The sequence below is a fragment of the Dioscorea cayenensis genome, unplaced genomic scaffold (genome assembly GCF_009730915.1).
Source record: "Dioscorea cayenensis subsp. rotundata cultivar TDr96_F1 unplaced genomic scaffold, TDr96_F1_v2_PseudoChromosome.rev07_lg8_w22 25.fasta BLBR01001463.1, whole genome shotgun sequence".
Lineage (NCBI taxonomy): Eukaryota > Viridiplantae > Streptophyta > Magnoliopsida > Dioscoreales > Dioscoreaceae > Dioscorea > Dioscorea cayenensis.
Genome location: NW_024087854.1, coordinates 1 through 54101, shown reverse-complemented (window position 1 = coordinate 54101; position 54101 = coordinate 1). Strand labels below are relative to the sequence as shown.

Below are 54101 nucleotides of genomic sequence, written 5' to 3'. Positions count from 1 at the left end.
GAGAGAGAACCAAAATAAGCATTTCAGACCATAAAACAAAGAAGCTAAAGCTTTCCCTACATCAATTGAATAAGCACGAGGCAAACAGGATGGCTTACGGGTAGCTTATGGCCTGACTTACGTACGTAAGTCTCTTCTAGAGAACCTTGTGGGTATGCTTATACCCGTAAAGGGGAGTTTAGAGCCAAACCAGATGACCTTATGGGCAGGACTTATGACTGTAAGGATGTCCATAAGGACCATCAAGAGGAGCTTACGACTAGAGCTTACGCCTATAAGGGTGGTCACAAGGCAAGCACAGCGAATCTTACGGTCAATCACTTATGGCCATAAGCTGGATCGTAACACATATAGAAGACCTTATGGATAGGACTTACAGCTGTAAGTGTTCCCGTAAGGCTTGCTACCCATCTTCTCCAGCTCCTTATGGCCAAGTCTTTACACTAGGAAGTAGCCTGCAAGTAGCCAAATATATATAGACTTGATGAGAATTTTTAGGGCAAATCTTTGATATTTTTCTTGGAGGCAAGGTTAGGGAAGAAAAGAGGCGAATCTCTAGGGCTTTGGGGTCAACTTTTGGAGGAGATTTGGATCCAATATCAAGGAGAAGGAGATCATAGCCGTCAAGCTCATCTTGGCGGCATTCGCGGAAGGTTTCTTTGAGTTTTCCAGTAATCTACTTCCGGTGCGATTGAGAAGTGGGTTTCTATGTTTACATTCATTTTTGTCGTGTCTTGTAATTTGAATGCTTGCCCTCCATTAATAGAGGGCTAATTTCTTAGATGTTTGGGCATAGTTGAACTCAAGGGTTTTATCTTTTGATATTGGTTGTAGATTTGTGTGATTTACTTGTTTTCCTAATTACAATCCAGGCTATTTGAATCTAATGTGTGTTTTTAATGCTTGATTGCTATAGTGCCAAAAGACTTAGTTATCATACTCGATGTGCTTTGTGATAAGTAAAAATACTTTCCTAGCATAGATATATCACAATTAGAGGGGATTGTGAGTAAGCCTAGAAATAGGGTGCTTTGGAGACATCATCTCCCTCAATCCTCCATAGTGAGTTAATGAGTATTTCTGTGCTATTTGCAATCATGTGGAATAGATTTTAGGAGAAATCACATCTGTATTCTTTATTCGGATTAGGGGTAATCTTTCTTCACAAGGGAGATTACTTATTTAAGATATTCTTGTTAACTTATATCAAGGTTTCACTGAGTGTTAATGCGATTGTGTAGTGACTGCATTAGTACTGCACCGATTTAGTTACTTTTTAACAAGTTCCCCTTGTATATATCCCGCAAGTGCACGGGTTTGTCGAAGTAATAATCCCGGGTGAGCGGGTATCGAATCCACAGGGAGTAGGGAGTAAAGACACTTAATTCGATTCTTAGCTATGTGGAATATCAACAATGATAAGTGTGACAATGATTCAATTCTCAAGAATTAAAAGCAACAAGTAAGAGAGCCAAAGTAAGGAGGAGGTAAGGCAATCGATAAAGATGGGGTACTCGGATGATGCTTCACCTAGGATAATTGCTTCAACTGCAAGAACTCTCTATTATGCTTCCTAATCAATGCAACGGTGAGTAGTGAAAATCCTTACATACATAGTCCCAAATCTAAGGTCAACTATGCCTAACTCTATTCATGTCCCGGAGGAGAGATTAAATAACCTCTCAACCTCGCAATCGAATAAAGTTGCAATGAGCTCTAGGGATTCCAAGTGATAAATCGCTTCCTAATTATAGACCTAACCCTTTGGTCCAGGCGGAAGGTCCCTAGCCACAATTAAGCCCTAGATACTAAGATCCCCTCAACACTTAAGTCCATTGCACGCGCAACTAGGCCCCAGCGGAGATTCATCCCTTAGACCATTCACTCTATTATGGCCGCAAAGAACTCAAGGAACGAAGGTAGAATCTATCACGTCGGAGGGGAAAGGGGATGTTCCTGTACCGCTCGACTCACCCTCGCAACCCTCTCCAACCTAGCTTTGTCTAACGCTCGTGGTGTGTCACTCACTCACAAGGTTACCAACAAGAACTCTCAACCCTAGTGTCACTCTAGGGGAAATGTTCATACAATCAAGCATTCAAGGTTGGAACTCATAATAAACATCAATTTATTGAAAGCATAATAAAGAAGTTCAATGAAACGAATACATCCTAGGGCTCACAATCACCCAAGTACCCACTAGGGGTTTAGCTCTCCATGGAGCTAAGTACAATCAAAGAAATCGAATGTAAAAGTAATGAATCCATAAAGAAACACCCTCGATGATCATGTCGATGGTCTTGTGGAGAGTCCTCTACTCGTCGCAAGGGATCCTTTGTCCGGCCTAGGATACACGTCGGCTGATCGATGCCGATGAAAGCTCTCCCAATAAACTTCTTCCAAATGACGCGCGATGTCGGAGCCTTAGAACCTCTCCAAAACCCTAGCCAATACCCCTCAAAACCCTAGCCGAAGCCCTCTATCAAGTTGGGGAAAAGATGGAGAAAAGAATAGCAAAATCGGGGCTGAATCGGCTTTAAATAGGGCTGGAATCGGGCGACTCCACGTGCGTGGACGGTACACGCGCCCGTGCGGAATTTCCACACGGCCGTGGATAATTTCCACACACCCGTGTGGATTCTTTGTTTCTCTGATTTCTCGGCCGGTCGTGAACAGTACTACTACAGTACTTGCTACAATGTTGCTGTAGTGCTCTGCTACTGCTTCGACCTGAATAACTTCCCAATTCCATACTTTCATCGGGGTAACGCAAACGGGCACACGTTCACGTCATGAATCACTTGCTTCTTCAATAATATATATGTTGGTGGAGCTCCTGTTCTTGTATGCATAAGACGGAATGCTCAAGTGTGACTGCCTTTGTGCCCCTCCAAATGGATGTGCTCACTCGAATGCGAGGAGGTTGGCACACACTCTAGCATCTCACACCTAACCTATGTCTTCGCGTTTGACCCTTAGCAAGATTTCCTCCAAAATAGGTGCATTATGATCCACACTGGCCTATTTCCTTCATACTCGGCCTCACAAGCCTACCCGCATAAAAGTAACATAAAAACACACATATTAGTGTAAAAACCTTTGAAAAGTAATGCTTAACATAAGGAATGAACACTTCGAATTCATATCGCACAAGCACTTATCAAACTCCCACACACTTAAGCTTTTGCTTGTCCTCAAGCAAACATTAGAACATTCTGTGCATCAATGAAGAAAATATTGAAAGTGCTTGGCCTTAGGTTCACCGATCCATACAAAGAAAGTATTCTACAAGTAAGGAAAATTTCAACACTAAATACGAAAAATCAATGCTCTAGCTAAAAACTTGAATAAAAAAGGACAACAAACCCAAAATCGTGTAAGTGTGTGAACTCACTCAAAACAACCCAAAGTATACTCTTTAAAGTTCTAAGTACAAGGGACTTATTTATCTACAAAAGTGACAAAAATTTTAAAAGATGGTAGTAGCTTCACACATCCTCTAAGGTAGCCCTTTCCAAAGCGGCCGCTAAGGTGGCTTTCACACTTTCGAGGTGGTAGCTCTTTCTACCCGAGTGGTAGCTTTTACTCATCCTATGAGATAGCTCTTTCTCTCATTAGGGCATAACTAGTATCCGACTTGTGAGAGTAGCTTCATACTTCATAGGTGGTAGCTCTTTCCACCCAACAAATACAAATAAACAATAAAACTATTTTGTTCCTTCTTTTCATTTTCAAATTTTTTTTTCAAAATTTAGCAAAAGAAGTAAACCTAACTAGTCCCTTTTAACATTGAACATGAGTTTCCAATAGAGTTCAGAGAGTGAGTAGTGCACTAAGTGTAAATCAGGCAAAAATTCCTAAAAATTCAAGCAAGAACTAGAGCATGAAAACATTTAATGTTAACAATTCTCCTAGACTTAAGAATACAATCATTGCAACTAAGGTGAACCGCCATTGGCTAAGTGAGCATATATCAATCAAGAACAATAGAAAAGATGTGCGCATTATGAAACTCCCCGCACACTTAAGTTGTACATTGTCCTCAATATACTCATGTAAGCTCACTCAAAATATATCATTTAAAAATAGATGTGGGAGAAGCAATCAAAACAATACTCTCCTGACTCCTAGTGTTGCGTTTGATGAAGCTAATTCGTTGGGAGTAGTGTTTCAACGGGTTGTGAAGCTCACACGGCTAAGTGCCGAAGCACCTTGGCCGTGCCCATGACTAAATCTCAATTCCCAAGATGACAAGACCATCTGCACGCAGACACGAGGGGGTTCAGTGAAGCTCAAGAAAAACAAAAATAACTCGAGTGTATAAAATATGAATCAATGAATACAACTCGATAAATGCAACATAACATAAACTCAGAAGGAAAAATCCTTTATGAGTAAACAAGTCTAAAAAAACAAGAAAAATAAAAATAAAGTAAAATGCATGCAAGTAAAAAGAAAGGTCAAGTGTCGGAGTCGCCTCGGGCTCCACGGCCGTCAAGTGGAAGCATAGAGTGGGTCCTCCAGGCTCGGGGTCGAGGATGGAGGTGCCGGAGAAACCGAGGGGGACTCAAGAGTCCTCGGCTGCAGGACAAATGATGAGGCAATGTCTCGCTCTAGGATCCGCTGTAATATGTCGAAAACGTGCCATGAACTCGTGGTAATCGAGTAGCTCGCGTGGCCCTAATCTCGGCAACCTCGGCTCGGACCACTCCTATAGCATTCTCGAGCCTCTCAAAGCGATCATTGGCTCAAGATGGTGAAAACATATGCACTGGGGGTGGTTCCTCGGCACCGGAGGTACCCTCGGTCTCCATCGATGCCGGGCCGAGGCTCTGGGGAGGGGCCGAGATGCTCCGCGCCATCACCTTCATCCCTCGCCTATCTCCGGGGCTGGTAGGACTAAAGCAAAAACCCTCCCGTCCGAACCTCGCTGGAGCATGCCCATCAACCGCATGGTCTCTAGACCCTGTGGGAGCGGGTACACTCGCCTTCTCGGCCCCAGCTGAATCGAATCCAAGAGACCCATGCCCAGCACTAATCTCGTAATGTAAGGGCCCGAGAAGATCACTCCCAGTCTAGCATACTATCCTTGATGTCTGATGTAATCAGCCAAGATGTGCCCTAAGTGGATCGGTACACGCTCTACCATCGAGTACAAGCATGCCAGCCTCCCGACGGCTCAAGACACCAATACTGTCACCACGGCCATTCACCGACCTACTCATGATGGCGTGCAAATATCTATAGGCAGTGTCGGGAAAAGGCACGTGGCCTTGGACACCCCTCAGCTCATATTGACCTTGACCACATAGCACTCGTAAGTCGTCTCGCGGGGTCAAGGTTCCGGGATAATCGTGAGGCAACCTGCATACCCTCTCGTAGCTGTGAATGCCTCCTCGTATAGGCCAAGTAGTACGGAAAACTGTGTAATGCTCAAACTATGGTGGCGTCCAAATACTCTGAACTGAATGGTACCCAAACTGTCAAAGCTCGCATACACTCTATCAAACTCGAACAAGGAGCACCTCCAGTGTAAACTCTCGGATGGCTGGCTCTCTAATAGTCAGCAACTACCGCCAACCGCCTTTCCGAAAACTAGATCCTCGATCTCATCGGGCGAACTCATCACCCCGTCGAAGCTCCCGCAGATAGTAGCATCCAGAATCGAGTCCGTCTCGAAACGGAGTCTCGACAATCGCTCATAACAGACTTGATGTTCGGGAATCGCAAATCGCATGCCCTCGGGCTCAGAGGATGACTCACGTGGCCTCTTATTAGCTTGCTTCTTTGACCTAGGTGCCATGATCTGCAAAATTTAAACAAAATTGGTCAAACAAGTTAAAAAACAATACTGCAGAAATCCACACGGTCGTGTAGAATTTCCACACGCCTGTGTGGATTCACGGGACGTGAGAACCGCACAGCGAGGCATCAACAATCCAAAAAAACAACTCATTAATATCTCTAACTTCGTTCTAAACATAAATCATTGTTCCAATTGAAGAAAAGAAGCATTATTAACCAGATTAATCGATAGAAACCATGAATTGATGAAGAAGATGATAAAAAGGGATTTATCGATGAATAGAAGTGAGAAAATGAAGAGCTGGCCGGAAAACTTTGCTAAAATCCCACCAACCTGGCGCAATGGACTCGGAGAGTATTGTGAGAGTGTTTTCAAGTGAAAAGGAGTCGTGAAGAGGGAGAGAAATCATCCACTTTTAAACAGAACTCACGACTTTTTGACGTTTCGCAGTCCACACGCGGTGTGGAAATTCCCCACGCCCGTGTGCCTCACTTCAAAAAGCTCCACTGTAGGGCGCACGCACGCCCATTGTGCGCCTCGTGAAAAAAACTCTCATTGACTTAGAACGATCTCCCACGGGCGCGCGGAAAAATATCCACGCCTGGCGCCCTGCACTCCACTGGGGAAGACGCACGCCTCGCGGGCTTCCCTCGAACAACCGAGAAAAAAATATCAAGTCTTCACGCACGCCCGCAGCGAAATTCCCCACGGGCGTGACATTCACATGCCCAACTCACGTGGGCCGCCGCACCGTGTTTTCTCGAGATGGAGGGAGCAACCTACAGAATTTTGCATGGGCGTACGGAAATTACCCACGCCCGTGTGTGGTTCACAAGGTCACCCACAAGGGCGAGTCCACGCCCCGCTGTGTTCTCGGAAAAATCCGCCCAACTCGCAGAATTCACACGCCTGCGCTGAAATTACCCACGGCGCGCGCGAAGTCGCATGGTCATCCACGAGGGCAGCCGCACGCCCTCGTGCCCCTCTCGGATGAGCTCACAAGACATATCCACGGGCGCGCGGAAATGCCACACGCCTGCAGTGTTTTTCTCCGGATGACTTAGAAAAACCTCGCAGTGCTCGCAGAAATATTCTCGAACATGTTTACACACTCGTAAAGCCCGCCCTATTATGCAAAAATTTACCGATAAAAAAACAAATAGAACTCAAACGACCAAACTTCGCCAATTCTTCACAAAACACACGATGAATTTGAAAAACCCACAATAAAATTGCAGCACAAACATCTAAACATGAAAAACACCAACACTTAACAGTTTATTCATGTAACAAACTAAACTAAAAAGTAAGAGAACAGTAAATACTTGGGTTGCCTCCCAAGAAGCGCTTGTTTAACGTCACTAAGCTTGACGTATCTTTCTTACCTCACGGGGGTTCATGAATGAAGGTTGCCCTCTTACCCGTGGCTTTGAAGCATGATGAGCAAAGTCTCTTGAGGATACAGGGTGTACTCTCGGGCTTCGGATTACCTAGCAATGGTTCGTCTAACTTCCTTGGCTCCTTTATGTCTCCAACAGTCTTGGAGCATTTTTCGGTGGCATCTTCGACCCCTCTTCATTTTCTGAAGCACCTTCTTCAAGATCCCCGGGGTAAATGTTACTTCTTTAGTCGAACCAAGCATTATTACTTCTTCATTGCTCTCATCTTGGTTGAACAATCCTTCATACGGATCCGGGTTGAACATTTCCTGCATATATTCATCAACAATTTCATCAGTAGTGTCTATAAAGTATAGAGTATCATCAAAATTGAGAGAATGCCGCATGGTTTCAGCAAGGCGGTATGTGAGCTTATCATCTCCAACTCTCAATGTGAGCTCCCCGCCGTCCATGTCAATCAATGCTTTGGAAGTCCGCAAGAACAGTCTCCGAAGTATCAAGGGTACATCTGCATCCTCATCGACATCTAGCACTACAAAGTCAACCGAAAAAATGTACTTGTCCACCTTGACAAGCACGTCTTCAATGATGCCTCTCAGATGTTGCACCGTTCGGTCCGCCAATTGTAAAGTCATCCGAGTAGGCCTAGGCTCACCCAAGCCTAGCTTTTGGAAGAAAGTATATGGCATGACGTTGATGCTTGCCCCTGAATCCGCCAATGCCATTTCCTCACCTAAGTTGCCGATGTTACACGGAATGATAAAGCTTCCCGGGTCTTTCTTCTTGTTCGGCATGTTCTTTTGCAACACCGCCCAGCATGAAGCATCAAGCACCACTGAAGCACTCTCCTCCAATTTCCTCTTATTGGTCAATAGGTCTTTCAGGAACTTCGCATACTTAGGCATTTGAGCCAATGCCTCAACAAAATGAATGTTGATGTGGAGTTGCTTGAATAAACTCAGGAACTTCTTATACTGTTCATCCCCTTGGTCATTTTTCAATCTAGAGGGATAAGGGATTCTTGGCTTGAAAGGTGGGGTTGCCACCTCTTTCTCTTTGTTTGCTCCTTTCTCAACCTCTACAACCTTGTGTGCGTGTTCTTTCGGCTTCTCACTCGGAAGCGCCCCTTCAACCTCATGACCACTTCTCAAAGTGATTGCCTTCACATGTTCTCTAGGGTTGGTTTCCGTGTTGCTTGGTAAACTTCCATGTGGCCTTTCGGAGAGAGACTTCGCAATTTGCCCCACTTGATTTTCAAGATTATGCAAGGAAGTGGTGTGATTGCGAAGTGTAGCCTCGACTGATTCAAACCTTGTATTTGCCGATTGAACAAATCTAGCCAAGTGCTTCTCCAAATCTGTCATTTGGGTTTCCAAGCCTGAAATTCTGTTTTCCACTTGAGGGGCTTGTTGTTGTTGTTGGAAACCCGATGGCCCCATGGTCTTCTGTGGTACTTGATTACTCCATGAAAAGTTGGGATGATTCTTCCAACCTGAACTGCATGTGTTCCTGTATGGATTCCCTTGAGGTCTCATTCTATTACCTACAAAGTCAACGTTCTCAATTGAAGAAACATCACCAATGACGATTGGGCAATCGGAGGGAGCATGTCCTCCACCACAACCGGTGCAATTGGTCACGGCCGCAACTCTATTCGAAGCTATAAGATCTAGCTTCGTACTCAAACTCTCCACTTGGGCCGCCAATGAAGTTACTGCATCAATTTCATGGAGACCAGCCACCTTTTTCTTCTCCCTAGCGTTCCACTAGTAGCTATTGAACCCCATTTCCTCAATCAATTGACGAGCCTTATTGGGGGTCTTGCTACCTAAGGTACCTTCTGCCACCGCATCCAAGAGTTGCCTTGTACTCGGGTTCAAACCATTGTAGAAAGTTTGAACAATCATCCACTCCGGGAATCCGTGTTATGGATACTTTCGCAGGAGTTCCTTGAACCTTTCCCATGTCTCAAATAGAGACTCCAATTCTAACTGCACAAAGGATGAGATCTCATTCATAAGCTTTGCTTATTTTCCGGGAGGGAAATAACGGGCTAGAAAAGCTTCTACCATCTCCTCCCATGTAGTGATTGATGCTCTAGGTAATGAGTGTAGCCACTGCTTTGCTTTCCCCTATAAGGAAAATGGGAAGGCTCTCAATTTGATGGCATCATCCGTCACACCATTTATCTTCAGCATGTCGCACACCTCGAGGAAGCTCTCTATGTGACTGTTTGGATCCTCATCGGCCAAACCGTTGAATTGTGCGGACTGCTGCAGCATATGGATGAATGCCGGCTCTAGCTCAAAGTTTTGAGCTGTAATTGGGGGACGCACAATACTCGATTGTGTCCCCAACATTGAAGGTCTGGCATAATCGGATAATGTTCGTTGTTGCTCATTTTGTTCTGCCATGTTTTCAGATCCTTCTACTTCCAAATCAGCTAGATTATATTGTCCTTGCAGAGGTTCTTTCCCTTTTCTTCTAAGTGTACGTTCAAGCTCGGGGTCTCCTTCAATAAATATTGATGGATTCCGTCGGGTCATAACCTAGAGGTGCACCAAAAATGAAGAAAAAGAAAATCAGAACGATGATAGAATAAGAAGATATGAATTAGAATGTGTGGTTAAATAGCTAAGAAAACAAAGTGCAAAGTATCTCTAAACGCCTAGCTCCCCGGTAACGGCGTCAAAAACTTGACAAGGTCCCCTTGCGTATATCCCACAAGTGCACGGGTTTGTCGAAGTAATAATCCCGGGTGAGCGTGGTCGAATCTACAGGGAGTAGGGAGTAAAGACACTTAATTCAATTCTTAGCTATGTGGAGTATCAACAATGATAAGTGTGATAATGATTCAATTCTCAACAATTAAGAGCAACAAGTAAGAGAGCAAAAGTAAGGAGGAGGTAAGACAATCTATAAAGATGGGATACTTGGATGATGCTTCACCTAGGATAATCGCTTCAAGTGCAAGAACTCTCTATTATGCTTCCTAATCAATGCAATGGTGAGTCATGGAAATCCTTACATACATAGTCCCAAATCTAAGGTCAACTATGCCTAACTCTATTCATGTCCCGGAGGAGAGATTAAATAACCTCTCAACCTCGCAATCGAATAAAGTTGCAATGAGCTCTAGGGATTCCAAGTGATAAATCGCTTCCTAATTATAGACCTAACCCTTTTGGTCCAGAGTGAAGGTCCCTAGCTACAATTAAGCCCTAGATACTAAGATCCCCTCAACGCTTCACTCCATTGCACGCGCAACTAGGCTCCCAGCTGAGGTTCATCCCTTAGACCATTCACTCTATTATGGGCGCAAAGAACTCAAGGAACGAAGGTAGAATCTATCACGCCGGAGGGAAAGGGGACGCCTCCCATACCTCTCGACTCACCCTCTCAACCCTCTCCAACCTAGATTTGTCTAACGCTCGTGGTGTGTCACTCACTCACAAGGTTACAAACAAGAACTCTCAACCCTAGTGTCACTCTAGGGGAAATGTTCATACAATCAAGCATTCAAGGTTGGAACTCACAATAAACATCAATTTATTGAAAGCATAATAAAGAAGTTCAATGAAACGAATACATCCTAGGGCTCACAATCACCCAAGTACCCACTAGGGGTTTAGCTCTCCATGGAGCTAAGTACAATCAAAGAAATCGAATGTAAAAGCAATGAATCCATAAAGAAACCCCCTCGATGGTCGTGTTGATGGTCTTGTCGAGAGTCCTCTACTCGTCGCAAGGGATCCTTTGTCCGGCCTAGGATACACCTCGCCGGATCGATGCCAACGAAAGCTCTCCCAATAACCTTCTTCCAAACGACACGCGATATCGGAGCCGTAGAACCTCTCCAATACCCTAGCCAATACCCCTCAAAACCCTAGCCGAAGCCATCTCTCAAGTTGGGGAAAAGATGGAGAAAAGAATACCAAAATCGGGGCTGAATCGGCTTTAAATAAGGCTGGAATCGGGCCACTCCACGGGCGTGGACGGTACACGCGCCCGTGCGGAATTTCCACACGACAGTGGATAATTTCCACACGCCCGTGTGGATTCTTTGTTTTTCTGATTTCTCGGCCGGCTGTGAACAGTGCTCACTCGAATGCGGGGAGGTTGGCACACACTCTAGCATCTCACACCTGACTTATGTCTTCGCGTTTGACCCTTAGCAAGATTTACTCCAAAATATGTGCATTATGATCCACATTGGCCTATTTCCTTCATACTCGGCCTCACAACCCTACCTGCATAAAAGTAACATAAAAACACAAATATTAGTGTAAAAACCTGAGAAAAGTAATGCTCAACATAAGGAATGAACACTTCGCATTCATATCGCACAAGCACTTGTCACTTTTCACCCTTGAAAAAGGGGTTTAGTATGATTTAGGAAACCTCTTGATTCAAATATATTTGTATGTTTAGAAATACCTTTGTCCTACACTTTATATAATCCTAGAGGGATGCTATACCTGGTGTTAGGATCTTATCAACAAACAAGGGAATTATTATGCAAAAATATACATGCCAATACGCAGCGGATAGCAAAATTTAACGGCTAGTAAACATTATAAAACCTTATTTCATGCCATAACTAGGATTAAAATTTTTTTTACCTTTCTTTTGATGACGATTCTGAAGGTACCCTTATTTCCCTGAAATCGAAAAGGAACTGTGAATCGCGACTTCCCTCTACAATCATGTACACAAGAACACCTCTGGGAATCAAGTAGGTATGCTAGTATGTCGAGAAACAACACTTGTTTCTTGGTTTGTATAGTAAGCACCCGAGATCGATTAATGAGACTCAATAGAAAAACAATTTCCTCTTTCTCTTGAGATCCGATCTATAGAGAAGAGAAAAAAAAGGGGCTGTAGGCGCGGCGGCGACCATGGGAGAAGAGGGGTAGGTAACGGCTAGGGTTTCTCAAAGAGACTATCTCTCAATTGCTCTATTTTTTTTCTTGTCTCATATTAGGGTTAGACCATGTATTTATATTGGAAACCCAAAACCCTACTTTATGATAAAACCCTTCACTCCTAATCAAATTAGGAATCTCATCTATACTTGATTAATTAAACCATTTTAATTAACTAAATTGATTAGATTGGATCAACACTTAATAAGACTCAACCCGTATAAGCTATTCGGTCCACCTAATTAGGTTGTTGACCAAAACCCTAATCAAGTGGTCCAGTAAGTAACAAATACTGAATCTTGATCCCAACATTCTTAGTGTACAATCCTACAGGTCCATTTAACATTGGCAATAATTTTAAACAACTTTAACGGTCATAATTCATAATTATTCTCCAGCAAGATAATATGATTACCCAATATTAAATGAAGGTGAATTTCGAGAATTAACGGAACCTATTGCAACCTTATACTATCCTTTGCTACTGAATATCTTAATTAGCATAAGGCATGGAGTGACTCAACCTTATTTTGATGCTAATTAATTTTATTGATCTCTTAGTGAACTGACTAGGTCAAGTAAATGATAACTCTTATCATTTCCCTTAGGTATGGCCACACACTACTCAGTCTCACTAATCAAGTGGCTGGTGATATTCACCCTCTCTATAGAGAGGGGTAATCTCTTCACTTCACTCATGTCTCTCAGCATGAACCGTAACTTTCCCAAACATACCTGTACTTGCCACTCAGTTACGAATGATGTTAGGCGTAAGTCAAAGCATGTAAGGATTCATCTAAGATCTATAGCGATTTCAAGTTGAAGGATTCAAGTACAAGAATTGCTTAAGAAAAACACTTATGACTTTACAACCATGTACTGTTCTCAAGAGTGGATCGATCCAAGTACATTGTTTCCTAACATGTATCTATGTCCTCTGATTGATATCTCATATCCTATGATCCGTAAAACAAGGCCATCTCATAAAAGACATACTAGTCTTAATTTATTTTCATTCAAATGAATATAATATGTCGTGCCACGACCCTAGCCGGGCACGTGGCAATCCCCACAACAATAAGGAGACAATATCACCCTAAGACTCAATACAAACCTACAATCATAACTTACTAAAGAAGGAGACAATATCAACAACAGTACAAGTTATGGTTCCAAATACAACCAGAGAATACAAAATATAAGAGCAATACAAAAGAGTCAAGTCTAGTGGATCTATAAAGTTTACATGCACACTGCAAACTAACCAAGACAAGGAGAAAAGATAGGTCACTCTACTGCCTGCAAGAACAATGATATCCAATGTCGCAGTCTGAGAAAGAAGAAGAAAGGAGAGTGATGAGTAACAGCTATTACCCAGTGAGTGGTGATAACATAGATATAACAGAGTAATAAAGCATTTTAAATAGTAATTACCACAATAATAATAACATAAAAGATAGTTCTAAGTATTCAACATATTAACATTTAATATAATGATTTATCAATAGTTTAAGAAAGTAACATTTTCTCGACACATTGAACATAGCTCAAAATACAAGGTGGCCTCAAACAATTTCCTAGCTAATAGTTGCTGTGACTAGATACAGGAGCACCAAGGTGTTCTAAAACATTTTAAAATTCAAAATGTTGTTTCCTTAGGTTGGGATCAGTTTAGGGCTGGGATCAGTTTTTCATCATCGATGAGCCGACTTACTAGGAGCTTACGATGGAGGTTATGAGCTCTTTAGAGAACATGTTGATGTGGGAGATTGGGACCGACTTCATACTATTCATAATCCCGTCTGGTGAGACATTTCTCTGGAGGTCCTTTTCTCGTTCTTCTTTGATCGCTCCATGACAGATATCGATTTTAATAAGGAGGGCACTGTTCATTTTCGAGCTTTTGGTCAACATCATGGGATGTTGTTGACCCAGTTTGCAGTCCTGCTCGGCTTATACGATGAGGATTATGTTGACATAATGGAGTATGCATAGCTTCCTACCGATTATCCTACTAGTATTGCTCCGAGCCGAGTATTTCGTGATTCATGTGGCGGCTATCAGTTTTAACATGACCAATTGGTGTGTGTGTTTTGCAAGTGCACCGGTGTCAAAGTAATAAAATAACCGGTGAGTTGGGTAGTAGAATCCACAGGGAACAGAAGTATTAGTAGTAACCACTTCTCAGTTATCTAGTCAGAATTAAGAATTGTGATGAAATAAACTTAATTGCAAGAATACGAATAAGCAAGTAAAGGGAAAGTAGAAAACAAGGGAGATCCCCATCAATAAAGATCAGGTACTCGGCAATGCTCCCCCTAGGGTTTAACATAAAACGCAATACTTACTAAATGTTTCTAAACCGAGTTAGATGAGTTAAGGTAATCCAAGAACAATTGGTCCCTACCTCTAGGCCACCGATACTAGTCCCCTACGAGGTCCTGGTGGAGAAATCACTTAATCTCAACACCTCACACCACATATGACCTCAATAAACTCTAGGGATACCTAGGAGTGTAACCAATTCCTAAAGATAGATCTAACCCTAATTCTAGGTGAAAGATCCCTAACCTCCAACAAGGTCTCAGTGGAGAAATCTCTCAATCTCATGCCTCACACCAAATATGGTTGCATAATTCTTAGGGAATATGAAGATAGGAAACACTCATTGGAGGAGAAAAGGGGACACTCCACTATCTCATGACTCACCATCTCAACCCTCTTCAATCTTAGAGTTGTAATCCTAATGGAGACCTCTCTCTCACCAAGGCAACAAATCAAGCATTACCAATCAATCACAAGGATCAATACGACATGCAAGCAATGAGAAAACAAGATAAAAACTAAAATAAACTTGGATTTAATATAAAACATAATGTAAATCAATACAAAGATATGATCCTAGGGTTCACATACCCAAATACCTATAAGGGTTTAGCCCTCCATGGGTCAAGTGACAAAGCAAAGAATAATGCAATGAAAACAATGAATACCATGGAATAAAACCCCCTTTAATTCGTGATGATGGCCTTGATGGGTCACTCAACATCTTGAAGGATCCCTCTCCGAAGCTAGGTTGCTGAAGGCTCCCTCAATTCTATGACTGAGAAAAGATCTATCAAAGTTGGTAAGAACGCTCCCCAAATTCGCTAAAAACCTCTTGAAATCCTAGTCCCTTCGTCCTTCAAACGCTATCAAAAAGTCCTCAAAGAATAGGGCAAAAAAGCTATTTATAAGCATAAACCGCGTCTGTCACGTGCCTCCACATGACCGTGTAAGATTTCACTCAACCGCATGAGCTGCAGAAATTCCAACGTGACAGCGTGGAATTTTCACATGGTCGCATGAACAATGTTTTTTGCTTGAATCCAACAAACAAATTAGGAAGCTCTTGCATTCTTCACACAATTAGGGACATAGGAGTGTGACTGCCTTTGTGCCCTTCCAACTAACAAATTAGCTTGAATCCTCTTAGAAGTTGGCACACACCTCCACATACATGAGCTCCTCTTGTGTCTTGATCTTTAGGTTGCATAAAAACACCCAAAATGTGTCTTCATAACCTATCTTTGCTTCTTTTTCTTCCTTCAAGAGACATTCACAACCTAATTGCACAAAATAACACCAAATACACGTTATGAGATATAAACTATGGTAAAAATGATGCTCAAAGCATGTAAAACATATATAGAAATATGTCTACTCAAGCACTTATCAAGTTTATTGCTAGCTAGTTGAAGGGCTCTCTGCTGTCATGACTAGCACACATGTATATACATGCCATTCTCAGTAGGTCGGTGTTAGGTCGGGGGGATGGCACTGGCGCACTTAGCCGATTAGATCTTTTGTACCTCCATTCCATGACTTAAAGAGAGCCCATTCATCTTAGGTATGTTGTAGCTGACTACGTCCGCTATCAGAGTCAGCATTGTAGATAGGAGTACTCTTCGCCAGGCCATACATTTCTCGGCTCCTGTTCAAGATAGGTTTCTTTATTTATTGTGAGAGGAGGAGAAGATCAGTACTCTTGCACCTTTGGGACTGGTCACTCTCCGAATGATCAGCATAGTACAGCACACAAGTTCAGGTGGATATGCGCTAATGGAGTCATCGTCTGATGATAAGCCTGCTAAGGCTACTGATACACCACCTAAGGGAGAGCCCATGGTTACAGAGGCAGTTGCAGCAGCATTCATAGCATCATTCGATACTAGTACATCTTCTACTTGAGTTCACAGGTAATTGGCTAGACACGAGGCTGGCGTTGCCACCATCCTCGAGAACCAGGAGCAGATTTTGGAGCACCTTGATCGCATACAACACACATTAGATGAGGATATCGCCTTTGACTCACCAGCAGCACCAGCACCAGACGCCGACACTTGAGGTGCCTCACTCATGAGACATTCTTTTAATTTTTTTGCTTTAATTTGTGTCATTCTTATTTAGATGACTTGTATACTCAGAAAGGCTTCACTTATCTTGATGCTTTATTTTGTTTTGCGAGTGTGGCTTTATTGCTTTATATATATGAACTCATGCATTTTTTTTAGCTTCACTGAACCCCTTATATTCATGCAAATGGGATTGAGAGTGATGTTGATGATGTTTTTGTCATGCCCATAACCGTTTGACATTGTCACATGGTCGTGCGAACTTTATAACCCATTGAGACACAACACACTTATGAGTTAGACTTCACCATGCGATCAATAAGGAGTTCAGGGTAGTATTATTTCATTTGCATTCCCGCACACATATAGCTTTTAATAATGATATTTTTATTGCACTTACATGCGTACATTGGGGATAATATACATCTTAAGTGTGGGGGAGGGTTCACCTTATACATGTCTTAAACTTGTGTTTTTCATAAGTATGCTCTTGTTGGCAATGAAGGTTCACCTTAGGGTTAATAGTTTAACCCTTAGTTTTTGGAGGTTGCAAACACTAGGTTTTATCCTGCTCTAGTTTTCAGCCAATTTTGTCTGATTTCTACTTCATGCACTTTTCTCACTCATTAGACCTATGAAATCTCTAGTTCAATATGTTTGGGACTTTATTGTGTAGTTATATTCTAAAAAATAAAAAATAATAAAATCGGAAAAATTTCAGAAATTTTGTTTTGAATGTACATAAGGGGCAGAAAGAGCTACCACCTATGATGTATGTAGGTACTCTCATAAGTCGGATACCTGTTATGTCCTCATGAGAGAAAGAGCTATCTCATGGAATGAGTGAAAGCTACCACCGTCGGTAGAAAGAGCTACCACATCGAAAGTGTGAAAGCCACTCGGGGGGCCACTTGGGAAAGGGCTACCTTAGAGGTTGCGTGAAGCTACTAACTATCTTCTGTATATAAATAAGTCCCGTTTTAATAATAAGAACTTTGTAGTGGACATAGTGTTGACATGAGTTGAGTTTTTCAAACACACACGCTTTTGGACTTCATTACTTTCATTTTTGATTGGATTGTTTGCTAGAGTATTTATTATTTTATCTAGTGTTTAACTCTCTCAATGATTTTAGAATTTTATTCTTGTACTCTCTTGGTGAACCTAAGGCCAAGCACTTCTCTTTTCTTTCCATGAGTCTAATGTTTAGATTTTGCTTGAGGATAAGCAAAGGCTTAAGTGTGTGAGAGTTTAATAAGTGCTTGAGTAGACATACTTATCTATATGTTTTACATGCATTGAGCATAATTTTTACAATGGTTATGTCTCACTAAGTGTACTTGGTGTTCCTTTGTGCAAATATGTTATGAAAGCCTTGAAATGAGAAAAGGAAGCAAAGATAGATTTTGGAGGCACCTTTTAGAAGTTCTTGTGCAATATAAGGATCAAGATACAAGAGGAGCTCATATATACGGGGATGTGTGCCAACTTCCAAGAGGATTAAAGCCAAATTGCGAGTAGGAAGGCCACAAAGACAGTCACATTCCTATGTCCCTACTTGTGTAAAGAATTCAAGAATCTTCCCAATGATGGTTAGATGACAAAAAACCTTATATCCTACCACTTGGATGTGTACCCGTCTATGCGGCTTGAAGAGAAGAGTGTGGAGCCTTGTTATGAAGAGTATTGCAACAAAGTATTGTAGCAGTACTGTCTCAAAAACACTGTTTACGCCATCATGTGAAATTTTGACGCGGTCGTGTGAGGGGTTTTCCAGCCCACATGGTCACATGGAGGTATGTGACAGACCTAGTTTCTGACTATAAATAGCCCTTTTGCCCTACTCTATGGAGACTTTTTGCTAAGCGTTTGATAGATAAAGTGGCTAGGGTTTCGAGAGGAGGTCTTTGGTGAATTTGGGGGAAATTCTTCACCAACTTTGATAGATCTTTTCTCCATCATAGCATCAAGGGAGCCTTCGCAACCTAGCTTCGAAGATGGATCCTTCGAGACGTTGAGTGACCCATCAAGGCCATCATCACGAATTCAAGGGGGTTTTACTCTATGGTTTTCATTGCTTTTCATTGCATTATTCTTTGCTTTGTAATTGGCCCCATGGAGGGCTAAACCATAGTAGGTATTTGGAATGTGAACTCTAGGATCATATCTTTGTATTGATTTAATTTATGTTTTCTACTAAATTTGAGTTTAATTGAGTTTCAATCTTGTTTTCTCATTACATCGTATTAATCCTTGTGATGGATTTATATTGCATGATAGATTTCCTTGGTTGAGAGAGGTCTACATTAGAGTTAGAACTCAAAGATTGAAGAGGATTGAGAGGGTGAGTCATGAGATAGTGGAGTGTCCCCTTTCCTCTCTAATAAACGCCTAAATGTATGTATTTTATATGTATATGTTGTGAATCATTTGTGTATCTTCTTGATGAATCGATGCTCTTTCATGGTTTAATTGGTCTCTTTCATGTTATAGGCATAAAAGAAGCTTAGGTGAGCTCAATAACGTGATTCAAAAAGAAAACAACACCAAAAATGGTGTTTTAGAGCCCGGGCACTCTAGTAACACTATAGCAGCCTCAAGCATGAAGATTTGAAGAAAAACACTAAGTTTGGATTTCCTCACAAGCAACCTTACTGCCTTGAAGCTGGCAGCAAGACGACTAAAGGAAACAACACTGTAGCAATTTCACTGTAGCAACAAACTGGAAATTTGACAGAATTTTGAGGATCCTTACATCTCGTTTGCTGACCATGAGCCAGGTTGCAAGCCATCCTGAGATCAACTTTTAAAAGGGATTTTAGGGCATCTTCCTTGATCTAAGCTTAGGGCTCATCACCACCTTCCTTGATCTGAGCTAGAAAGGTGCAAGATAGAGCATCTCCGAGGTAGAAATTGATGGAGAGAGCGAGATTCAGCAAGATCCACTCCTAGAACCACATTTAGAGGAGGTTGAAGACATAAGGGAAGCCACCCCTTGAGTGGCGTCTTTGGAAGCTCCTCTACAAGGGATTCCGAGCATCATTCGCCCTCCGACCCTTTGAGAGAGTTTGTTATGCTTTATTTAGTTATTTTCATGGACTTGATTATTTATTTTGCTAGTATGGAAACTAAACCCCTAAGGTCACTGGATGTAGATGAACCTTGTTGATGAACTTGTGTGGATTGTATTCTTTGACTTCTTTATTGCATTTGGTACATTTATGATCCATGCTTGGTGCACTTTAATAATTTAGTATGCATGAGAACTCTGTGTATCAATTTCTAGGTTATACTTGGTTGCGTGACCACAACCCTTGTATTAGACACACCACGCTTGGAAGGGATACATGTACAAATATATTGTGACCATCAGATATTTTGTACCCCTCCAACTCTGGGGTGTTCCTAGTTTGTGTTTCGATCCTAAATTGAAAAATCCATCACCCTCATTGCAATCGTAGTAGGATATGGTTGACAGAAATTCAGTATTAATATTCATACCATATTAAGGGTTAATCGTTGTGACCATCGGGTTGACCTAACTTAGGATTTTCTCGGTCCAAACTACCATTTGCATGATAGTTGTAGCATCCTTCGCACTTTAGTAGCCCCAAGGGAATCCTCATTCGTGACCACTTTCCCTCGATTATCACCCGTAATTTGCCTTCACCCTAGATATTTTAGTAGAGTTCTATTTGTTAGTTTGTAATTTCATTGCATCACTCAAAGTTGTAGGTTAAACAACACGCAAAGAGGAAGTAAGAGTAGCTTCTCGGGCTCTTGGGATACGACCCTCTCATGCTCACGTGAGAGGTATTACTTGATGACCCATATACTTGCGGGATTGCACATGCACCAAGTTTTTGTCGCCGTTGTCGGGGATTAACAAGGAATACTTGGAAAACTTAGAGCTTGGTGATTTGACCATTGTTTTGTTTATTTGTTTATCTTGTTTTTATTTATTGTTTGTGTACATATATTTTCATTTTCATATTTCTAGTTACTTTTCTTACTCTCTTCTAAATTTTTAAGTGTTGCCTCTTGGCTTTAAATATTATGTAATGTACCCATCTTATGACACGTGCAAATCAAGAAAACTTAGTAGGGCCTGACAACGAGATTGAGAGGACATTGCATCAAAGATTAAGAGAAAGGCCGAGAGTTCAAGACAATAAGAAATTCAGGTTGAATCTACTGAACTCTCAGTTATGCCCGAACCTAGAAGAACTTTATCTGACTATGAGAGGCCACAGTTCATTGGTGAAGAGTTTAGTATACAAGCACTGACAGTGCCAGCAAGTAATTTTGAGATTAAAGCAAGCACAATTGGGATGGTACAGAATTCAGTGCAATTTGATGGTCTGGCTAATGAAGACCCACATGCTCATCTATCTTGTTTCCTTCATATTTGCTCCATCTTCAAGATCAATTCAGTTTCTGATGTTGCAATCAAGTGAGATTATTCCCATTCAGTCTAAGAGGGCAGCTTACAGATGCACTTACTTCCTTAGCTCTAGATCGATTACCACATGGAAGGAAATGGTGGAGAAGTTCCTTGCTAGGTATTTCCCATCAAGCAAGGCGACCAGACTGAGACAAGAGATTTCTGCATTCAAGCAAGATGATTCTGAAACACTCTTTGAAGCCTATGAGAGGATAAAAGATCTTCTGAGGAAATGCCCTCATCATGGTTTCTCTTTCTTGGATGAGGGATACAAATATTGTGTAATGGTTTGAATTATCAGACTCATCAGCTACTTGATGTTGTGGCAGGGGGTTCCTTGAGCAATAAATATCTTGAAGATGCCGAGTACTTAATTAAAGACATGGTGAATAACGAATGTCATTGGAGTACACGACAGAAAGCACCAAGGGCAGTGGGTATTTATGAAGTGAATGATAACATTACACTGGCCACAAAGGTTGAGGTATTGACAATGAGATTTGATTAGTTCATGTTGGTTTCAAGCTCAATTTTTGGAGCAGTTTTATCTTGTGAAACATGTGGTGCCGGCCATACAAGTACACAGTGTCCTATTTCTATTGCTTCTTTGGTACCTATAGAGATAGTGGACTATGTTGGTGGAGGACCAAGAGGGCTGAGAAATCTTTATTTGAATGCATATAATCTGCGGTGGAGGAATCATCCAAATTTTTCTTGGAATCAAGGGCCACCGCAACAAAGGCCTCCACCACTCAAGGGAATCAATATCAAGCACCTTCGCAACAAGAGAGAAAGTACACCACTGAAGACGTTCTAGCCAAGTTCATGATCAACACAGAAGCAAAGTTTTTAGGTGTAAACACTCAGCTTGATGAGTTTGGCACAATGTCATGAAATGTCCAAGCTTCCATTCAATCTCTTGAAACCCAAGTCGGACAACTTGCTAAGGCAAACTCTGAATGTCCCCTGGGTAGTTTATCAAGCAATAATGAAAATAACCCGATGGAACACTTGAAAGCCGTTACTTTGAGAAGCAGGGAGCAATTGGAGGCAAGGGATAAGGAGGGCCTAAGTGCCACAAATGAAAGGGTAACCATTCAGGAAGACCCTAGACCGACTGAAATTGTGAGTGAAAAGAGTGAGACAAAACAAGATAAAACTTGTTCTCAATCTCTAACTTCAAGGGTTCCTGAATACAAGCTTTCAGTACCATCCTTGTCAAGGTTTAAACAAGACAAGGAAGATGCTCAGTTCAAGAAATTTCTCAACATCTTCAAACAACTTCACATAAACATCTCTCTTGTTGAAGCCTTTTCACAAATGCCCAAGTATGCGAAGTTCATGAAATGATCTCCTCACCAACAAGAGGAAACTAGAAGATTTGGAAATAGTGACTCTTTCTAGAAACTGCTCAACAGTGATTCAAAAGAAATTACCAAAGAAACTAACTGATCCCTGCAGTTTTATCATTCCTCGTGTGATAGAGGAAAGGAATGGAAGAGAACGCTCTAGCAGATTCAAGGGCTAGTATAAATATGATGCCCTACAATATGTTCTTGAAGCTAGGGTCAGAAGATCTGAGACCCACAAGGATGACCCTACAGTTAGCAAATTATTCATTGACAAAGCCACGAGGAGTGGCTAAAAATGTACTTGTGAAAGTAGAAAAACTCATTATCCTGGTGGACTTCTTTATCATTGATGTGGATGACAATATCGAAATCCCTTTGATCCTCGGGCACCCATTCCATAACACTTCAGGTGATTTGATTGATGTCAAGGGAGGAAAAATGACGTTGAGAGCACGGGAAGAACAAGTGGTTGTCAATTTTCCAGAGGCTATGAAACACACTCTAGATCATGATAACACTTTATATTTTACTGATGAGACTGATTTGATCAATTCTGATTGTGTGCCGGAGGTCCTAGAAATAAATCCTTTGGATGAGTACTTGGAAGAGATAGAAATCAAGGAAGTCGAAGAACAAATCTCTACTCCTCCACTGAAACAACAAGTGAACCAAGTGGAGAATGATTCATCATCTCATTGCAAGAAAAAGAAAACTTTGAAAAAATGTGGAGGAAAAAAAATGAAAAATTAAAGAAGAGCATGAACATCACTATGTTGCAATCTCGAGAGGTAGACCGATTATACTTCGAGGATCAAGGTAAATTTAGATTTTTTATGCCTCTCGATAAACTTTTCGTGTGCCAACAGAACCCAAGTCAGAAGTAACTTTTCCCCATTCATCCCGCCTTGAAGGTAAGAGAAGGTACGTCGAGCTAATGACGTTAAACAAGCGCTCCTTGGGAGGCAACCCAAGCTTTTGCATTCTTTGAATTCATGTTTTTGTATTCTTTGTATGTTAGTAGTAAGTTGCTCTTTAGTTGTAATTGTGTTGTAGTAGTGTTTTCCATCATTTTTCTTATCTCTTTTACTTGTGTTATCTCATGCATGTTGTGAATTCTTTGAGTTATTCTTTATCTTGGTGCATCAAGGTTTAATTCTTGATTGTTTAGGTTGTGAAATTGGCTTTATTTTGATCGTTTTTTATGGTTGTTAGGAGAAAACTTGGAGAAAACTAGAAAATACCCATTCATTGACCCTGAGATGGTCCGTAGGAAATTTAGTGGGCCTTTGCAGGCAACCTTGCCCGCAAGAAAATCAAAGGCCACTTGCGGGCAAGCTTGCATCCGCAAGCTATCCCCCAAGTGATTCAAAGATGCCTCACAGTCAAGCTTGAGCTCACAAGCTTGCCTGCAAGGCACATGTCATGCTTCTTAAGGAGCCATCATCTTTTTTCTCTCACTATTCCTCCTTCTTCCTCTCTTTTCTCCTCCATTTCTCCATCTTTTTCTCTCATTTTTCTTGCTCTGAATCACTCTCCTCCTCCTAGCAATTGATTTTGTGAGAAGATTTCAAAGTTTTATCACTTTATTGGCCGGTTTTCTCACTAGATCTCCTCCATAAACTCTAGGGCAAGGCTTGTATTCTTTTACTCTATTCTCTTGGATTTCTTGGTTGTTTGGGGTGAGATCTTTGGTGTTTTTGGTTTATTTCCTTTCTGAACAACTTGTGGAATGATTCTAAAGCTTTGTAAATTTTCTTGGCTACCTTCACAAAGGACACTCTTGCAATTTTTTTTTTTGGTTTTACTATAGCACTGGCCATTTTTTACATTTTTTCATTGTATTGAGCATTGCTTTCTTGTTATCTTGTTTTGATGATGCACACCTTGTCTTGTATGTATGTAAATCAAGAAGGTGGTCTCAAAACAAGCAAAGAGGGATCGTACACCCCCCGTTGGTGAGCCACGGTTTACAAATGAAGACCACAAGAAGAGGTTCGCTCTATTATCCTTAAAAGGGTTTAGTACCGTCTGAAAGATTGAATGGGATGTGCTACAAACTTTGGAGTTGGATGGTGTCATCTTGGAATACATTTCTCATGATGGGTGGGATAAAATATTTTCCATTGAAGAACCCACCTATAGAGAACTCACCTTGGAGGTGTTAAGCACGATCGAGGTTGCAAAAGAATGTCCCTTCACCCACTAAGAGAGTTCCATTTCATTCCGGGCATTTGGGAAGAAGCACAGAATCTCTCAGGACCAATTGTGTGTTCTCTTGGGACTTTATAAGGAAGCATTCACACAAATGCACGAGTTCAAGGCTTTGCCTCAAGATTTTCCATATCCAGTGTCAAATGACTCGTATTGGACTTCCATTTCAAATGACTCGTATTGGACCCCGCTCATCGCTACATCCATGCCTTTTGACTAGAGACATAGGTGGTTGACCTTGACTTGACGGGGGGTAGTTTCGCGCCGATCTTTTGATGCTTTATAGTATTCTCAAGCACTACCCCTTACACATGGGACACCTCTTCACCGAGATCCTTGCACATCATGGAAAGTTTGTCTACCTTGGAGCAATTTTTGCCACACAATATATTACACAATTAATTAGAGGTATGGGCCTGATTGAGCGCACCCAGGGCATGAAGGTTGGCCCCGCTTGGGATATAGACACTTGCTTCTATTAGGATAGTTGAGAGACGGGGAACATGTACCACCTTGCACGGAGTCATGGGAATGAGTGCTCAAGACCCTGGTCCCTCACATGAGACAGAGACAAAGTCTGAGTCTGAGTCTGAGCCTATGCCCAAGGAGAGTCGACCATCATTTATGGTGAGTTTTGAGGAGTTCCCTACTGAGATTCACCACCAGCTATAGGTTCTTGAGAGGGGGTAGAGGGACTTAGCTGCATCACAATGCCGCATTGAGAGCAACATGGGTGAGATTTTGGCTTGTATTTAAGGTTCATCATCATCAGTTGGCACCACCTCTGCCGCCACTACTTGCATGGCTTCATCACTTCTACCAGACCCTTATTCTCGCACCATACTTGAGCAGCATCTCTGTTTTGTTTTTTTATTCTTGTAGTTTTGTCGTACTTTGTATTATTCGATTGTAAGTTGTGCTTTTGAGTTAGTAAGGGTTCAGTCCTACTAAAATTTATTTATTTTGGTCCTTGCTTTCATGCATCTTTCTATTATCTTGAATTGTGATAAGCTTCTTGCTAATTTCAGGATCATCATCAGTGGAGCTTCACATTCTATAGCTCTCATTTTGCAGCTTACCCCATATCCGCGCTTACCCAGCACAAATCTCACTAATGAATTTGGGAAGTTTCTTCACTCCATTTCCTTACTTTTGTCGCATATCTTTCACCATGTTCTGCTGACATATGTACATTGGGGATAATGTACAACTTTAGGTGTGGGGATGGAGTATCTTTGTGTTTTGCATGCTTGAATTACCCATAATAGCTGTGATTTCATTGTTAAGAACTACCTAGCTTGAAGGAATGATAGATGTGAGTTTTATTTATTTTTTGTGCTTGAATGAAGTTCTGTTAAATCTCTAGTGCACCTCCATGCTCTATCATGATTACTTCTACCTTATACACTTCAACCAAACCTTCATGATGATATTAGCATTAAAATGTTAAATTCTATCTTCAATACTCTTTTAAGAGCTTTTAGTTCCTTCATTGAATTCTTTAGCCTTAAGTGAAGCTTTGTAGCAAGTTTTATACCAGGGGACATGAGATACAGTGTGTGAAAAAAAAAATAGAGTCTATAACAGTATTCCTCTGCTAATTTAGCACGAATGCATCTATGTAGACTGTAATCGAGTAAGTTGGGTGGCTCTTGTGCCTAATCAGTATGTGCATCCTTCCGAAAGATTTTTTCTTTTCTTTTCTTTTGTATGGTCTACGTTAGTTGGACTCAGAGAAAGAAAGAAAGAAAAAAAAATGTACATATACGCGTAAAAGAAAATAAAATATCACTACTGATCTCCTAGAACTTGTTGTATAGTCACTTGAAGACTAGAGTTTTATTTAGGAACCAAGAGACTCTTAACCTATTATTGATGGCGTCCTTAACACTTTTAATGCCGATTTCATTGTGTGTGGGTTGAATGGACATCCTACGTTAATCCAGGGTGTGAAGGTTAAGGTAGGGAGTTAACACACACTCTCACAAGAGCACTTTAGATGAAACAGAACTATCATTAATTGATTACTTGTAGAACAAGTCACTATCTAGATTTCTTTTCACTTATGCTTGTGGTTCTTTACATTTGAGCTTGAGGTCATACATTTAGTCATTTATCATCTTACCCCTACTCTTCATGTTTGTTTTCTTGGGGGCAAGCAAAGGCTTAGGTGTAAGGATGTTTGATAAATGCTTAAATGTATGTATTTTATAAGTATATGTTATGTATTATTTGTGTATTTTCTTGATGAATCGATGCTCTTCTATACAATAATTGGTTTCTTTCATGTTACAGGCATAAAAAAAACTTAGGTGAGCTCGACAACACGATTCAAGAAGAAATCGACACCAAAAGTGGCAGTTTAGAGCCCGGGCATTGTAGCAACACTGTAGCAGCATGAAGCATGAAGATTTGAAGAAAAATGCTAAGTCTGGATTTCCTCATGGGCAACCTTATTACCGTGAAGATGGTCACAAGCCGACTGAAGAAATAGCAATGTATTAGCTGCACTACAGCAATCATTGTAGCAACTTACTGGAAATTTGATAGAATTCCGAGGATCCTCACGACCCATTTGCTGACCTTGAGCCAGGCCTTCATAAGTGTCTAAATGCAGGTGTTTTCATATATATATCGTATTCACTTTGCATGTATTTTGTGAGGTTTGATGCCCGTTTTATGCTTAATCATCTACTATTTGCTTTGTAGGGCATAAGGAAGCCATGGAGAACAAGAAGATATCATTTGGGTGAAAAGAGAAGAAAACATGAATTTTATACTACCCCCATACTACCCAGTATGTGGGCCGTATGCACTATAGCAGCGGAAATGATTCAGAGTGTCTGCCCAGATTTCCATACTACCTAGTATACGGGGCCATATGGAGGCCATATGCACCCCGTATGAAACGCGAATCTAGGTTTTTGAGTGCTATACGACCCCCATACGACCCGTATGACCCGGGGGTTATATATACTGACTTTTAGGGCAGAAAAGGGACTTTTTGGACTATACTTTTTGCTGGGCATATTTTGGGAGACACTTGAGAGGCTTGCGGCGACCTTGGGGAGGAGAAGAAGGGCAAGGAAGCTAGAAGATCATCCAAGCCCAAGGTCCAAGACTCTCAAGGCAAGAAGGCAACTTCATTCAAGGGGAGATCTACCACGATTTGAAGGAAGGAGACCCGCAGCTAGAGGAAGCGTCATTGGGCACTCCTTTGGCGGGGAAAGCGTCATTTGACATATTCTTCACCTCCTCTTCCACCATTTCATCTAGGGAGTGTCATTTATGCTTTTGTTTCATGTTTTGCTTGTTTGTATTGCTTGTTGTGGGATGATGACACACTAGACCCCCAAGGCCACCGGGTGTTGGTGAACCTTGGGGGGTTTTATCATGTATGTTGGATGATAACTTGTTAATTCCATGTTTGGGTAATTTTGAGATTTAATCCATTGTTTTCATGCTAAGTGCTACACTAAGGAGAAATCCGTAGCTCTTTTATGAGTGATGCATGTAGATGTGACTTGCTCGTATGTATTAGATCATGAATGGATTAGAAGGGGATACTTGTATCATCACACCGTGAAATCAGGTGTTTGGTAGCCCTCCATGTAGGTTTAATCCGAAGAAGAGTAGGTTTACTCCTAAGTGAGATTTCCTCGTACTTAATGCAATCGGTGGGATATGGATTTGGGAGAAATTCCTATCTATGTCCGTATGGGATTAGGGTTCAATCGTCGAGAAATTGGGGTTGTTCTAATCTTGGAATCTCATGGTCCATTTTACCCTTGCATCTTTAGATTATCATCCATGTTGCATGACAACCCCTCAAGGGGATCCACATCCATAGGCCTTTGCATTTCATTGATTCTCTTGCTTGCTCATTGCTTGTTCTTTCTAATTTGTTGGCAAATATCGTTTTAGCTTTAATTACATTTAGTAGAGTAAAATCCATCGCTTGAGATCTTAGGCTAGATAATAGCTCAAGAAGGAGATATAGGAGATCCTTAGCCCCGTGGAATACGATCCTCGTGTCTTCACATGAGGTATTACTTGGCGATCCCATACACTTGCGGGGAAGCAACCAATTTTTGGCGCCGTTGCCGGGGACTTTAAGGAATTCTAGGAAACTTTTAGATTATTACTCTAGCCATTTCATTCTTTACACAATTTTTTTATTATTATTATTTTTCTTTTCCTTTAATCTTTACTTTCTATCATCTTTCTCGGTTTTGCAAGGTATTGTTCATGACATGCTCAAATCCATCGACATTGATTACACCAGATAGTGAAATTGAAAGAACTTTGCATCGGAGATTGAGAAAGGTTGGTGAAGGATTGGGTACGCAAAACATTGAAATTCAGTATATAGAGTCTTCAATCATGGCCGAAGAGCGACACACTCTATACGAATATGAAAGACCCCAATTCACGGGAGATGAGTTTAGTATTCAAGCACCGACCGTGGCATCCAACAACTTTGAAATTAAAGCGAGTACAATCGGCATGGTCCAGAACTCGGTTCAATTCAATGGTCTAGCAAATGAAGATGCACATGACCACTTTTCCCGGTTCCTCTAAATTTGCTATACATTCAAGATTAATGGGGTGTCCGACGATGCGATCCGTTTGAGACTATTTCCATTCAGTTTGAGAGATGGAGCTTATCATTGGCTTACATCATTGTCTCCTGGGTCTATTAAAACATGGAAGGATATGGTTGAGAGGTTCCTTGGGAGATACTTTCCACCAACCAAAACGGCGAAGTTGAGGCAAGAAATTTCAGCCTTTAAACAAGGGGAGTCCGAAACATTGTTTGAAGCCTATGAGAGATTCAAGGATCTCCTTAGAAGGTGCCCTCACCATGGTTTTGCCTCATGGATGTGAGTACAAATCATTTACAATGGGCTGAATTATGCTACTCGCCAACTCATTGATGCCGCATCGGGTGGTTCCCTTAGCAACAAGTATCCCGATGAGGCCGAGCAATTACTTGAGTCTATTGCAAGCAATGAATCACATTGGGCCTCAAGAGGATCTACACAAAAGACTGCTGGGCTTTATGAAGTTAGTAACAATGATGCCTTGGCCACGAAGGTTGATGTGTTGACTCGAAAGCTTGATCTTCTTATGGGCAGTAGTTCGAGGTTAGAATTAGTGATGAATTATAGCACTTGTGGTGGTGGGCATGATGCAGCCCAATGTCCAATTGCTAGCTCCTCAGTTGCGTCCATTGAGAATGTTTACTACATTGGAGGACAACGAAATCAAGGCAACCAGTATAGCTCATCTTACAATCCAGGGTGGAAGAACCACCCAAATTTTTCATGGAACCAAGGCCAACAACAACAAAGAGGTACACCATCTCAAGGATCTCAATTTCAACAACCAGCCTTTAAGAGGAAGTTTTCTAATGAAGAGGTCCTTGCCAAGTTCATGCTCAGTACCAATGACAGGTTCAATAGTCTAACTAGTAGCATGGATGCACAATTTGGCAAGATGAATGCTCAACTCACTCAGCACGCCGAACAATTCAGTGAGTTAGGTTCTATTTTGAGAAACCTCCAAGCTTCTGTGAAATCTCTTGAGCATTGAGTGGGGGAACTCGCGAAGGCACACTCTGAACGTCCTCTAGGTTGTCTTCCAAGCAACACAGAAGACAATCCAAGGGAGCACTTAAAGGCCATTGCTCTTAGAAGAGGGAGGCAAGTGGAGACTAGGGTCGAGGTAGACCCAAGTGTCAAGAAAAATGGAGTAGCCTTCTGGGAAGACCCCAAGCTAGTTGAAGAAAACAGTGAAGACAAAAATCAGGGAAGAAATGACAAGTTCCAACAAGAAGGACCAACAAAATCATCTGAATATAAACCTCCAATCCCTATCCAACCAGATTGAAGTATGAGAAGGAGGATGTTCACTTCAAAAAATTCATGAACATCTTCAAACAACTCCATTTGAACATCCCGATAGTTGAAGCGTTGACTCAAATGCCGAAATATTCCAAGTTTTTAAAAGAGCTCCATACGAATAAGAGAAAGTTGGAGGAAGAGGGCACGGTTGCGCTTACGGGGAATTGCTCGATCATCCTAGAAAAGAAGCTCCAACAAAAGTTGAAAGATCCGGGAAGCTTCATTATCCCGTGCATGCTTGAAGGTGGAATCCAAGAAAATGCTCTAGCGGATTTGGGGGCTAGCTTAAACGTCATGCCCTACACCATGTATTTGAAACTTGGCTTGGATGAGTTGAGGCCCATAAGGATGACCTTACAATTGGCAGATCGATCAACAAGAAAACCTCGTGGGATTGTTGAAGATGTAATTGTCCGAGTGGACAAATTTGTTTTTCCCGTGGATTTTGTCATCATGGACATAGATGAAGATGTGGAGATACCACTGATTCTTGGCCAACCATTCCTCAGAACCTAGGGTGCCTTGATTGACTTGAAAGGAGGAAAGTTAACATTAAGAGTTGGAGAAGAGGAAGTGGTGTACACTTTGCAGGCTGCCATGAAACATTTTTTAGATCATGATGACAAACTTTACTTCGTTGATAAAACCAGTAGATTGATTTTTGATTGTGTGCAGGAGGTGCTCTCTATAATTCCTTTGGATGAATACTTGGGAGAGTTGGAGAATGAAGAACAAGGAGAACCTCACCAACATCCTCAAATTCATAACTTGAAGCAACCAATAGTGAGGGTGTCCTGCACTAATGCTAAGGAAAAAGAGAAAAAAGAGTCATTTGTCAAGATGATGTGGAGGGAGATTCATGGGACAAAAAAGAAAGGTACCAAGCTTCATCTCCCCACATCTCAAGGAGGAAAGGTAAATTTTTCACCCCTCTCTACTCATGAGCAATTCGAGGTCTTTTCAATGTTATCACTGAATTTACCGGGAAGAAGCAACACTACAATGGAAATCGGGGGTGGTTTCAAACTCTTTGAGCCCCCATGAGGTAAGAAATGAGAAACGTCAGGCTCGTGACGTTAAACAAGCGCTTCTTGGGAGGCAACACAAGTGTTCGGTGGTGTTTTCTTACATTTTTCGTATTCTAGGTCTTAGTTCATTCCAATTTTCATATTTCTTAGGTTTGTTTGTTTTTTTTTAATAAGTTCATGCTCACACAATTGGCACATTGTTCTCATTGTTTTAATTGTTGTGTATTTGTGCAACTTCTTGAGAATCTCATGTTTAGGTGGCATTTCATGTGCTAGATCGTTGTTTCATTCATTTCATTCATTTTTGGAGAAGTCTTCGAGCTTGCTATATCATTTTTACATCATTTGTAGAAGGTTTTCGAAGTGTGGAATGCTTTTAAAAGGTATACGGCCACACTGGGCCGTATGGGGGTCGTCTGAGATGAATACAGAGCAATTCAGAGGCTCTGTGCCATCTCAGACGGGTGCCCAGACGGCCCCCATACGGGGTCATCTGTTATGGATTTGAAGGCTCGACTGAGAGAGTATCTCTTGGCCCATACGGCCACCATACGGGGCCATATGGGGAGCCGTATGGGGCAGGCCTAACCCTTATATGCCCCTCTTTTCTCTCTTTCTTCCATTATGTTCTTTTCTCTCTTTTTCCACCGAATTTCTCTCTTCTTTCTCACTCATTTCTTGGCCAAATCTCCTCATTTTTTCTCCTAAATCTTCTTCTCATCCATTTGAGACATCGATCTAGTGGTTTTCCCCGAGTTTAAAGCTTGTTTTCTCAAGATTTCGTCGGTATGCTTTTTCTATGCCCTAGTTTTATCTTTCTCATTTCTTAGGCATTCTTGGAGATTTTGTGTGGGATTTCTTTAGAATTTTGCTTTGTTTGAATGATGTGAATGGCATGGATGAATTTTCCTTCAAATTTATGTAAAAAATTTTCGATGCTTTGAATATAGGGGAGACTCTTGCTGCATGAATAGTGACCATACGGCCCCCATACGGCCGTATGACCCCAAAAATTCGATTTTTCATTTGCTTCCTCTATCTCTAGCATTTTATTTTGATTTATCTTGTATCCCTATGAGCTTGATCAAAGTTTATCTTTATTGTAGGGATGCCTAACACAAAACGGCTCGCCTCCAAGCGCCCATGAACCACCGGATCCTCCTCTACACCCGATGAGCCCGTCTTCAAGTTATCCCATCATCTAGAAAGATATGATCGATTGAAAACAAAACCATTTGGAACATTGTGCTACCTTGATTGGGGACTTGTGGAGAACCTTGGGATTGCAATTCAAGTAAGGAAATGGCTATCAAAAAATTGTTGGGACAAGCTTTTTGCAATAAACGAGCCAACCTTTCGTCAATTAATCTTGGAGGTTTTGAGTACATTTGAGGCACAACAAGATGGAGAATCCGTGCGGAATAGGAAGATCATCACCATCCGTTTTTAAGCTTTTGGACGGAAGCGTACTATGCATCACTTAGATTTTGCCAAGTACTTGGGGATCTATGATGATGAGTTTATCAACTCTATGCCCGGTAAACATCTTAAGCTTGATTTCCCGAGTGAAGTAGGTAGGAGCAACTATTGGGCAACTTTAGCTGGTGATGATCAAACTCAAAAGGCCTCGCGCATGATTGACCCGGCACACAGATTCATTCATGCTTTGATTGCTCGATCTATTTGGGGCCGGACCGATAGCAAGGGGTTGTCACTCAAGCCGATATTTACACGATATATGGCATTTTCGAGCGGTGCCCTACTCACCTTGGCCACCTTATCGCCGATGCATTTCTTCACCAGGGCTCATATACACGATTGGGAGCTATATTTATTGGGCCCTATGTGACTAGATTGATCAGTAGCATGGGTTTATTTGAGCAGACACAAGGCATGACCGTTATAGGAGGTACATTATCCCTCGGACCGGCCCACAAACGAGCGATAGGCTTGGTGGTCGCACGTGGCAGACCCACACGTCGCCAGGCCACTAGTGAGTCTAGTCAGTGACAGACAGAGCACACAAAGTTAGACCCTAAGGGCGCACCTGCTCCTACCCTCGGTGCTACATCTTTACCTGACTTCGACATGAGACTGAGGGGGATTGAGGGAGAGGTTCAGACTGTGCGTCAGGAGCAGCGTGAGATTCGTGGCCAGCTTCACCAGATCATTGAGGGAGATCTTCACCCTTTCCTCACCTTCTACTATGGTTCATCCTCGCATACTGTGGCACCACCACCAGCACCAGATTGTGATGAGTAATGGCTTGTTTGAGCATGGACACCTATCGTTTACTTTAGCTCGCTTTGTTTGTGTTTTTGTTGTATTTTGCTAAGTTGACATGGGTCTTGCCCTACCGACTTGTGTTGTCGAACTTTATTTTATTTTCATCTATGTGGTTTGTTGACTACTCCCTAGTTTCTCCCTTGTGCTCGTATTTGTAAATTTTTGTGGAATGATGATGTCCCCTTTTTGCCTCGCAGGGCATTGAGGGAATTTGGTGAGCTTCCCTAGTTCTCAATGGAGGTCGAACGAGACATGTATTGCCCACCACACCTTTTGTCAAGTCATACCTCACGGCGAGCACAAGTTGAACCGGGGAGTTCGTTTTCACCCTCCTTTATTATTTGCATTGCTTCATCTTGCATGTTTTTCATGATTAGTGTACATTGAGGGCAATGTACAACACTAAGTGTGGGGATGGGTGTATTTCATGTATTAGGATCATTTGCTACATGCTAGTGTTACCTATGATGGCTTTGTTCATTCTTGTAAGATTCTTTTAGGTTGGACTAATGATTGATGTGAGTTACTTGTTTCTATGCTTTATTGAATCATGTTTTACCCCTAGTATTGTCATGTGCACTGAATTTTTTGTCGATGCCCTGGGAATAGCCAATGTGACTACTCTCTAACTCTCCTGTATGCGTAACACACTACTTTGAGTACTTGGCCATAGAACACTAAGTTCTTTCCTTCAATGGACTCTTAAGAACTTCTAAGTCTTGTTGAGCTAATCCTAGTTTTGTGGCATGTAGTGTAATCTGAAGATGTGATCTAGGGTGAATGTAAAAAAAAAAAATTGAGTCTATGTCAGTATTCCTCTGCTATTGAAGCATGAATGCGTCTATGTGGACTGTAATCGAGTAGTTGGGTGGCTCTTGTGCCTAACCAGCATGTGCACCCTCCAGAAAGTTTTCAAAATGATTTTCTTGCAGTCTACGTTAGTCGGACTCAAAAAAAAAAGAAATGAATGATGAAATGAAAATAAAACCTAGTGATCTTTTTGAGTACCTACCAAAGGTTTTGAGTAGAAAGTGGACTTAGTTTCAAGGTATTGAATTAGAAGGATCTTATTTGGCCATTGAAGTAGCACTTAGTAGTTTAAGACATAGTATTCTTTGTATATGGAGTGATTAGCATCTAGAGCTGTACTAATTGAAGTCCTTAGGCTAGACTAGATCAGGGCAAATGAGATATAAGATTCACTTACATGACACAGACATATAAGGGGTGAGACAAGATATTTTTATTATGCTTATTGACTATGACTCAACATCTATGTATCATTGTCTATTGCTTATGGAATCTTATATTTGTTGGATGCCAGAGGTAATGCATTTAGCCACTTTTCAGTCTCTTTGTTTTTCATGAGTTGTTTGCTTGGGGACAAGCAACGCTTAAGTGTGGGGATATTTGATAAGTGTCTAAATGCAGGTGTTTCCATATATATATCGTATTCACTTTGCATGTATTTTGTGAGGTTTGATGCCCGTTTTATGCTTAATCGTCTACTATTTGCTTTGTAGGGCATAAGGAAGCCATGGAGAACAAGACGATATCATTTGGGTGAAAAGAGAAGAAAACAGGAATTTCATACTACCCCCATACTACCCAGTATGAGGGCCGTATGCACTGTAGCAGCAGAATGATTCAGAGTGTCTGCCCAGATTTCCATACTACCCAGTATACGGGACTATATGGAGGCCGTATGCATCCCGTATGGAACGCGAATCTAGGGTTTTTGAGTGCTATACGACTCCCATACGACCCGTATGACCCGGGGGTTATATATACTTACTTTTAGGGCAGAAAAGGGACTTTTTGGACTATACTTTTTGCTGGGCATATTTTGGGAGACACTTGAGAGGCTTGCGGTGACCTTGGGGAGGAGAAGAAGGGCAAGGAAGCTAGAAGATCATCCAAGCCCAAGGTCCAAGACTCTCAAGGCAAGAAGGCAACTTCATTCAAGGGGAGATCTACCACGATTTGAAGGAAGGAGACCCGCAGCTAGAGGAAGCGTCATTGGGCACTCCTTTGGTGGGGAAAGCGTCATTCGGCATATTCTTCACCTCCTCCTCCACCATTTCATCTAGGGAGTGTCATTTATGCTTTTGTTTCATGTTTTGCTTGTTTGTATTGCTTGTTGTGGGATGATGACACACTAGACCCCCAAGGCCACCGGGTGTTGGTGAACCTTGGGGGGTTTTATCATGTATGTTGGATGATAACTTGTTAATTCCATGTTTGGGTAATTTTGAGATTTAATCCATTGTTTTCGTGCTAAGTGCTACACTAAGGAGAAATCCGTAGCTCTTTTATGAGTGATGCATGTAGATGTGACTTACTCGTATGTATTAGATCATGAATGGATTAGAAGGGGATACTTGTATCATCACGCCGAGAAATCGGGTGTTTGGTAGCCCTCCATGTAGGTTTAATCCGAAGAAGAGTAGGTTTACTCCTAAGCGAGATTTCCTCGTACTTAATGCAATCGTAGGGATATGGATTTGGGAGAAATTCCTATCTATGTTCGTATGGGATTAGGGTTTAATCGCTGAGAAATCGGGGTTGTTCTAATCTTGGAATCTCATGGTCCATTTTACCCTTGTATCTTTAGATCATCATCCATGTTGCATGATAACCCCTCAAGGGGATCCACATCCATAGGCCTTTGCATTTCATTGATTCTCTTACTTGCTCATTGCTTGTTCTCTATAATTTGTTGGCAAATATCGTTTTAGCTTTAATTACATTTAGTAGAGTAAAATCCATCGCTTGAGATCTTAGGCTAGATAATAGCTCAAGAAGGAGATATAGGAGATCCTTAGCCCCGTGGAATACGATCCTCGTGTCTTCACATGAGGTATTACTTGGCGATCTCGTACACTTGCGGGGAAGCAATCAGGCCTCATATGATCCAGGGATTAGCTTTTAAAAGGGGTTTTTGGGCATCTTTTCAAAAAAGAGAAGTCTATGCTTAGTGCTTATCACCACCTTCCTTGATCTAAGCTAGAAAGGGGCAAGAGAGAGCATCTCCAAGGTAGATATCAACTGGAAGAGCATGATTTAGCAAGATCCACTCCTATAACCACATTTAGAGGATGTTGAAGAGACATGGGAAGCCACCCCTTGAGTGGTGTCTTTGGAAGCTCTTCTATAAGGGATTCCGATCGTCATTCGGCCTCCGACCCTTTGAGAGAGTTTGTCATGCTTTATTTAGTTATTTTTATGGACTTGATTATGTATTTTGCTTGTATGGACAACTAAGCCCCCAAGGTCACCGGATGTAGGTGAACCTTGGGGGTGAACTTGTGTGGATTGTATGCTTTGACTTATTTATTGTATTTGGTATGTTTGTGATCCATGGTTGGTGTACTTTGTTGTTTTTGTATGCTTGAGAACTTTGTGTATCAATTTCTAGGTTATACTAGGATGCGTGACCATCGCTCTTGTATTAGACACACCATGCTTAGAAGGGATACATGTATAAATACACCGTTACTATCTGGTATTTTGTACCCATCAAATTTTGGGGTTGTTCCTAGTTTGTGTTTTGATCCTAAATTGAGAAATCCATCACCCTCATTGCAATCATAGGAGGATTTGGTATTAAGAAATTCCATATCAATATTCGTATCGGATTAGGGGTTAATCGCCGTGACCATTGTGTTGACCTAAATTAGGATTTTCTCGGTCCAAACTACCATTTGCATGATAGTTGTGTCATCCTTTACACTTTAGTAGCCCAAAGGGGATCCTCATTTGTAACCACTTTCCTCTTTGATTATCACCCATAATTTGCCTTCGCCATAGATATTTGAGTAAAGTTCTATTTGCTATATTGTAATTTCATTGCATCACTCAAAGTTGTAGGTTAAACAATATGTAAAGACGAAGTAAGAGTATCTTCTCAGACCCTGGGGATACGACCCTCTCTTGCTCACGTGAGAGGTATTATTTGATGACCTGAATACTTGTGGGATTGCACACGCACCACCCTCAGATGAGTGCTTCCTATCTCCAAATTCCCTAGGCTTTATGTAGCCATATTTGGTGTGAGGCATGAGATTGAGAGATTTCTCCATCGGGACCTTATAGTGGGTTAGAGATCTTTCACCTAGAAGTAGGGTTTGATGTGTCTTTAGGAATCAGCTGTACTCTTAGGTATCCCTAAAGTTTATTGTAGTCATATGTGGTATGAGGTGTTGAGATTTGGTGATTTCTCCACCGGGACCTTGTACGAGACTAGTATCGGTGGCCTAGAGGTAGGGACCGATGGTTCTTGGATTACCTCAACTCATCTAACTCGGTTTATAATCATATAGTAGATCTTGCACTTCATGCTAGATTTAGTGGGAACATTACCGGGGTACCTTATCTTAATTGATTGAGACTCACCTTATCTTTACTTTTCCTCGCTTGCTTGCAATATTCATATTCTTGCGATTGAGTTCACTTCACCAAAATATTGATATTGAATAGATAACTGAGAAGTGCTTACTACTAATACTTTTGTTCCTTGTGGATTCGACAACCTGACTTATTGGGTACTTTATTACTTTGATACCGGTGTACTTGCGGAACATGCACGCAAATTGGTATGTCAGCTATATTTTACCATTTAAATTACTTTCTTTTCATTTAATCAATAGCTTAATCATTTACGCTCTTTCTTTAGTTTACTTATACAACACTATTAAACAATACAATTGGAGATGTCGTTAAGCACACTTAGGAGGAGTTGGCAGTATGTACTATAGTTATCTTTATTATTAATTTTGATAGGCGTTAAGTGCCAATCGTGTTCTAGGATCAAAATAGGGGAATTCAAAGGCCTACTAGTCCCAATAAGCCATAGCGACTAGGTCTAAATCACTAGGGAACTTAAGATAGAATCTCTTCCACCCTAGTCTCCTATGTTTGTCTTAAGTGCGGGAATCCTACGAGAAAAGACCAATCAAACCCTAAGTTTAAGGGGCAACCAATCCATAATCTGGAAACCTAGCTATGCCTAACCTCTTAGAACATGAATAGATCTATCATGGCATGGGTGCCATCAACATAGGGGCATAACCTCCTTATCCACATCAATAGTAATAATCAATTAAGAACATGCAATGATTATGAAACTAGAACAATATATATTAATCAATCAAGATTCATATATAACAACTAAGGGACCTAGACATACAATTCCCCTCGAATTAGATTCTTATGGATCATAAAAAACAAAGAATCAAAACACAAGAGAGCCAAAAGACCAAATAAAGAATCAATAAGCATTCAATGTATTCCTGGGCTAACTCCCTCCAATAGTTCTCCGAAGGTTGGGGATTAGAGGATCCCAATATTGTTTGGATAGCTCGTGTCACCTGCCACCTAAGCCTTTTATCTCACTTTGTCGAACTAGAGACCTAAGCCTTTTGTCTCACTTTAAGTAATACAAAAGGCTTAGATCGCTGGTTCAGCTCCAAGGAAGTGCGATCGCCCGACTAAGCAAAATAATACCTTGCTTGTGATGAGTTCTATTCTGACTCTCACTAAGGTAGGCCAATCTCTCACATATCAAACTATCTAATATTTTTGAAATTAACATCCCTATGTGGATAAAAATATCTAAAGGTCAAGATCCATTGCACATTAAAGTACTCGGTATATGTCTCAACAATCATAATCCAAAAAGCCTGACATTTTTGCAAGATTAGAAAACAAATAAATGAGACAATCACAACATCACTAAACCTTTTCAGATGTACAAAGTCAAAGATCCTCTCTTTATGGTTCTCTCAAGATTTAACCAATGTTTTTAAAACCAGATCGAGAGTAAACTGATCTTATATTTTGGTCATGGGTTAGGTTGTCCAACCGGATGTCCTATTTCTCTCCAACTGGATAACATCATATATATATATATAATAAAATACATGAAAAATAGTATTGTTATAACTTTGGTTTTCCAAATGGTGAGGGATCATAATTGATGCATATTTATTTTCTTTCACTAATGAAACAATCTATGAATTTGGCAATTAAAAAAATTAACATGAGCTTGGAGGGGGTGTTTTTGATGAGTTTGACAACTGAATGTTTGTCATGTACACATCTTCTACCAACCTCTTAAATAACTTAATGATAAGTGCTTGTGCATAAGTATACGAAGTATTCTTTTCTTACATTGACCATCACTTTTATCAGATTTTATCTCTTATTCTTATGTATTTGTGTTTTTTTATACATTTAGGATTGTGGAGATAATGTTGGAAGAAAGGAAGCCAAAGTAGATCATGGACGCATTTGTTGATGAAGTTCTTGGATTGAACAAACGTGAAGACATAGGTCGTGCTCAAAGACATGTGGGTGTGTGCTAACTTCCATTGTGCTCAAGCGAATACACAAAGTGGAAGGGCATAAAGGCAGTCACACTTATGTGTTATGAATTTTACAATGCTAGCAAAAGTTTCATCAATGTGGTTTTAATAAAGACGAGATGTGATCTATTGCATGAATGTGTGCCCATTCATGTGGCCTCGATGAAAAGAGTGGAATCGGGAGCATTTTATACAAAGTACTGTAGCAGTTTACTATAGCAAATCAATGTAGCACAATTACTGTAATAGTTAGTGTTCACAACTCGCAGGAAACAAGTTTTGGAAATCCACACAATCATTTGAAAATTCCACATGCCCGTGTGGATGCCCGAATCTAGCCCCTACAAATACTGCATTTGGAGGACCTTCTAGAGATCTTTATCCCATCTTTTTCCTATCTTTGGAGGCACTCGAGGCTAGGGTTTGGAGAGACTTTGCCTAGGTTTCTCTAGTGGTTCTACGGCCTTCGACATTGCATTCCTTTGGAAGAGAGCGATTGGGAGAGCTTTCGTCGGCATCGATTCGGCGAGTTATGCCTTAGGCTTGACAAGGGAACCTTTGGAGAAGACGAGGTGGGTCCACAAGACCATTAATACTGACAACAAGGGGGTTTTTATCTATGGATAGCATGCATTTACTTTTGATTCATTGTTGATTGTGTATTGCTCCATGGAGAGCTAAACCCCTAGTGGGTGCTTGGACTTGTAAACCCTAGGATGATTTTGTTTCATTGACTCGTGTTTTGCTTCTTTAATTGATGTTTTAATTGAGTTTCAACCTTTAATACATGTTGTATTGATTTTTCCTTAGAGTAACAATAGGGTTGAGAATCTATCTTGGTAATCCTTGTGGATGAGTGACACTCCATTAGGGTTAGACAAAGCAAGGTTGGAGAGGGCAGAGAGAGTGAGTCAAGAGGTAGCGGAACGCCCCCTTTCCCTTCTGACGTGGCTTATCCTACCTTCATATTCCAAGATTTTTTTGCGGTCATAATAGAGTGAAGTACTAAGAGACAAACTCCATTGGGGCTTAGTTGTGCAAGCAACAGAGTGAAGTGTTGAAGTAATCGTTAGTGCTGGGCTTAATTGTGACTAGGGGTCTTCGCCTGGACCAAAGGGATAGATCTATACTAAGAAATAGGATTTATCACTTGAAGTCCCTATAGCTTCCTGCATTCCCGCACAGTGTAAGGCGTCGAGAGAATCCCTTTCCGATGGGCTAGAGTGTAAGGGTTAATCACAGTTGACCTTGGGTTTGGGACCATATATTTTTGGATTTCCACGACTCATTAAACTTCAATTAGGAGGCACAATTACTAGTCTTGCACTTGAAACAATAGTCCTAGGATGAGCAATGTCCGGATATCCCATTTTCTTATCGATTGCCTTTCCTTATCCCTATTGCACTTTCCTTTCTTTTCTTTACTTTTATTTGCATTGATATTGTTCACTCACTCACAAATTGGTTCACTCTTTAGCTAAATAGTATCACTATTTGCTTCCTAATAACTATTTCTTGTGGATATGACTACCCACTCACTAGGGTACTTTATTACTTCAACAACCCGTGCACTTGCGGTATACACACGCAAGGGGGGTGTCACTAAATGAAGAGGCTCAATTGACCACTAAATAGTTATCATGTCTTAATTAATTAATTTATATATTAAACTCTTTATATGTAGTGTTATTGCATATCATATCATGGTGAATACACTAACTATGAATACACTATAGCAAGTATAGCGGTCACAAAAGCAGTAAAGTATACCCTAGGTTTAGTTGAATCCACAGTGACTGATACTCCTAGTATAAATTCGCCCTATATTATCTAACCTGCTCAATCTAGTGATGTTGCAAAATTTCTAAAATGTGAAAGCAATGAAATAAACTAATGATGATGGCAAATCTATGATAAAATCAGGAGACAACATGGCACTTCATACACATATTCTCTTTAGATTACTATGCAAATGTTTTTTTTTGTGCTGGCTAATTGTTGAGTATTTTTGGACCATGGAGACTGATACGCAAGCCCTTTCTATCCGCAAATGCATGAGTTGTACAAGTAGTAAAGTGTACCCAGATGGGTTGGGTAGTTGAATCTACAAGTACTGGAAAGCTCTCAATACTAATTTAGAGGGTTGAAAAAGGTAGGAAATCAAATAGGATAAGAATCATTGATATGAAGCAGTGCCCCATACTACTCCCCTTGAGGAACATATATCGACTCCTTCATTGACTATCAGGTACATCCTTATGGATGAAAGGACTAACCCTAAATTGGAGAGTTCTTCACCATAGACCCTATCTCTAGGCACATACTCGATATCTATCCTCTAGGTGTGCCCTAACAATAAGCAAAGATGCAACTATGGCAATCATTCACAATGAAATTGCAATCCAAGGTAAAATATAGAAAAAATCCAAGAAAACTCCATAGCCAGTGTAGTTGAGTAAATCAAATACAAAAAATCCCAAGGATCAATAATCTGGGGCACTAGAGAACAGTTTAGTCCCTCATGGGTTCACATAACATGGAAAGGATAAAGAAAATATACAAGTAACAATCTATAAGACTAACTTTTGCTTCTCAAAGCTCTCTGATTGTGCTATGAGGAAGCTCTCACCAACTTAACAACACTCCAATCAATGCTCTGGTATCTAAGCTCTCTTCCCATCCAAAGTGGTGATGAAGGTCATCTAGCAGTCATAGCCAAAAAACTAAGAAGAAGTCCCCTTGAAACCCTAACTTTAGGGTCTAAAAAGTTGTTCCCAATACAAGCACACCCATGCTTATGCCCGTGCACTTTATAAGTAATTCTGGGATTTTGCTTTGGCTCAAAAATCAGCCAAACAGTAAATAGCATAGGCTAGAGCATGAGCTAAGTATGGTCGTGCTTCCATCTGCAAGGCCGTGTTTTGAGAAGAGTTCATGTGCTTATCTTTCTTTGATAAAATCTCCAAGTCTTGAGATATGCAAGGGGCTAAGTATGGGTGTGTTGAGATGGTGCTTCTTCTGATGAAGTTAAGTTGTGCTCTATTCATGTCAAATTTACTCTAAATCTTGTTCTTTTGCCAAAGACTTGTTTACTTGCAAATTAAAGCACAAATACCCAAAGTAGCATCAAAAAATAATAAAATAACGCTAAAAGACAAATTAAATACATAAAAAGGATATATAAAATATCTATATGAAATGCGCTCTTTAGAGACTGCCATTTTAGTTGACCCCTTTCTCAAGAAGATCAAACCCTAATCCCATTCAGTGACACCAATCACCCTAAGATTGCTTTAGATGCTTTATGAATCTCCCTATTAGTCTAAACCCTAATCTAGAGAGTTTGATACCATGTACCCTATCTGTAGGCATGCACTCAATCTCCATCCTTTATATGTGATCTATACATGATTGATTCCTTAATCCTTATCATTCAAATCAAATATGTTTATGGGAGTTTTATACTAATAGACACAAGAATGAAGCAATGTAGAAGATTCAGAAGAATAACAAAATTAGTCGAGATAATAGCAAAGGAAATCAAATATAAATCATCTCAAGATTCAATGATACGAGGCACTAATAAAGATTAAGCCTCTCATATTAAAAGGAACCATAACAAAATCCAAAACAAGAGACATGATTAAAGACTTATTAAAAACTCCCTCAATGCTATTTTTAAGATGGATGATGGAATCTCAAGGATTGGAGTCGATGTTTCCATCGAATCTGGTACCCAAAGGCCTTAGGAGCATAATCAAGTCATCCTTGATTGGTTTTATTTGATATCCACTAGAAATCCCAACCTCCAATGAAGCTTCCACCAAAAGTCTACTTCAAATTTCTAGATATTGGGCTTTATACTTTAGGTAAAAGGATAGTGCATGGATGTGTTCTAGATGTGCTTAACATGTGTTGATTGCTAGCATCACTCTAGACTAGAATCTTGGTTGTTTTGGGCTTCCAATAATAAGGAAAGCAAAAGAGTACAATGACAAGATCCCCTTACGTATATCCCACAAGTGCACGGGTTTGTCGAAGTAATAATCTCGGGTGAGCGGGTATCAAATCCACAAGGAGTAGGGAGTAAAGACACTTAATTCGGTTCTTACCAATGTGGAATATTAACAATGATAAGTGTGACAATGATTCAATTCTTAACAATTAAAAGCAACAAGTAAGAGAGGAAAAGTAAGGAGGAGGTAAGGCAATTGATAAAGATGGGGTACTCGGATGATGCTTCACATAGGATAATCGCTTCAACTGCAAGAACTTTCTATTATGCTTCCTAATCAATGCAATGGTGAGTCATGGAAATTCTTACATACATAGTCCCAAATCTAAGGTCAACTATGCCTAACTCTATTCATGTCCCGGAGGAGAGATTAAATAACCTCTCAACCTCGCACTCGAATAAAGTTGCAATGAGCTCTAGGGATTCCAGGTGATAAATCTCTTCCTAATTATAGACCTAACCCTTTAGTCCTGGCGCAAGGTCCCTAACCACAATTAAGCCCTAGATACTAAGATCCCCTAAACGCTTCACTCCGTTGCAAGCGCAACTAAGCCCCAGCGGAGATTCATCCTTTAGACCATTCACTCTATTATGGCCACAAGAACTCGAGGAACGGAGGTAGAATCTATCACGTCAGAGGGGAAAGGGGACGCTCCTGTACCTCTCGATTCACCCTCTCAACCCTCTCCAACCTAGCTTTGTCTAACGTTCGTGATGTGCTCACAAGGTTACCAACAAGAACTCTTAACCCTAGTGTCACTCTAGGGGAAAGGTTCATACAATCAAGCATTCAAGTTTGGAACTCACAATAAACATCAATTTATTGAAAGCATAATAAAGAAGTTCAATGAAACGAATACATCCTAGGGTTCACAATCATCCAAGTACCCACTAGGGGTTTAGCTCTCCATGGAGCTAAGTACAATCAAAGAAATCGAATGTAAAAGCAATGAATCCATAAAAAAAAACCCCTCGATGGTTGTGTCGATGGTCTTGTGGAGAGTCCTCTACTCGTCGCAAGGGATCCTTTGTCCGGCCTAGGATACACCTCGCCGGATCGGTGCCGACGAAAGCTCTCCCAATAACCTTCTTCCAAATGACGCGCGATGTCGGAGCCGTAGAACCTCTCTAAAACCCTAGCTGAAGCCCTCTCTTAAGTTTGGGAAAAGATGGAGAAAAGAATACCAAAATCGGGGCTGAATCGGCTTTAAATATGGCTGGAATCGGACGACTCCATGGGCGTGGATGGTACACGCCGTCGTGAATTTCCACTACAGCCGTGGATAATTTCCACACACCCGTGTGGATTCTACTTTCTCTGATTTCTCGTCGGCTATAAATAGTCTTTGCTCACGATACATGCTCCAATGTTGTTACATTGCTCGCTTTCTGATCTTCGACACGAATAACTTCCCAATTCCATATTTTCATCGGGGTAACACAAATGGGCACACGTTTACGTCGTGAATCACTTGCTTCTTCAATAATATACATGTTGGTGGAGCTCTCGTTCTTATGTGCATAAATCGGAATGCTCGAGTGTGACTGCCTTTGTGCCCCTCCAAATGGATGTGCTCACTCGAATGCAAGGAGGTTGGCACACACTCTAGCATCTCACACCTGTCCTATGTCTTCGCGTTTGAACCTTAGCAAGATCTCCTCCAAAATAGGGTGCATTATGATCCACATTGGCCTATTTCCTTCATACCCGGCCTCACAACCCTACACTGCATAAAAAGTAACATAAAAACACACATATTGGTGTAAAAACCTGAGAAAAGTAATGCTCAACATAAAGAATGAACACTTCGCATTCATATCGCACAAGCACTTATCAAACTCCCCCACACTTAAGCTTTTGCTTGTCCTCAAGCAAACATTAAAACATTCTGTGCATCAATGAAGAAAATATTAATAGTGCTTGGCCTTAGGTTCACCAAGCCATACAAAGAAAGTATTCTACAAGTAAGGAAAATTTCAACACTAAATACGAAAAATCAATGCTCCAGCTAAAAACTTGAATAAAAAAGGACAACAAACCCGAATTTCGTGTATGTGTGTGACTCACTCAAAACAACACAAAATATACTCCTCAAAGTTCTAAGTACAAGGGACTTATTTATCTACAAAAGTGACAAAAATTTTAAAAGATGGTAGTAGCTTCACACATCCTCCAAGGTAGCCCTTTCCAAAGCGGCCGCTAAGGTGGCTTTCACACTTTCGAGGTGGTAGCTCTTTCTACCCGAGTGGTAGCTTTTACTCATCCTATGAGATAGCTCTTTCTCTCATTAGGGCATAATTAGTATCCGACTTGTGAGAGTAGCTTCATACTTCATAGGTGGTAGCTCTTTCCACCCAACAAATACAAATAAACACTAAAAACTATTTTGTTCCTTGTTTGAAATTAGCAAAAGAAGTAAACCTAACTAGTCCCTTTAACATCGAACATGAGTTTCTAATAGAGTTTAGAGAGTGAGTAGTGCACTAAGTGTAAATCGGGCAAAAATTCCTAAAAATTCAAGCAAGAAGTAGAGCATGAAAACATTCAATGTTAACAATTCTCCTAGACTTAAGAATACAATCATTGCAACTAAGGTGAACCACCATTGGCTATGTGAGCATATATCAATCAAAAACAACAGAAAAGATGTGCGCATTATGAAACTCCCCCCACACTTAAGTTGTATGCAGGCTCTGCAGAACTATTCTGAACATGTTTACACACTCAGAGCCTTCTATATTATGCAAAATTTACCAGATAAAAAAAACACGAAATAGAACTCAAACGACCAAACTTCGCCAACTCTCAACAAAACACACAATGAGTTCTTTTAAAAACCCACAACAAAATCGTAGCACAAGCACTTAAAAATTGAAACACCAACACTTAACAGTTTATTCATGAAAACAAACTAAACTAATAGGTGCGAGAACGATAAACACTTGGGTTGCCTCCCAAGAAGCGCTTGTTTAACGTCACTAAGCTTGACGTATCTTTCTTACCTCACGGGGGTTCATAAATGAAGGTTGCCCTCTTACCCATGGCTTGAAAGCATTATCGGGGGTCTCATCGGGGGTCTTGCTACCTAAGGTACCTCCTGCCGCCGCATCCAAGAGTTGCCTTGTACTCGAGTTCAAACCATTGTAGAAGGTTTGAACAATCATCCACTCCGGGAATCCGTGTTGCGGACACTTTCGCAGGAGTTCCTTGAACCTTTCCCATGTCTCAAATAGAGACTCCAATTCCAACTGCACAAAGGATGAGATCTCATTCCTAAGCTTTGCTGATTTTCCGGGAGGGAAATAACTGGTTAGAAAAGCTTCTACCATCTCCTCCCAGGTAGTGATTGATGCTCTAGGTAATGAGTGTAGCCACTGCTTTGCTCTCTCCTTTAAGGAAAATGGGAAGGCTCTCAATTTGATGGCATCATCCGTCACACCATTTATCATCAGCATGTCGCACACCTCGAGGAAGCTCTCTATGTGACTGTTTGGATCCTCATCGGCCAAACCGTTGAATTGTGCGGACTGCTGCAGCATATGGATGAATGCCGACTTTAGCTCGAAGTTACAGCTGTAATTGGGGGACACACAATACTCGATTGTGTCCCCAACACTCTGAAAGGTCCAGCATAATCGAGATAGTGTTCGTTGTTACTCATTTTGTTACGCCATGTTTTCGGTCCTTCTACTTCCAAATCATTTCGGATTATCTTTCGTTCTTGCAGAGTTCTTTCCACTTTTCTTCTAAGTGCGTTCAAGCTCGGGGTCTCCTTCGATAAATATTGATGGATTCCCTCGGGTCATAACCTAGAGTCTGCACCAAAAAGAAAGAAAAAGACAATCGAGCGATGATAGAATAAGAAGATATGAATTAGAATGTGTGGTGCAATATCTAAGAAAACAAAGTGCAAAGTATCTCTAAACGCCTAGCTCCCCGGCAATGGCGCCAAAAACTTGACAAGATCCCCTTGCGTATATCCCGTAAGTGCACGGGTTTGTCGAAGTAATAATCCCAGGTGAGCGGGTATCGAATCCACAGGGAGTAGGGAGTAAAGACACTTAATTCGATTCTTAGCTATGTGGAATATCAAGAATGATAAGTGTGACAATGATTCAATTCTCAATAATTAAAAACAACAAGTAAGAGAGCAAAAGTAAGGATTAGGTAAGGCAATCGATAAAGATGGGGTACTCGGATGATGCTTCACATAGGTAAGGCAATGGTGAGTCGTGGAAATCCTTACATACATAGTCCCAAATCTAAGGTCAACTATGCCTAACTCTATTCATGTCCGGTTGGAGAGATTAAATAACCTCTCAGCCTCGCACTCGATTGCAATGAGCTCTAGGGATTCCAGGTGATAAATCTCTTCCTAATTATAGACCTAACCCTTTGGTCCAGGCGCAAGGTCCCTAACCACAATTAAGCCCTAGATACTAAGATCCCCTCAACGCTTCACTCCGTTGGAAGCGCAACTAAACCCCAGCGGAGATTCATCCCTTAGACCATTCACTCTATTATGGCCGCAAGAACTCGAGGAACGGAGGTAGAATCTATCACGTCAGAGGGGAAAGGGGACGCTCCTGTACCTCTCGATTCACCCTCTCAACCCTCTCCAACCTAGCTTTGTCTAACGCTCGTGGTGTGTCACTCACTCAAAAGGTTACCAACAAGAACTCTCAACCCTAGTGTTACTGTAGGGGAAATGTTCATACAATCAAGCATTCAAGGTTGGAACTCACAATAAACATCAATTTATTGAAAGCATAATAAAGAAGTTCAATGAAACGAATACATCCTTGGGTTCACAATCATCCAAGTACCCACTAGGGGTTTAGCTCTCCATGGAGCTAAGTACAATCAAAGAAATCGAATGTAAAAGCAATGAATCCATAAAGAAACCCCCTCGATGGTTGTGTTGATGGTCTTGTGGAAAGTCCTCTACTCGTCGCAAGGGATCCTTTGTCCGGCCTAGGATACACCTCGCTGGATCGGTGCTGACGAAAGCTCTCACAGTAACCTTCTTCCAAACGACATGCGATGTTGGAGCCATAGAACCTCTCCAAAACCCTAGCCAATACCCATCAAAACCCTAGCCGAATTCCTCTCTCAAGTTGGGGAAAAGATGGAGAAAAGAATACCAAAATCGGGTCTGAATCGGCTTTAAATAGGGTCGGAATCGGGCGACTCCACAGGCGTGGAGCGGATACGCTACCCGTCTGCGAATTTCCACATGACCGTGGATAATTTCCACACGCCCGTATGGATTCTCGTTTCTCGATTTCTCGACGGGCTGTGAAGCGGTCTTTGCTCTGATGCATGCTACAATGTTGCTACATTGCTCTCGACGATCTTCGACCGAATAACTTCCCAATTCCATATTTTTCATCGGGGAGTAACGCATAAGCGAGCACACGTATACGTCGTGAATCACTTGCTTCTTCAATGATATACATATTGGTGGAGCTCTTGTTCTTATGTGCATAAATCGGAATGCTCGAGTGTGATCGCCTTTATGCCCTCCAAATGGATGTGCTCACTCAATGCAAGAAGGTTGGCACACACTCTAGCATCTCACACCTGTCCCTATGTCTTCGCGTTTGAACCTTAGCAAGATCTCCTCCAAAATAGGTGCATTATGATCCACATCGGCCTATTTCCTTCATACTCGGCCTCACAACCCTACCTGCATAAAAGTAATATAAAAACACATATATTAGTGTAAAAACCTGAGAAAAGTAATGCTCAACATAAGGAATGAACACTTCGCATTCATATCGCACAAGCACTTATAACACAACCATGCTCTGAGCAAGAGAGCTGTGTTTTAATTGTGCTTGATAAGTGTCTAAATGTATGTATTTTGTAATATGTATTTGGTATGCTTAGCATGTATTGTGTAAGAATTGATACTCATTTTGTGCTTAATCGTGTGTTATTTGCTTTGCAGGGCACAGTAAAGCCACGGAGAACACGAGGACATGATTAGGGTGGAAAAAGAAGAAAACCAGGTTCCGTAATACTATAGCATATTCATTGTAGCATATTACTGTAGATGGAGTACCGAAGTGATTTCACTGCAGCACTTACTGTAGCACATGCAGATTTTTCGGGGCATAGAGTTTTGTCTACTTCATGCGGCCTCTATACGGGACCCATGAAGGCCGCATGAAGCCCGTATGGACCCTGGTATACATCGATTTATGGTATTATAAAAAGGCTTCTTTTAGGGCAAAGGGGACTTCTTCTTGGCCTTTTGGGCCGCCACTACTACACCTTCTTGAGGCCTTCCGGCCACCTTTCGTTAGTGATCAATGTGGAAAACGAGCACACATCATTTCCAAGAGGGAGAGGAGCAAAGAAGAAGGAGTTGGAGTGAAGATTTAAGCCATCATCGGAAACCATTCGAAGCTTCATCCCATTAAGGAGATCGAAATCATAGAAGGAATTTCTTGCTTCTTTATTATATTTCTTTTCCTCGTATGTTATGTAAGTATCTCTCATCATGAGGGATTAACTTATTGTGGTGTGTTTGGATTTGCATGAAACCTAGGGTTCATCTTGTGTAAAAACCTTGGATGTTATTATTATTTAATTTGATGGTTGTTTAAGGTTCAATCTATTGTGCTTTGCATGTCTTGAGCTACAAATGGGGAAATCCCATTGTTCATTCTTGAATTGTATTTGTCAACACGAAAGCATTCTTGTACTAAGACATACATAGATTGAAAGTGGATACTTGTGCCGACACGCCAAGAGATCGGGTGTTGGTAGCCCTTCTTGGCTAGGTTTAAGCCAAGGATAGTAGGTTTACTCCTATTAGACATTCTTGAGCTCATTGCAATTGTAGGTGGTTGATTCGGAAGAGATTCCAATTAACACTCATATGGGATTAGGGGTTAGCCGCCAAGAGATTGGGGTTAACCTATTTAAGATATCTCTAGGTCTTAACTACCATCATTACAACTTTGAACCATCCTAGTTTGGGCCTTAATGATAATCCTAGGTGAATTCCTTGTTTGAACACCCACTTCTCATCTTGACACTTCCTTGTTCATTAATTTATGTGTGCTAGTAGCCCGGCCATAGATTGGTCAGTTTATTTTATTTTATTTGTTCATTTTACTAATAATTGTAGGCTAGATAATAGATGAAGAGTGAGTAATAATACTTCCTTGGCCCCGTGGAATATGACCCTTGTATCACACACAGGATATTACTTGGCAATCCTGCACATTTGCGGAGAATTAATAAGTGCTCTTCAATTTCCACTCTCCTAGGATTTGTACGCCCTAAGAATGGCTATGCTTGGGCTGTGCTCTTCTCTAGAAAGCTACCTTATTGCTCATTTCACTCCGACTCATTCTATTTTTCTTCTTTTTGTACATAGAACCTTATTACCTGCTTAATAGCCACAAAATATAGAACTGAGTAACAAAAACTTATGCTAGAAAATAAGCCAAGTACGTGCCTTTATAGTATGAAAAATAGGTATTTCATGCACTCATCACATCACGATATATCTAGACTAGTAACAATATACAATAATGCACTGAGAAGAGGATGCTATTGATGAAGGTGCATGTTCACTCATGGAGCAGTAAAAGATAAAAGCCATTAAAATGGACCAAAACGAGATGAGCTTTATATATGGAAATCATATGAAGATGTAGACTAAGTTCCATATGTTATGGATGAAAGCTACTTTGGACAAATTCTATATATAAAGACCTATCCTTTTAATGTTACATATGAGATGCACATATATATACATATATAAACTAAAGTCCTCTTACCTTTAATCCTTAAATATAATAAGTATGCACATTTGGTTTATTAAGTGGATGAGGATGAACTATGTCAATATCCATTTGGGACTCGGTAAAGGAGAGAGTAAGAGAGAAGGCATGAACAAAATAAAGATCATCATGAAATGAGCCTCATTCTCACCATTAAAATAGAAGTATAGATCAAAAAGATCATAAGATCTATACCTCTTACGTAAGCTAATAGATTCCTTCATACTTATCAGTAACCTAACCTCCAAACAACACGTTCCCTACTATTGTCGGCTGCTAAAATTTCATCAAACAAATTGAAACACAAGTCCTTCTCCATCTAAAAAAATAGAGAAACAAGCTTGCCAATAAACAAAAATAGTAACTTGTGAGTATTGGGATTATGCTATCCAATACGAATGAGGATACTTTTATCAGGGCATTTCACTTGTATCATACATTCTTATTATTAATAATAGGCATTTAATTTGATGTTCATATAAAACTTGTGATAACATTTTAATTAGTTTTGGATATTATAGTCCTTGTCTATTAAGTTAAACCTTCTACTTCTAATTGGATGAGAAGAAGGAAACTAGAAGAGTTATTAATTTTATGCTTAAATAGATCTCAAATCAAAGAATCTTTCATTTGGCATTAAAAATTTATAAAGATTTGCATAGTTTATACTTTGACAAAGAGTGGCAGTTGAATATTATAGGATAGTGAGAGCATATGTCATAGATACATCGATGAGATTGGTCTACAACTTTAAGTTGATCACACCTTGCACTCTATACCTGATCCCTTCTCTCAGTTCATTACTAACTTTAACATAAATGATATTAAGTATAGCTTGATAGGTCTTCTCATTAAGCTAGTGAGTACTCAACTTTAAATGAAGACTAAATGGAAGGATATTGTTACTTTGGATATCTCTGCTTGTAGACCCTTAAAGCCTAAGAAGAAAAAGACTCTCCAGAAGCAAAATAAGTAGTATGGCTCTTGGATTTTATGATGGTAAAAGCTCAAAGCAAGGAGGCAAGTGTTTCTATCATAGCAAGGGTAGTCATTTGAAGTGGGATTGCCTATAACTCATAGTACACAATTATATGGTATGGAATGATATTTTTTTTAAATTAAGTATTCAATTTCTGAGTCTTCTACTTATTGGATTTTTAATTCAAAAGCTAGTTCTCATATTTGTATTATAAATCAAGGTCTGGGGAAAAATAGAAAGCTGGGTGAATGAGAGGTGATGATTAATGTGCGAAGCAAACAGAGTATTGTGTCAACACACATAGGATCTACTTCTATTCATTTATATTTTGTATATGTCTTGCTTTTAGAGGATTGATGAGTGCTTGTTTATACATATTTCATGATATCATTTTATATTGATTAAGCATTAATACACCAATTTGCCTGCAAGTACCGCAAGTGCATGAGGGTCGACGTAATAAAGTACCCAATGAGTCAGGCAGTCTAACCCATAGGGAATGGAAGAATTAGTAATTGATAAGTGCTTATGTAAAAGTAATATGAAGTATTATTTTCTTGCATTGAGCATCACTTTTATCAGATTTGATCGCTTATTAGTGTGTATTTGTGCTCTTTCGTGCATGTAGGGTTATGGAGACAATTTCGGAAGAAAAGAAGGAAAAGTAGATCGTGAACGTGATTGTCGATGAAGTTTCTTGAATTGAACAAACATGAAGACACAAGTTGAGCTCAAAGAGATGTGAGTGTGTGCCAACCACCATTGTGCTCAAGTGAATACATAAAGAGGAGGGGCACAAAGACAGTCACACTTATATGTTCCAACTTGTGCAGTATTAGCAAGAGCTTCATCAATATGGTTTCATTGAAGACGTGACGCGATCTACCGCATGGATGTGTGGCCATTCATGTGGCCTCGATGAAAAGAGTGGATTTGGGAGCATTTCAGTGAAATGATGTAGCAGTTTACTATAGCAAAATCACTGTATAAGTTACTGTTCACAGTGTGCATGAAATGAAGATCTGGAAATTCACAGGGGCGTGTGAAATTTCTAGACACCTGTGTGGATACCCGATTCTAGCCCCTATAAATACTGCTTTTTGAGAGTTATTGAAGGATCTTTTCCTCATCCTTTGTCCATCTTTAGAGATGCTTGCTCCTAGGGTTTGGAGAGGCTTTGCCTAGGT

General features: G+C 40.7%; 4 non-coding genes across 4 annotated transcripts; 2 read left to right on the top strand and 2 right to left on the bottom strand.

The window, feature by feature from the left end:
* Positions 1 to 9123: 9123 nt before the first annotated feature.
* Positions 9124 to 9230, top strand: LOC120256486. The gene has a single exon (XR_005535323.1). It is a non-coding gene; the product is annotated as a small nucleolar RNA R71 (small nucleolar RNA).
* An 11882-nt stretch (positions 9231 to 21112) lies between these two features.
* On the bottom strand, positions 21113 to 21219 carry LOC120256483. Its single transcript, XR_005535320.1, has one exon. It is a non-coding gene; the product is annotated as a small nucleolar RNA R71 (small nucleolar RNA).
* An 8077-nt stretch (positions 21220 to 29296) lies between these two features.
* LOC120256485 lies at positions 29297 to 29403 on the bottom strand. Its single transcript, XR_005535322.1, has one exon. It is a non-coding gene; the product is annotated as a small nucleolar RNA R71 (small nucleolar RNA).
* A 17904-nt stretch (positions 29404 to 47307) lies between these two features.
* On the top strand, positions 47308 to 47414 carry LOC120256484. The gene has a single exon (XR_005535321.1). It is a non-coding gene; the product is annotated as a small nucleolar RNA R71 (small nucleolar RNA).
* Positions 47415 to 54101: the final 6687 nt, after the last annotated feature.